Source organism: Chiloscyllium plagiosum, unplaced genomic scaffold (genome assembly GCF_037043375.1).
Source record: "Chiloscyllium plagiosum isolate Xiang-an unplaced genomic scaffold, Cpla_swu_hap1 HiC_scaffold_28, whole genome shotgun sequence".
NCBI classification, from domain to species: Eukaryota; Metazoa; Chordata; class Chondrichthyes; order Orectolobiformes; family Hemiscylliidae; genus Chiloscyllium; species Chiloscyllium plagiosum.
Window position 1 is genome coordinate 14,963,943 of NW_028270166.1, and position 72,089 is coordinate 15,036,031.

Here is a 72,089-nt window from a genome sequence, read left to right on the forward strand (position 1 = left end):
TTGGAATTTGACGAGCAGTTTTGTGGGAGGCAATGAATGGACTGTTGTTATTACCACTGGACTATTAATCCAGAAACTCAGTTAATGTTCTGAGGGCCTGGTTTCAAATCCTGCCATAGCAGGTGGTGGAATTTGAATTCATAGAGTCATAGAGATGTACAGCATGGAAACAGACCCTTTGGTCCAACCCGTCCATGCCGACCAGATATCCCAACCCAATCTAGTCCCACCTCTCAGCACCCGGCCCATATCTCTCCAAACCGTTCCTATTAATATACCCATCCAAATGCCTCTTAAATGTTGCAATTGTACCAATCTCCACCACATCCTCCGGCAGCTCATTCCATACACGTACCACCCTCTGTGTGAAAATGTTGCCCCTTAGGTCTCTTTTATATCTTTCCCCTCTCACCCTAAACCTATGCCCTCTAGTTCTGGACTCCCTGACCCAAGGGAAAAGACTTTGTCTATTTATCCTATCCATGCCCCTCACAATTTTGTAAACCTCTATAAGGTCACCCCTCAGCCTCCGATGTTCCAGGGAAAACAGCCCCAGCCTGTTAAGCCTCTCCCTGTAGCTCAGATCCTCCAACCCTGGCAACATCCTTGTAAATCTTTTCTGAACCCTTTCAAGTTTCACAACATCTTTCCAATAGGAAGGAGACCAGAATTGCACGCAATATTCCAACAGTGGCCTAACAAATGTCCTGTACAGCCGCAACATGACCTCCCAACTCCTATACTCAATACTCTGATCAATAAAGGAAAGCATACCAAACGCCTTCTTCACTATCCTATCTACCTGCGACTCCACTTTCAAGGAGCTATGAACCTGCACTCCAAGGTGTCTTTGTTCAGCAACGCTCCCTAGGACCTTACCATTAAGTGTATAAGTCCTGCTAAGATTTGCTTCCCCAAAATGCAGCACCTCACATTTATCTGAATTAAACTCCATCTGCCACTTCTCAGCCCATTGGCCCATCTGGTCCCAATCCTGTTGTAATCTGAGGTAACCCTCTTCGCTGTCCACTACACCTCCAATTCTGGTGTCATCTGCAAACTTACTAACTGTACCTCTTATGCTCGCATTCAAATCATTTATGTAAATGACAAAAAGTAGAGAACCCAGCACCGATCCTTGTGGCACTCCACTGGTCACAGGCCTCCAGTCTGAAAAATAACCCTCCACCACCACCCTCTGTCTTGTACCTTTGAGCCAGTTCTGTATCCAAATGGCTAGCTCTCCCTGTATTCCATGAGATCTAACCTTGCTAATCAGTCTCCCATGGGGAACCTTGTCAAACGCCTTACTGAAGTCCATATAGATCACATCTACTGCTCTGCCCTCATCAATCGTCTTTGTTACTTCTTCAAAAAACTCAATCAAGTTTGTGAGACATGATTTCCTATGCACAAAGCCATGTTGACTATCCCGAATCAGTCCTTGCCTTTCCAAATAAATGTACATCCTGTCCCTCAGGATTCCCTCCAACAACTTGCCCACCACCGAGGTCAGGCTCACCGGTCTATAGTTCCCTGGCTTGTCCTTACCGCCCTTCTTCAACAGTGGCATCACGTTTGCCAACCTCCAGTCTTCTGGCACCTCACCTGTGACTATCGATGATACAAATATCTCAGCAAGAGGCCCAACAATCACTTCTCTAGCTTCCCACAGAGTTCTCGGGTACACCTGATCAGGTCCTGGGGATTTATCCACTTTTAACCGTTTCAAAACATCCAGCACTTCCTCCTCTGTATTCTGGACATTTTGCAAGATGTCACCATCTATTTCCCTACAGTCTATATCTTCCATATCCTTTTCCACAGTAAATACTGAAGCAAAATACTCATTTAGTATCTCCCCCATTTTCTGTGGCTCCACACAAAGGCCGCCTTGCTGATCTTTGAGAAGCCCTATTCTCTCCCTAGTTACCCTTTTGTCCTTAATATATTTGTAAAAACCTTTTGGATTCTCCTTAATTCTATTTGCCAAAGCTAGTTAAATAAAGAATCTGGAATTAAGGGTCTTATGATGATCATGAAATCATTGCCAATTGGTGGAAAAGCCCGTCTGGATCGCTAATGTCCTTTAACGAAGGAAACTGCCATCCTTTACCTGGTCTGGCCTACATGTGACTCCAGACCCACACCAATGTGGTTGACTCTTAACTGCCCTCTGGCCAATTAAAAATGGACAATAAACGCTGGGCTAGATGGAGATGCCCACATATCCTGAGTGAATTTTTAAAAGTTTCGGCCCATATCTAAGGAAAGATGTGCTGGCGTTGGAGGAGATCCAGAGAAGGTTTATGAGAATGATCCCTGAGATGAAGGGCTTGTCATATGTGGAGTGGTTGAAGATTCTGGGTCTATATTCGATGGTGTTTAGAAAGATGAGGAGGGAATCTGATTGAAGCTTGCAGGATACTGAGAGGCCTGGATAGAGTGAATGTGGAGGAAATATTTCCACTAGTAGGACAGATTAGGAACTGGGGACACAGCCTCAGGATGAAGGACAACCCATTAGAACTGAGATGAGGAGAAATTTCTTCAGACAGATGGTGGTGACTCTGTGGAACTTGTTGGTGTAGAGGACTGTGGAGGCCAAGTGAATGAGTGTATTTAAGGCAGAATTGGATGGGTTCTTGATTAGTAAGGGAATCAAAGGCTTACAAAGAGAAGGCAGGAGAATGGGGTTGAGAAACATCAGCCATGACTGACTGGTGCAGCAGATTCTGCTTTTATCTTATGACCTTATGATCTTAAGGCCTTATCAAACTTCATGGAAGACACCATGAAGATGAGACAAGCAAAGTGTAATTTTAAAGGTACTGCTAAAGAAGGAAAGGTTTGTCCTCCTTGAAATAAATGCAAGAGATTAAGCATCATCCAGCTCAGAAGAGAATCACAAACCTCAGACCATCAGAATCATAGTCTAAGCCAAGCAAGCTAACATTTCAAGTCTGAAAGGAAAGTATTCAGGGAGAATGATAAAATCTTCAAGATTGTCTGAAATTGTAAAGTTAAATAGTTGTGGGAAATTTAGCACAAGTAAAAGTAACTACATAAACAATATATACTTATATAACAATATTATAGTTCTCAGAAGAAAGCTTGGGAGGGTAGCGCGTTACATATGGTTTTGGAATGGTCTGAAAGGGTTTATACTTGACTGCGTACAATAAGCAGGAGAAAGTGAGGACTGGAGATCAAAGTCAAAGAGTGTGGTGCTGGAAAAGCACAGCCAGTCAGGCAGCATCCGAGGAGCAGGAGAATCAATGTTTCGAGCAGAAGGCTTATACTTGAAACGTCAATTCTCCTGCTACTCAGATGCTGCCTGACCGGCTGTGCTTTTGAATACAATAAGCACCAACAATTGCAATGATGTTATGGTGACCTGGGGAGAGAGCAGACCAAATCTCGTGAGAGATCCCTGGTCCTCTCAAATGTCTTTGGAATACTGCAGAGTGTATAACCTTCTTAGAAGCTGTAAATTGTTGCAGAGATGCAAGAAACTTGATCTTATATATTCGGCAATACTCTTTCTTATTAGACCAGAAGGTACCTACAATCACACACAGTAAGTGCCTGAAAGAACCAATGCACTTTGGAGATGTGGTTGGCAGCATACATAATGGAGGTCCACCATACTAGAAACCTAGGAGACGATTTAGCACTGGAAAAGTTGTGCAATGGGCAGTGGAATTTCTAGATCAGTGTTGTAATGGACTTACCAGCATATACATGGGTTACTTTTAAAGTGGGTTTAATTTCCTGCTTTTTTTTCTAGGTTACCTTTTGGGTAAGTTCTATCCAGCATTGGGATATAATCAAAGCTTGCCCTCTTTTTTTTAACAGTAGTTGCATTAGGTCATAAATTAGACAGTACTGTTGTCTTTTATTGAAGATACCATCAGGTATCAGAGCTGTAGGTTTTATCTGAAGAGATGTTTTACACTTCAGTTTGTTTGATAGCTCTCAGCATTGCTCATAATAATCACCACTGTTAACTAAATAATGCCCAATGCATTTGTTTGCTGCCAAGGTCTGGTCTGTCACTTTGAGGCCAGAACACTGAAAAGTCATAAATAAGTCTATTCTCAGCTCGTTCAGACATTGTTTGCTGTTGCCAAAGGAGATGAGCAGATCCTTGGAATTTCACAGTTTCAGGTCAGGGGAAGAGGCTTTGGAAAGTGTTCAGAGGAAATTTACTGGGATGTTGCCTGGTGTGGACAGAAGGTGAGGAAAGGCTGAGGGACTTGAGGCTGTTTTCACTAGAGAGAAGGTTGAGAGCTGACTTCATTGAGACATATATGATAATCAGAGGGTTAGATTGGGTGGACAGTGAGGGCCTTTTTCCTCAGATAGTGATGGCTAGCACAAAGGGACATAGCTTTAAATTTAGGAGTGATAGATATAGGACAGATGTCAGAGATATTTTCTTTACTCAGAGAGTAGTAGGGGCATGGAACGCACTGCCTGCAACAGTAGCAGACTCACCAACTTTAAGGGCATTTAAATGGTCATTGGACAAGCATATGGATGAAAAAGGAATAGTGTAGGTGAGATGGGTTTCAGATTGGTTTCACAGGTTGGTGCAACATTGAAGGTGGAAGGGCCAGTACTGCGCTGGAATGTTCTAATATTCTAAAAAAAAGACAGTGTTTCTTTTTTAAGAAAATATTTTTGACATTTTCAAAGCTGGGAATTGAAATGTGACCAGTGTGCATCAGGCACAGGCCTTTAGGATAAACATTCATAGATTTTGATTGACTTACATCATATAGATTTACATTTATACAGCCTGTTTCATGACTGGCTGTCTCAAAGTACTTCACAGTCAGAGAAGTACTGTTACTGAAGTCACTGCTTTAGTATATGAAAAATGGGAGCTCGTTTGTGCTCAGCAAATTCCGGCCAAGTGTGAAAATGATTTGGGTTTTTATTGTGTTGCTAATTGAAGGATGGATATGAGACAGGACAGCTGCTGTCCTTCACAATAATGCCATGGGACCTTCTACAATCACCCCAGAGCTGGCAGCTGGCTTAATGTCTCTTCCGAAAGACAGCAGCTCCAATATTGCAGCAATCCTCAGTCGTGCACTAGAGTGTCAGCCTTGATTTCTGTGCTCGGGCCCTGGAGGGGGACTTGAACCCTGAAGTGTGTAACTCTGAGGTGATTGTGTAGCTGCAAAAACTTGGATATGTATCATCACAAGAAAGAGTAGTTCATTGTCACAGTTCACAAGGTGCTCCTCCGAAAAGCACTTTGTGTTCTAGTGGAATTGCTGTTCTCAGGGTGGTTATTCTTTCTGAACATTAATCTACAAAAAGAGCTTGCATTTATACAGTTCCTTTAATGCCTATCGTATATAGGGCCGAAGATGTAGTAGAAATCAGACCCTCAGTGTCACGCCACTGTAAATAAGGATGGTAACTCTTCTGCAAAAGAAGCAATCAATTTTAGGTCAAGTTTTTGAAGCATGGGTGTAAAGTCTGCTGTAGATTCTACACATTTACAATTGGCATCCTCCTTGTTTTCACCCCACAGAAAGCTGTCTGCACTCTATGACACACGTTCGAGTGATTGACTGACAGCTTCAAGGATAAATACAACTTCCCATTTAAAGGAACCAAGGGATCATCTTCCTTCACTCTAAAAAGAGTTGTTTTTTTTTGCAGGGAGCTGTTGAACGAAGCAACAAAGATGTTGAACCACTTTGAATGCTCAGCTGTACCTGCCCTGTGAATCTGTCTCTAATTTCCCCTCATCTGCCTCCAATTTAATATCTTTTCCCATCTTTGCCACACAGCCCGATCAGATTAATTGACCCCGAATTACTCCACAACTACTGTAAGTAATCAAGTCGTGTTTATCGTACACTTGCCAGATGCAGCATGCTAAATTAGCCAAGGTGACATCCAGTTACCTTGGACTGGTGTAGAATTGTGGTACTTGCATTTTTCTTTCCCACAGATTGAATTACGTTGACTTGGTGAAGAATTTTAAATGTACAATTTTTCTGGAGGAGGTGTTTAGTCAACCTCTGCAGGTTACAAATCCTCAATGACGTGATACACTTTGCACCAAAATACATCATTGCAGCATGTGAAAATCAAACACACACTCTCCTGCAAATAGTCTTGCCAGCCACGTATTCATATTTCAGTCCTAACTAAAAATGTACAGATTTCAGGAATTAAACCTTTCAGATTTCTACTGCTACTTGGTTGATGTCCTACACTTTTGGAATACTGCATTCAATTCTGGTCTCCCTGCTATAGGAAAGACGTTGTGAAACTTGAAAAGAGTCAGAAAAGATAGACAAGGATGTTGCCAGGATCAGAGGGTTTGAAGTATAGGGAGAGGTTGGATAGACTGGGGCTACTTTCCCTGGAGCATCGGAGGCTAAGCTTTATAGAGCTTTATAAAATCATGAGGGGTACAGATAGGATAAATAGACAAGATGTCTTTCCCAGGCTAGGGGAGTCCAAAACTAGATGGCACAGGTTTAAGGTGAGAGCACAAAGATTTAGAAGGGACCTAAGGGGCAACGTTTTCCTGCAGACGGTGGTTTGTGTGATTGGAATGAGCTGCCAGAGGAAACGGTGGAAACTGGTACAATAACAGTATTTAAAAGGCATCAGGACTCGGGAAGATGGTGCGATTCTGTAGAACTGCTGTGGATGGCTCTGCGTAACAGCCAAGGCATACTGGTGTTTTTTGCCATCCCTGGCCAACTTATGTGGAGGAATTATTAGTTTAAAACCTTACAGAGCACTTACTTGTTAATATTTGGAATTGGGAAGGATGCCAAAGAGAAAGGGAGTGAGCAAACAGCAGCAGGGAGGACACTTCCCTGCAGCACCAGGCATACCAGAGACTGAAGCAGCAGCAGCCTCTCCTGAACCCCCCGGGGACCTGACAGACTGACAGGAGTTGGATGCGACGATGGAGAGACTTACCTTGAAGGTTGGGGCTGCGATTGAGGAAATCCGTGGGAAGATTTGTGCCCAGGTCCAACCTATCGCATCAATGCTGCAGAAGCATCAGTAGGAGATCCAGGGCCTCGGGGAGAGGCTGGAGGAGGTGGAGGGTCAAACCAAAGCCTCAGAAGCTGCAATGGAGTCCTCATCCAGTCCGATCCAGGTGCTGGAGCGAGAGGCACAGGCCTCGCGAGACCATACCGATGACCTCGAAAATCAAGGTCAGAGGATAAATCTCCGAATTGTCAGGCTCCCTGAAGATGAGGAAGGTGAGCAGCCGGTCAGCTTCTTTGAAAGCTGGCTGCCAAAGATTTTGGGCCTTCAGATCGAGTCCAGCAAGCTACAGATTGAAAGGGCTTATCGGGTTACCAGCATAAGTCAGGGCTGGTGCAGCGCCCCCACCCGGTCCTAGTGCACTTACATTCATATAAGGGCAAGCAAAAAGTAATAGAAGCCTCCAGATCGCTGGGAAAAGATCACAGGCCTCGGGGAGTGGCTGGAGGAGGTGGAGGGTCAAACCAAGGCCTCAGAAGCTGCGATGGAGTCCTCATCCTGCTGCATAAGGGGGTCAAAAATCATGTTTTTCCAGAATTTCTCGGCAGCTTTAATTCGAAAGAGGAAGTCCTTCGATGGAGTTAAAAAGAGACTGAGGAACCTGGGCATCCAGTACTCCATGAGATATTCCACAGTGCTCCATTTCAGCCAGGAGGACTCAATTTATACATTTGACTCAGCGGATAAAGCAAAACATTTTGTGGACACTTTAAAATAGACGGACTGGTCTGAAGAATACAGTTAATGTTCGTCCTCTTTTCCTTCTTTCCCCATGTTTTCCCTCCCTTTTTTTACCTTTCTTTCTCCCTAATAATTTCTTTTTTGGAAAAAAAAACTTGGAATATATTGTTACTTTTTTATATAGCTGGATTTTCTAACGGGCAATTTTGTGGATGTTCTTTGTTGTCTCCCCTTTTGTTTGATTGTTGTCTTTCTCTTTTAGTCATAAGTAGGGATGATAAGAAGCCAGGGATGGGTGGAGTGTTCATCCTGACTTTGTCTTTTTTCTCTTGATTTTTTATCTGGCCTAAGGCTAGGGCACAGTTCGGGCTTGAAGGAGCTATGAAGGAGGAGATGGGTAGGGTGAGTGCCCCCTATGGGCAAGGGGAAGAGTCTTCCGTTCAAGGTTTTATAGTTGGTTTTCTTTTGTAGTTTTTTGATAGTAATAGTTGTTTGTAGTTATGATAGAGTAGTTTTTGTATACATAATTCTTCGACTCTATGAGTCTTCATTTACTTGTCCTCGGCACTTTGTAAGCAGGGTTCTCCATCCCAGGGGTTGAAGGGTCTCTAAAAGGGGATATGGTGCAACTGGAACATCAAGGGAAGTCATTCGCCTGTTAAAAGGAAAAAAGTGCTTTCTAACCTTAAGAGGGAAAGGGGTGATATCGCTTTGTTGCAGGAAACCCATCTTGATGATGAGGAACATCTGAAGCTACAACAGGGGGGTTATGACCGGGTATTCTTTTCATCCTTTACTACTAAAAGTAGGGGAGTGGCAGTACTTATCCAGAAAAATCTTCCATTCACATTATTAGAGTAGGTGAAAGATGAACAGGGACAGTTTGTGATACTTAAAGCCCTGATACATGGGAAGGAATATGGCATTTTAAATGTCAACTGTCCTCTGGCGCATCCCTTCAAATTTTTGATTAGTGCTTTAACTAAGCTGAGTGCCCTTGGAACACGGCACATTATTATAGGGGGGGATTTTAATTGCCTTTTGGATCTGAAAGTGGACAGGATGCCTATTGGTCCCCAACTATTTCTTCGCAGGCCAAGCAGCTGGCTGATTTATGCGAGAAGTTGGGGCTGGTGGACATTTGGAGATGTCATCACTCTACCGGCAGGGACTTTACCTTTTTTTCAAACCCACATAAATGTCACGCGAGGATTGATCTCTTTCTGGCTTCCTCAGCCCTTTTGCATTCAATTATGGATTGTAAAATTGGGAATATAACTATCTCTGATCACGCAGTAGTATATTTGGAGGTTAAGGCCAAGAGTGAGGGGCTAGGTTTGTGGCACTGGCGTTTGGACCCTTTTCTCCTCAAGGATTCCAAATTTGTGGAATATTTTTTGAAGGAGTTTCAGGAATTCTTGACTATCAACTCAGGCACGGCAATAATCCATCTATACTATGGGAGACCGCAAAGGCCTTTGCTCGGGGATTAGCTATTTCCTATTCAGCTGTCCCAAAATGACAGAAGGGGGAACAGCAGCGTCTACTTGAGACGCAGTTGAAAGCGGCTGAGGCAGCACATTTTGCGTGGCCTTCGGTGACTAAGCCACAGTGGATCATGGACCTCCAGGCTGCCTTGAATTCAATACTTACAGAAAACACAAAGAAAGAAATTGCTTTTGCTAGACAGAGGCTGTTTGAATATGCAGATAGGCCAGGGAAGTTTTTAGCGTACCTGACTAGGAAAAAGTGTGCTCCCCAATCCATTACTGCAAAAAAAATTTCTTGTACACACTTAACAGATTCCTGTCCATCTAAACCCTTAACACTATGGCAGTCCCAGTCTATATTTGGAAAGTTAAAATCCCCTACCATAACCACCCTATTATTCTTACAGATAGCTGAGATCCCCTTACAAGAGCTGAGATGTCCTTACAAGTTTGTTTCTCAATTTCCCTCTGACCATTAGGGAGTCTGTAATACAATCCCAAGAAGGTGATCATCCCTTTCTTATTTCTCAGTTTCACCTAAATAACGATGCTAAAAGGATTAATGAGGCTTTTCGGAGTTTTTATTCTGAATTGTATCAGTCTGAAGGTTGTGAGGACAGGAGGGCTAAAATGGAATCTTTTTTAAGAACCTGGACCTCATAGGGGTAACCTTGGAAATGCCTCTCTCCTTAATGCCCCCTTGACAGTTCAGGAAGTACAGGAGGCAGCTAGGCAACTTCAGAGTGGGAAAGTGCCTGGCCCTGATGGTCTCCTGGGGGAGTTTTATAAGGAGTTTATAGGGATCCTGTCAGGGCCGATGTTGGAGATGTACAATCACTCCTATATGCATGAATGCTTACCACCATCTTTGAGAGAAGTTGATATTTCCTTAATTCTTAAGAAGGGAGAGGTTCCTGAGGATTGTGCCTCATACAGGCCCATCCCTCTATTAAATTCAGATTTCAAGATTCTGTCTAAAATCCTGACACTGAGATTGGAAAAGGTGTTGCCCCATATTGTTAAAGAGGACCAGACAGGCTTTGTAAGGGGCCGTATGTCCTCCAATAGTATTAGAAGGTTGCTGAATATGGTCCAAGTTTGTCAGCAACCATCAGTTCAGGGGTTGGTGATTTCCTTAGATGCAGAGAAAGCATTTGACCAGGTGGAAATGCTGTATCTTTTTTATGTCTTAGAACGGTTTGGGTTGGGTGGGGCCTTTGCTAGGTGGGTGGAGGTTTTATATCCCACTCTCTGGCCGCGATCATCACCAAGGGGGGGAAGTCTGGGAATTTTAGGATGGGTAGGGGTAGTCGTCAAGGCTGTCCCCCTTTCACAGTTGTTTACCTTTGATGCCTGGGAAATCAACTCCTCCCCCACCTTGAGGCAACTGAAATTTAGTAAGTTTGATGAGGGGCCATCCACAATGCCAGACAAGGGAATCAAACCATCCCATAAGTTTCCGCAGTGTTGACTTGGCAAACATTCTCCCCGTGTCTGCATGGGTTTCCTCCGGGTGCTCTGGTTTCCTCCCACTGTCCAAAGATGTGCAGGTTAGGTGAATTGACTATGCTAAATTGCCCATAGTGTTAGGTGCAGTAGTCAGAGGGAAATGGGTCTGGGTGGGTTACTCTTCGGAGTAACCAATGTGATAGAACCATTGGCAGAGGCCATTCGTCAGAACATCCACATAACCGCTCCGGAAGTGGGATCGAGGGCACACAAGATCACACTGTGTGCGGATGATGTCCTTTTGTTTTTATCAGACCCGATGACCTCCGTACCCCATTTGATACAATGTATCAATTCATTTGGGGCTATTTCAGGATATAAGATCAACTTTGCAAAATCGGAAGGTATGCCTTTGGGGAACCTCAAGGATGTACCAGAAGTTGAAGGTGGCCCTAGGTTCCCTTTTAAGTGGTCACGGGCAGGGTTCCAATGCCTAGGCATTTTTATTACCCCCAAGTTTGATTGATTATTTCGGACTAACTTTGCTCACTTGCTCGACAATATTAGGTGGGATCTCCAGAGGTGGGAGACTCTTCCAATTTCATGGCTGGGCCAAATATCTCTCATTAAGGTGAATGTTCTTCCTAATTTGCTTTATCCTATGCATATGCTCCCTATAATTAGATTAGATTCTCTACAGTGTGGAAACAGGCCCTTCGGCCCACTAAGTCCGCACCGACCCTCCGAAGAGTAACCCACCCAGACCCATTTCCCTCTGACTACTGCACCTAACACTATGGGCAATTTAGCATAGTCAATTCACCTAACCTGCACATCTTTGGACAGTGGGAGGAAACCAGAGCACCCGGAGGAAACCCATGCAGACACGGGGAGAATGTTTGCCAAGTCAACACTGCGGAAACTTATGGGATGGTTTGATTCCCTTGTCTGGCATTGTGGATGGCCCCTCATCAAACTTACTAAATTTCAGTTGCCTCAAGGAGGGGGAGGAGTTGATTTCCCAGGCATCAAAGGTATCAATTGAGTTTCCCGTTGTCTGCAATTGGGTAGGTAACAATCCAAACTCAATATGGCTGGATATCAAGGCCTCACAGGCAAAGAGCCCTCTTATTAACCTGTTGTTCATGGATAAGATGAGGACAGTTATGGACCACAGCCGGAACCCCATTGTCATGAGTACAGTCAAGGCATGGAGGGCGATGCGTCAGAGTGAGGGTTGCTTATCCAAGACTTCACCACTCACACCTATAGATGGCATGCCAGGGTTCCGACCAGGGATGATGGACTCAGGGTTAAAACTATGGGCAGCAAGAGGAGTTTCTAGTTTGGGAGACTTGTTTGAGGGGGAGGCTATGATGTCTTTTGAGCAACTGAGCCACAAAGACAGGTTGCCCAGCAGAAATCTTTTCCATTTTTTTCAGGTTAGGGATTTCATCCAGAAGAAGACTACTCTTCTCACTAAGCCCAATAAGCCAGATACAGAGAGGTTGTTGCTACGCTCCATAAGCACCCTTTCAGTTAGTGCCCTCTATTGCCTGCTGGGTGGCAGGGCCTGGCAGGATATTAACTGGTTACGTGAGGTCTGGGAGCAAGAGCCAGGAGTGAAGATCTCTTCTGAAACATGAGAAAACATATGGGAGAATGCTCGAAAGATCTCAATCTGTAACAGGACATGCGCTACGCAGTTAAAAGTTCTGCACAGGGCTCATCTGGCACCAGACCGTCTGGCGAAGTTTAAAAAAGGGGTATCTTCAGTGTGCCCCAAATGTAAAATAAGTAGGTACTCTTACCCATTGCGTCTGTATATGCCACAGGCTCCGTGTTTATTGGAGCACCGTGACAGGAGAGATAGGGAGGGTATTGAGGACTGAAGTCAAAGTAGACCCGGTATCTCTCCTCTTAGGTCTACCAAATTTACCACCTTTAGACGGGCCTGGGAAGAAACTATTTAGTACTCTTGCATACTGTGCACGGAAGAATATTCTAATGGATTGGGTGTCTGAGAACCCACTGGGCTGGCTAGGATGGTGGAAATTAATTATGAAGCGCATTCCCTTGGATTTTGTTTTACAAACATGGTGCACCACACGACAGACCATTTTTATAAGACACAGCAGCCCTACTTGAGTTATTTGGATATCTTAACTAGGGTGTTTGTTTAACCAGGATGGTTAGGTTTGTCGAGCCCTGGGCCCTGGTTATATATACAATGCTCCTGTTCTTTTGTTTGGGAGCTTTGCGCCGAGCATAGCTGTTTTGTATTTCATGGGGTTTTTCTTGTGTTTTCTTTTGCTTTTCTTTTTTTTTTATCTATTAGTTATTTACTTATTTATTGGTGTTGCTTTGCATAGTGTCAGGGTTTGTTTTGTATTATAGAGTAGGTTAGTAGTTGGTAGATTAGATTGCTTACAGTGTGGAAACAGGCCCTTCGGCCCAACAAGTCCACACCGACCCTCCGAAGAGCAACCCACCCAGACTCATTCCCCTACATCTAACAATTTAGCATGGCCAATTCACCTAACCTGCACATCTTTGGATTGTGGGAGGAAACCGGACTACCCAAAGGAAACCCACGCAGACACAGGGAGAGAATGTGCAAACTCCACACAGACAGTTGCCTGAGGCGGGAATTGAACCCAGGTCTCTGGCGCTGTGAGGCAGCAGTGCTAACCACTGTGCCACCGTGCCACCCAGTAGTTGTATTGTAATTTGTGTTTTTTTTCTCTTTATTATACTGATATTTGTTATTGATTGTATTTTTCAATAATTTTATATGTTTGTAAAGTTAAAAAAATTTTGCTATTAAATATATTTACTTAAAAAAAGGCATCAGGATAGGTACATGGATAGGAAAGGTCAGAAGTCACACTTCGCCAGGTTATAGTCCAACAGGTTTATTTGAAATCACCAGCTTTGAGAGTGTTGCCCCTTCTTCAGGTGAAGTGACAAAGCTAGTGATTTCAAATAAACCTTTTGGACCAAAAACTGGTGTTGACAGTGTGGTGCTGGAAAAGCACAGCAGGTCAGGCAGCATTCGAGGAGCAGGAGAATCGAGGTTTTGGGCAAAAGCCCTTCATCAGGAATGAGGCTTGTGGGCCAGGGGGCTGAGAGATAAATGGGAGGGGCATGGGGCTGGGGGGAAGGGAGCTGAGAATGCAATAGGTAGATGAAGGTGGGGGAGAAAGTGATAGGTTGGAGAGTATTGTGTTTGATTCTGGCCAATATGCCCGAAGTGTCGATTCTCCTGCTCCTCAGATGCTACCTGACCTGCTGTGCTTTTCCAGCGCCACACTCTTGATCTCAACCATTCTCCGGGGCAAAGCACGCTGTACGCCAACAAAGAAATTTCACTGAATGACTTTCCTCACCTTTTTAGGGACAACACCTTTCCAACCATAAAATTCTCACTTCCCTTATTCAGCCCCTTCCAATTTAAAAAAGAAATCTTATTGAATCCCCGCATTCAGACAGAGAGTAGTTAAATAGATCTGTGCAGGCTAAAGGTGCCTTCAGACATGGAGACAGGGAGAGAAAGGATGGCTGGTAGAAGTCAGAGCATTTCGAGCAGGTTGCAACCATTTTATCTTCTTTCGTTGTTGGCTTATAACTTAACTTACATGAATCAAATTTCTCATAAATTAGTAGTTAATTTTTTACGTGGAGTGCATTGCATGAATTGTCCAGAACATAGTGCAACTCAACACAGAAATTGAGCCAACTCCAGCAATTATTTACAGAAACCCTATTATAACGTTTGGGGTATAACTGAGTCAAAGTAACTCTAACGATTGTTGTGTTTCAGAATGGCAGAAGGTTCACTGTCGTCAACACGAGGTAAAGGAAATTTCTTCTCTTAGGATCATACTGTAAGTGGAGGCATGCCATTCAGCCAATACTGACCCTCTGAAGGACATTCCAACCAAATTCACTCCCCTCCCCTATAACCATGCATTTGTCATGGCCAATCCACCTAATCTGCACATCTTTGGACAATAGCAGAGCAGGCTTGAGGGGCTGAGTGGCCTCCTCTTACTCCTTTTTCATTTCTTCTTATGTTCACACAGATAGATGGACAGTCTATCTTACTCATTTCCAACACAAACTGAACACTTAATAAAGAGCCGAATGGAAGCACCTGAACAGTCATAGGTAACAGATCCTTCGGTCCAATTCATTGAATTGAATTTATTGTCATGTGTTTCGAGGCACAGTGAAAAGTTTTATCTTGCGAGCAATACAGGCAGATCACATAGTTAAGTAGCACAGATAAGTTAATAATAGGTAAACAGCAGCAAAAATCAAAACACAGGTACAGGCGAATGTTAAGCATTTGTGAGTCCATTCAGTATTCTAACAACAGTAAGATAGAAACTGTTTTGAAACCAGCTGGTGCGTTGTTCAGGCTTCAGGCTTCTGTACTTTATCACCAATGGTAGAGGTTGTAGAAAAACATTGCCAGGGTGGGTGGATCTTTGAGAATGCTGGCAGCCTTTCCTTGACAGCGGGCCTGGTAGATGGATTCTATAGATGGGAAGTTGGCCTTTGTGATTGTCCAGGCTGAGTTCACCACTCTCTGTAACCGTCTCTGATCTTGAATGGTACAGTTGTCACACCAGGTAGTGATACACCCAGACAGAATGCTCTCGATGGTGCACCTTTAAAAGTTGGCAAGGGTATTCACCGTCATGCCAAATTTTCTCAGCTGCCTGAGGAAGAAGAGACGTTGTTGGGCCTTTGTAACCAGTGCATCCACATGAAGAGTCCAAGAAAGCTTGTTGTTGATGACCACCCCCACGAGCTTCATATTCTCCACTCTTTCCACCTCTGTGCTGTTAATGTGTAGTAACATCCCACTAAAAGTCAATAATGAGTTCCTTGATTTTGTTAGCACTGAGAGTTAGGTTGCTTCCGGTGCACCATTTTTCCAGGTCTTCCACCTCCCGTCTGTAGTCTGTTTTGTCACCATCAGAGATTTGACTGACTATGGTGGTCCATGCCAACTAGATAGCCTAAATTAGTCTAGTCCCATTCGCCAGTATTTGGCCCATATCCCACTAAACCCTTCCTATTCTTGATGTGGAGATGCCGGTGTTGGATTGGGGAGCACAAAGTCAGAAGTCACACAACACCAGGTTTTAGGAGAAAGTGGGGACTGCAGATGTTGGAGATCAGAGTTGACAGTGTGGTGCTGGAAAAGCACAGCAGGTCAGGCAGCATCCGAGGAGCAGGAGAATCGAGGTTTTGTGCATAAGCCCTTCATCGGGAATGAGGCTTGTGGGCCAGGGGGCTGAGAGATAAGTGGGAGGGGGGTGAGACTGGGGGTTAAGGTCGCTGAGAATGCAATAGATAGCTGAAGGTGAGGGAGAAGGTGATAGGTCCATGTGCTTTCTTTTTAATGGCCTTCTTAAGTATGTTCTGATGAAGTCCTTCCTGTTGAAGGGCTTATGCCCGAAACGTTGATTCTCCTCCTCCTCAGACACTGCCTGACTGTTGTGCTTTTCCAGCACCACACTCTCGACTCTGATCTCCAGCATTTGCTGTCCTCACTTTCTCCCAATGGTTGAGGTCAAGCCCATTGCTTTCATTAACAGAGAATTGAATAAGTGTTCAAACAGGGCTATTGAGAGAGAACAGATTTGTACTGGATTGTTCTAAGAGCAAGTAGGCAGATTAGCTTCATTTTTGTCCTAACCTGTTACAAGTCCATGAATCCTCCGTCTCTGAAAGAGGCCATTCAATCCATCAAGACTTTGCTACCTCTTTGTTATAGCCATCCAATTAATTCCACTTCCCTGCTTTTTCCTCACAGCCTGGGAAATGTTTTCCCTATAACTGATTCCCTTGGGAAAGGTACAATCAAGTCTGCTTCCACTACCCTTTCAGGCAGAGCATTCCAGATTACAGCATCTTACTGTGTCAAAAGAAAACATCTCCTCATCGCCCCTCTGTTTCTTTTGCCAATTACCTTATATCTGTCTTCATCGGGTTATCCGATCTACAACACTGGGAGATTTGTCCTTATTTACTCATTGTTCATAATATTGAACACCTCTATCAATCTCCTCCTTCTCTACTCTCAGAAAATCTCTCTTCTCTGTAGAATCTCAAACTGTAACTTTGTCAATGCTGGTTCTGTGCAGTAAATCCTCTCAGCACCCTCTCTAAAGCCTTAATGTGCTTCTTGAAGTGTACTGGCCAGAATCAGTCACAATACTCCAGCAGAGATCTATACATTTTTCATATAAAGGCATATCTTAACCACCTTATTTTTCCACTCAATGCCTCTGTTATTAAATCCAAGCATCCATGTGCTTTCTTTTTAATAGCCTTCTTAAGTAAGCTCTGCCACCTTCAAAGGTTGGTGTACACATGACCCCAGGTCTTTCTGTTCCTGTACAGTCAGTACAGCCAAAATGCTATTGGACAGGAGAGTTAAGATTCCTGTTTGGTCTGTGGAGCCAAGGGGTGACACTGGAATGATTTTCTTGTGCTATATCCTGAGGCGTGTTGAACTTGGCCTGTTTCGAAACAATCTTAACTGAAATGATAATCAGCATTTTCACAGACCATACACATGGGAGAGCTGGTCAAAGGGTCAAAATTACAGCTCAGCTATTGTGTGACAAAGCGCCCGTTCTTAGAAAAAATCTTTAAATAGCATCAATATCTTTGTAACGCTTTTGTAAAACGATGCACTTTCTATTTTTATCAGCAGGCTAACCACACTTCTCTGTGGAGAAAGAAAGAAAAAGGAAGATAGGAAGGGGAAGCAATGGTCTAGTGGTAATGCCACTGGACTATTTATCCAGATACCAGGGTAATGTTCTGGAGACCTGGACTGAAGTGGTTGATGGTGGAATTTCAACTCAGTTTCAATTAAAATCTGGAATTAAAATTCTAATGATAGTCATGAAGCCATTGTTGTTATGAAAAGCCCATCCAGTTCACTAATGCCCTTTCAGGAAATAAATTGTCATCCTTGCCTGCTCTAGCCTACATGTGACTCCAGAACATAGCAATGCGGTTGACTCTTAACTGCCCTCTGGGCAACTATTGTTGGCCAACAAAGGCTGGCCTATCCAGTGAATGAATAAAAAAAAAATTCCTAAATAGCTTTGAGAAGTACCATCACTTTATCCATGATGGCTGCAGGTCGGGAAAAGGGCATTCTTAGATTGAGGAGAGCAAGCCAAATGTAAAATGAACTCATAGAATCCCTACAGTGTGAAAGCAGGCCATTCAGCCCATACCAACCCTCCAAAGGCCATCGAGCCAATACCCGGCCCCAACCTGGGTCGCTGTTGCTGTGAGGCAACCATAACCACTGAGACACCATGCCACCCTAAATTTACCCACATGGATCTACCCACATGAGTCAGATCTGTATCTCATAGATGTTTATCAGAAAAAATGAGATGCAGATTAAGGCTGGGCAGCTTTTACAACTCATCATTTTCTGACTGAAAAGAAATGAAGATAATTTGATTCCAAGAAAGATTTAAGGGCTTTCAATAATGGTAATTGAGGGAGAAGCAGTGGTAACATTTGGAATGGCCATTTAAAGCCGTTATCAATCAGAAACTTCTGTGCATCAAAACATTTGATATGCGTGGAATAGCAATTTATATTCTTTATCTTTGTAGTTAACAGAGGAGTGCAATCCTTTCTCAGACAGAGCTGAGCTGACAACTGAACCAAAAATGCTTTTTGCACAATGCATGTGGGGGTGGGTCAGGACTGGGGTGGGGTGAGTGCCTGGTGACTAACTGCCCCCTTCCCCACCAGGGAGAAAGCCCCAGTGGATCAATGATTTGGAGGTGCTGATGTTGGTCTGGGGTGTACAAAGTTAAAAACCACACAACATCAGTGTCGCCTCCAAGAGTTAAAACTAGACTTGGCTACTCATCGAGATAAAAAAAATCCTCTGTCACAGGAGGGGGACCTTTGAAGATGGCCCTGGACTTTCCAACTGCTTCACGGCAGACTCCTGTTAAGTGTCTCGAGCACACAATGACAAAGGCAACATCATCATTTGGTAAGAGACAAAACAAGACCCACGCACTTTGCCGGTGATGTGGAGCTGAGGCGTTTCACCTGCTGAAATCAACCTTTGACTGACACGCCTCCTCTGCTGAGAGAAAGAACAAGTATCTCTGGAGTGCCAGGGCCTAAAAGAGAAACGCAACAAGCACAGGTGGCACAAGGCACCTGAAGGTGGGGTATCACAGACTCAGGAATGGATGCTGCGAGAGGATCACTCCGAAACCCAGACATGGGAACCCATGATGGCTTCCTCCAGCATTGCATTAACTATCAGTATATCGACATAACAAATAAAGCCCAAATTCAGAAAATTAAAAAAACACAGTCAAGAATGATTGAAGCAACTGGATCTTTAAATTCTAAGGAATATTTGAAAAGAGAATTTTTTTTTCACCTTGTAGCCGTGGAACGATGGCCAGATGGATCTTATTGACTGTGAGATCCTTGATTGGGGTTGTTAACGTGGCCCAATCAGGGAGCCTTGGCTGACTGATATAAACAGCCCCTTCCCGGGTGTCCTTGGAGAAGGAGCACGCGGTGTCAACCAACACCCTGGAGTTGTTCAGGGAGAGGTGGGCGCCGCAGGGAGTGGAGTGCATCATTTCTCCCTCCAACTCAATTTTGATTTAGTCCCTACCCTCCCCTTCACTGTTTTGATCACACAGCACTGCCCTTTGATGTAAAGGGCAGTGTTTGTCACTGGCCACCGGGGTGTTTTCCAATCTTCCTGGTGGTCGAAATTGAATAAAGATTGGTGCACTTTGTGTCTTCCACTGTGTCTCACACCTGCACACACACACCATGGGTGCTGGGGGAAAAAAAATAAGCACTACCGCACTTAGGTGGTAGTGTGGGGGTTAAAATAAAAAAAAACAGAGCATGCTTGCTGGGTCTGTATTGTCTGCACAAAAGAAAAAAAAATGAAATGTGAAGTCAAGGGCAGTGCTTGTCACTGGCCACCCGGGTGTTAAAAAAAAAAAAAAATAAAATAAACAGCCCCTTCCCGGGTGTCCTTGGAGAAGGAGCACGCGGTGTCAACCAACACCCTGGAGTTGTTCAGGGAGAGGTGGGCGCCGCAGGGAGTGGAGTGCATCATTTCTCCCTCCAACTCTATTTTGATTTAGTCCCTACCCTCCCCTTCACTGTTTTGATCACATAGCACTGTCCCTTGATGTGAAGGGCAGTGTTTGTCACTGGCCACCCGGGTGTTTTCCTATCTTCCTGGTGATGGAAATTGAATAAAGATTCGTGCACTTTGTCTTTCACTGTGTCTCACACCTGCACACACACACCATGGGTTCTGGGGATAAAATAAGCACTACCGCACTTAGGTGGTAGTGTGGGGGTTAAATTTAAAAAAAAAAAATAAAACCAGGGGATGCTGGGGGAAAAAATAAGCACTACCGCACTTAGGTGGTAGTGTGGGGGGAAAAAAAAACAGGATTGTAAAAACACGGGGTTTATCAGCACCGCCCTTGGATGTGAAGGGCAGTGTTTGTAAGAAAAAGAAAAATAAACAGCCCCTTCCCGGGTGTCCTTGGAGAAGGAGCACGCGGTGTCAACCAACACCCTGGAGTTGTTCAGGGAGAGGTGGGCGCCGCAGGGAGTGGAGTGCATCATTTCTCCCTCCAACTCTATTTTGATTTAGTCCCTACCCTCCCCTTCACTGTTTTGATCACACAGCACTGTCCCTTGATGTGAAGGGCAGTGCTTGTCACTGGCCACCCGGGTGTTTTCCTATCTTCCTGGTGGTGGAAATTGAATAAAGATTCGTGCACTTTGTCTTTCACTGTGTCTCACACCTGCACACACACACCATGGGTTCTGGGGATAAAATAAGAAAAAGAAAAAAAAGAAAAAAAGAAAAGAAAAAAAAAATAAACAGCCCCTTCCCGGGTGTCCTTGGAGAAGGAGCACACGGTGTCAACCAACACCCTGGAGTTGTTCAGGGAGAGGTGGGCGCCGCAGGGAGTGGAGTGCATCATTTCTCCCTCCAATTCTATTTTGATTTAGTCCCTACCCTCCCCTTCACTGTTTTGATCACATAGCACTGCCCTTTGATGTGAAGGGCAGTGTTTGTCACTGGCCACCCGGGTATTTTCCTATCTTCCTGGTGGTGGAATTTTAATAAAGATTGGTGCACTTAAAAAAAAAGAAAAAAAAAATAAACAGCCCCTTCACTGTTTTGATCACAAAGCACTGCCCTTTGATGTGAAGGGCAGTGTTTGTCACTGGCCACCCGGGTGTTTTCCTATCTTCCTGGTGGTGGAAATTGAATAAAGATTCGTGCACTTTGTGTCTTTCACTGTGTCTCACACCTGCACACACACACCATGGGTGCTGGGGAAAAAAAAATAAGCACTACCGCACTTAGGTGGTAATGTGGGGGTGAAAAAAAATAAATAAATAAACAGCCCCTTCACTGTTTTGATCACACAGCACTGCCCTTTGATGTGAAGGGCAGTGTTTGTCACTGGCCACCCGGGTGTTTTCCTATCTTCCTGGTGGTGGAATTTGAATAAAGATTCGTGCACTTTGTGTAAAAAAAAATTAAAAAAAATAAACAGCCCCTTCACTGTTTTGATCACAAAGCACTGCCCTTTGATGTGAAGGGCAGTGTTTGTCACTGGCCACCCGGATGTTTTCCTATCTTCCTGGTGGTGGAATTTGAATAAAGATTCGTGCACTTTGTGTAAAAAAAAATTTAAAAAAATAAACAGCCCCTTCACTGTTTTGATCACAAAGCACTGCCCTTTGATGTGAAGGGCAGTGTTTGTCACTGGCCACCCGGGTGCTTTCCTATCTTCCTGGTGGTGGAAATTGAATAAAGATTGGTGCACTTTGTGTCCTTCACTGTGTCTCACACCTGCGCGCACACACCATGGGTGCTGGGGATAAAATAAGCACTACCGCACTTAGGTGGTAGTGTGGGGGTTAATAAGAAAATAAAGAACAGGAATGTCAAATAAGCACTACCGCACTTAGGTGGAAAAAAAGAGAAAAAAAAAGAAAAAAAAAGAAATAAATAAACAGGAGATTTTTTTTGAGGGAAAGTGGCGGCGGCTCCGGAACGTGGCCGTTGGCCTCTGGCACTTCATTGCCGCTCTTTGGACTTCAAAACCCATGCGGACCAAGCATGCAGATGAGTTTGTCAACATTTATTATGACACAATGGACAAGAGGAGGAGAGTCTTAACAAAATTATACCTGGATACAGCAAACCTAGTGTGGAATGGAAATGCAATATCAGGCCATCAAGCACTTGCTGAATGTTTTGAAATGTTGCCTTCTAGTGAATTTCAAGTAAACATGCTGGATTGTCAACCTGTTCATGAACAAGCTACTCAAGGGCAGACCACTGTGCTTGTGGTCACCTGTGGAACAGTGAAATTTGAAGGAAATAAACAGCGATACTTCAATCAAAATTTCTTGCTCACAGCACAAGTAGCCCCACAAAATACCGTGTGGAAAATTGCAAGTGATTGTTTCCACTTCCAGGACTGGGCCAGTTAATTCATGGTCTTAAGTAGGTAAATGATGAATTGACACTGCTTTGGATTTAATTCTGGAAGTAAATGGTGGAAGGGTTTAAGGAATAAAACGTACAAGAACTGTGTGAAGCATTGTGACCAAAGTAACAAAAAGAGGGAAAGGGCACCTACGATCATCCTCTCGTAAAGAAGCTTATGGCCATTTCATCTGGTACTGATATTCAGTATTTTGTAGGTAGTATTTGACAACAGCACACCCTGAGGTCTAAAGTCTGTGATTTTAATATGAAATCTGACACTTATTATCACTTTTTCGCTTGCTTTGTATACCATGCTGTTTGAAACAGACTTCACTAAATTTTATTCGTTCCTGACAAAAAAAAATAAACAGGAGATTCAGAGCCTCCTCAGTTTAGGGGACTGACTCTGTGCTGGCTGGTAGTACAGTCATTGTGTTCCTGCTTCTCTTTTGGTTTGGAGGGGGAAACCTGATTCCTGAACTGGCTGAATTATTTAGCCAGTTTGTTAACTGATATTCCTTTTAGTGAGGACTGATTGTTAAACTCCTGATGCACATAATATGTTTCAGGTGTAAATCAGTTCTCATCAGGGGATTGTTGTTTCACTGGCTGGTTACAGCCTGTGTGTTACTCTTTTTCCTTTTTGAGAAAAGGACAATGTTAATTTTGTGGTAAGGCTTAGCCCTTGGACTCTAGTTTCCTTTGTTTTTTGTATGTGTCTTCACTGTTTTTGGTGTTTGGACTGAGCCCTTGTGGAAGACATACATTTTACCAGAGGAGCTGTTCCTGTGGGGAGGCCTAGCCCTGGGACTGGGCCTCTGAAGATTGAACACCTGTGTGTGCTGGGAGGTGAGCACTTGCTGTATCCTGGAGTTTGGGAAAAGACCTTTCCTTCAGGAGTGGACCAAACCCCTGTGAGTTAACTGCACCTGCACCTGTACAATGTACTGTTCCTGTAAGTGGGCCTGGTTTTCCAAGGCTGGGGTTAGGACTCCATTGAGACTGAACACCTGGTTTTCCAAGGCTGGGTCAGGACTCCATGGAGACTGAACACCTGTGTGCTGTAGGGTGTGTATTTGCTGCATTCAGGAGGGGACTCTGCAGTTTGGTGTGGACTCCATTTTGGACAATGCACCTCAAAAACTGGAGTGGACTCCATTTCTGGGATGGACTCTATATTTTGAAGACTCTATTTGGACTGTGTACCAGAAAGGATTTTTTTTTGGTAATCAACTGTATTGTTGTTTGTTGGGTCTATCACTTGCACTGTCTTGTGTGTCCCTGGGTCTGGCAGGCCTTACTGTGAGCTGGGAGGCTCATGGGTCATCCTGAAAGCTGTCACCCTGAGAGCCGGAGGGTGGGTAGGCCACCCTGATGCCAGTTCCCCCGAGAGCCAGATGGTGGGTAGGCCGTTCTGAGCGCTGTCGTCCCGAGAAGGGGTGATCAGGACGGGCTGTCCTAGAGGTGATCGGAAGGTGTGCCAGGATAGCTCACTGGCCGGACGGCGCATCGGGGTGGGTGAGAGCCCAATGGTATGTAGGGGCAGACCGAGAGCCAGAAGGTGGGTAGCTGTCCTCAGCACTGTCACCCCAGGCAGGTACCAGGGCGGGCTGCCCCAGAGGTGGTCGAAAAGTGTGTCAGGGCGGACCGAGAACTGGAAGGGGCATGGGGTGGATCGAGAGCCGGAAGGTGGGTAGGGGCAGGCTGCCTTAGAGTGGTCGGAAGGTGGGAGGGACTGGGGCTTGCTGGGTCTGTATTGTCTGCACTTTTGTATGCAAGAGTATTGTCTCATGTACAAATGTCATTGTCGCTGTCTTTTATATGTGGAACTGGGATTTAAGGTTTGTTCACCTCTCCCTGTAAACTGGTTGAATGGTAGGGTTTGAGGCCTGGCTTTGCTGCTCCTCTCCCTTGTAAAATTGCTGTTTTGTACAGCTGTAAATGTTAACTGTTTTTTGTAAACTGTGTTTTATAATTTGTTTAATAAAATATATTAAGAAAAATAAACAGAGATTCAAAGAGTCTCCTCATTCTAGGGACTGACTCTGAGCTGGCTGGTCAAAGTCCATGAACTGTGCACATGTGAATAAAGGGTGAATTGGTGATGGGACACCAGCCCCTGTGCAATTATTTCACACCTGATCTTTCATAGTAACACCACAAGTAATAATTTGCCTGCTCTCCTACCGAAGAACATTTACCCCACCGAATTATGTCGGATCTATGCAACCAAACCTAGGTTCAGAAAGCTTTGCACAGAATTAGTAGGTCTGACCACATGTAACTGCACAAAGTTGCCCTGCAAGATTGCTGTATCAGAAAATTGGAACTTGTCACTCCAATGTAATCTGTAAATTTCCTCTGTTTGATTTAAAACTGCTTGTACTCAGGTCAGTTAATCCAGCTGGAGGCCCCCTCAGGCAGTGCTTTCTCCTTGGAAATGGGGGGACCTGCAGATTTATTTACAACGGGCCAAGAAAAGTTGCTCACTGATGATTCCGCAGCATTTGGTTCCATTCGCAACTCCTCTTACAACAAAGCAGCTCTTATCCATTAAACAGCAAGTACCTGGACAGCATCCAAGCTTGGGCTGACAATTGTGCTAAGTTATATCTGAGCCTCTCAGAGGCTCAGTACTGAATACTTTCAAGTCCCTCTCCTACTTTTGATGGCTCTCGCATCTCTGAGCACTCACCATCAAATTGTACTGAATACTAACTACAAATGTTAATTGTACAGAAGTTTCCCATTGCCATATAAATAATTGAGATTGAATGTAAAAAACCTTTAAATGGTTATTATTGGGATTCTTCTTAAATATGTACATTAAAAGTGTACTTAAGTTTCTGTGAGTAAATAATACATTGTCAGCTTGTAAATAGCTTATTTTCACATAAATTGCTTGATGAGTAATACCAAGTACATAACTCCATTTCCAGTTAAACACTAATTGCAAGAGAAACATGCATTCCACCACTGGTGGGAACTTGTTTTTCTTAGATATTCTGTGAAAAATTAACTGCCAGGATTCAGAACCAGTACAGTGTGGAAACAGACCATTTGGCTCAACAAGTCCACACCGGCCCTCTGAAGACCCAGACCCATTCCCTTACCCTATTACTCTACATTTCCCCTGACTAATGCCCCTAACCTACACATCCATGAACACTATGGGCAATTTAGCATGACCAATTCACATAACCTGTACATCTTTGGACTGTGAGAGGAATCTGAGCACCCTCAGGAAACCCACACAGACACGGCAAGAATGTGCAGATTCCATGCAGACAATCGCCCAAGGCTGGAATCGAACCTGGTTCCCTGGCGCTGCGCAGCAGCAGTGCTAACCACTGAGGCACCATGCCACCTTGATACAGTGATTACTCAAATATTACTTGTTTTTTGTACCACAAGTTCAAGTAGTGACAAAATGGTCAGGTTTCACACAAAAGACTACAGGACAGACTAGAGGAAAACTTCTTGCTATCAGTTTTTTCTTAATAAATGGAATGATGTTATCATCAACATGAGCTGAAACTGAAATTACCTAAGCTGGGCAATTTTGAGTTGCATCAGTTTTTGGTCAAATCTGGCCCCATCTAGAAAAATGGTGGCAAGGATGTATCCAGTTTTTCACATGATGTAATGGAAGCATCAAAATGATGGTGTTCCTCTTTACTATTATTGAATGTGACTAGTAAGGCTGGCATATATTGTTCATTCCTTGATATAACTAAATTGCTTGATGGCTCACTTCTGACAGTAGTTAACAGTTAGCCATGTTTATTTAAGACTGGTGTCACATATAAGAATATAAGTGCATAAGAATTCAGAGCAGGATTCAACAATTCATCCCATTGAGTGAAGTGCTGGAAAAGCACAGCAGGTCAGGCAGCATCCAAAGAGCAGGAAAATCAACACTTTGGGCAAAAGCCCTTTATCAGGAATGAGGCTGGGAGCCTCGGGGCTAGAGAGATAAATGGGAGGAGGGCTGGGGCTGGGGAAAAGGTGGATGGCGGTGGGGGTGAAGGTGATAGGTCGGAGGGGAGGATGGTGCAGATAAGTGGGAAGGAAGATGAACAGATGGGACAGATCATGAGGACAGTGCTGAGCTGGAAGGTTGGAACTGGGATAAGGTGGTGGAAGGAATGAGGAAAGTGCTGAAATCCACATTGATACCATGTGGTTGGAGGGTCCCAGGGCAGAAAATGAGGCGTTTTTCCTCCAGGCGTCAGTTGGTAAGGGAGTGGTGATGGAGGAGGTCCAGGACCTGCATGTTCTTGGTGGAGTGGCAGGGGAGTTGAAGTGTTTGGCGGTGGGGTTTGTTGGTGTAGGCATCCTGGAGATGTTCTCTGAAGCGCTCTGCGAGTAGGCGTCCTGTCTCCCCAATGTAAAGGAGACAGCATCGGGAGCAACGGATACAATAAATGACATGTGTGGAAGTGCATGCGAACTTTTGATGGATGTGGAAGGCTCCTTTGGTGCCTTGGACCGAGGTGAGGGGGGAAGTGTGGGTGCAGGTTTTGCAATTCTTGCGGTGGCTGGGGAAGGTGCCAGGAGGGGAGGGTGGGTTGGTGGAGGGCATGGACCTGATGAGGAAGTCATGAAGGGAATGGTCTTTATCGAAAGCGAATGGGGTGGGGTCCGTTTGTAGATGGCGGAGAATGATGCGATGTGTACGGAAGTTGGTGGGGTGGTAGGTGAGGACCAGGGGGTTTCTGTCCTTGTTGCAGTTGGAGGGATGGAGTTCAAAGGCGGAGGAGCGGGAGTTGGATAAGATGAGCTGGAGGGCATCAACCATGTGGGAGGAGAAATTGCGGTTAAAAGAAGGAAGCCATCTAGTGTGTTCTTTGGTGCAACTGGTCTTCCTGGGAACAGATGCGGCGGAGGCGGAGGAATTGGGACTAAGGGATAGCATTTTTGCAGGAGGCAGGGTGGGAGGAGAAACCCCCTGGTCCTCACCTTCCATCCCACCAACTTCCATATACATCACATCATCCTCCGCAATTTCCGCCACCTATAAACGGGCCCTGCCACCCAGAGATATATTTCCCTCCCCACCCCTATCCACTTTCTGTAAAGACCGTTCCATCCGCAACTACCTCGTCAGGCCCACACCCCCTAACAACCCTCCCTCCCCTCCTGGAACATTCTCCTGCCACCGTAGAAATTGCAAAACCTGTGCCCACACCTCCCCCCTCACCTCTATCCAAGGCCCCGAAGGAGCGTTCCGCATCCATCAAAATTTCACCTGCACCTCCGCACATGTCATTTATTATATCCGTTGCTCCCGATGCGGTCTCCTTTACACTGGGGAGACAGGATGCCTACTCGCAGAGCGTTTCAGAGAACATCTCCAGGACACCCGTACCAATCAACCCCACCACCCCATGGCCGAACACTTCAACTCCCCCGCCCACTCCACCAAGGACATGCAGGTCCTGGGCCTTCTCCATTGCCACTACATTACCACCTGACGCCTGGAGCAAGAATGCCTCATTTTCCGCCTCAGGACCCTCCAACCCCATGGCATCAATGTGGAATTCACACTTTCCCCATTTCCCTCCCCCCATCTTACCCAGTTCCAGCTCAGCACTGCCCTCATGACCTGTCCCATCTGTCCATCTTCCTTCCCACCTATCTGCTCCACCCTCCCCCTGACCTATCACCTTTACCCCCACCTCCATCCACCTATTGCACTCTCAGCTGACTTCCCCTCAGCCCCACCCACCTCCCATTTATCTCTCCACCCCCAAGACTCCCAGCCTCATTCCTGATGAAGGGCCTTTGCCTGAAATGTCGATTTTCCTGTTCCTCGGATGCTGCCTGACCGGCTGTGCTTTTCCAGCACCACACTTTTGACTCTAATCTCCAGCATCTGCAGTCCTCACATTTGCCTAACTCATTCCATTGAGTCTGCTCTGCCATTCAATTTGATAATGGTTGATATATCCTTGGCCTCAACTCCACTTCCTATCTGCTCTCCATAACCCTTTAACCCATTACTAATTAAAAATCTGTTCACCTTCATAAATATATTCAACGTCGCAGCATCTATCCTACTGTGGGGTAATGTGTTCCACAGGTACACAACACTTTGAGAGAAGTAATTTCTTCTTACCTCTGATTTAAATCTCCCACTGTTTATCCTAAAATTATGAGCTCTTGTTCTAAATTGCCCTACAATTGGAAACATCCTTTTTATATCTACTTTGTCAATTCCCTTCAGTTTCTCATATCCCATGATTAGATCCCCACTCATTTTTCTAAATTCCAGAGAGTATAGGCCTCAACTGCTCAATCTCTCTTCATAAGGCAAACCCTTCATCTCTGGAATCCATCTACTGAATCTCCTCTGAATTGTCTCTAATATAACTACATCTTTCCTCAATACAAGGGGACCACAATTGTATGCAATACTCCAGATGCGGTCTCACTATTGGCTTGTACAGTTGCAGAAACACTTCTCTACTTTTATACTCTATTCGTTCAGCAATAAATGCCAAAATTCCATTCATCTTCCTTATTATCTGCTCTTCCTGCATGAGGATATCCAGATCCCTCTGCACTGATACACCAAAGTTTCTCTCCATTTAAATAATAAGTTGCCTTTGTTTTCCCCTGAGTAAAGTAGATAACCTCATTTTATCAAGGGCAGAATCCTATGGTATCCCACAAGTTACATCTTGCCAACCAGAAAAAGACCCATTTATCTTGACCTTATGTTTTCTGTTAGTCAATCCTCTACCCAAGTGAATAAATTATCCCTAACTCCATGCAATCTAATCTTGGGTATTAGGTCAAACCAAGTAAGGGAGACAGCTCTCCTACTCTAAAGCACATTAGTAAATCAGTTGTTTCTTTTTTAACATGAGAATCTGACAGATCCTTGGTCATATCTACCGATACTAATTGTTAATTTCCAGGTGCTTTTTAAATTAACTTTCTCTGGGCAAATCAGAAATGTTTGTGTTTGTATAGCGCATTTCAAGACCTATCCAGACCTCTGCATTACTAGCCCAGTAACATAGTACTAAGCCATCAAATCGATGTATCTGTTGCTTTGTTGATTGGTGTTGGATGTGCATGGAGTGGAAAATGCTCTTTATTTCAGTTTCTTACCAGAATGTTAGAGGTGCATAGTTCTGTAAGTGATCTGTCACAGAAATGAGCATAAATTCATTTTCTGTGTCGCGTTTGAGCACTTTTGAGGGTGTTTGACTCTAATGGGGCACTTGTAGATGAGATTGCTGACACATCTGTTGCTAATCTAGAAAGACTGCAACACTTCATTGAATTTGGAAGATTAGTTTTAGCTTTTCTAAATTCAGTGTTCCTTGTAACTAAATCCAAACAGTAAAGAACTTATAATCGCACCCCTCTTCTGTATGCATTGGTTCTATTCCATTCCAGAAAGTGTTAACTGATCTCAAACAGGAGGTTTGCATTTTAACTAAGCAATTGAACTCAAGAATTATTCAACTTTGAACGGCAAATTGTGAAAAATCAACTATGAAATTCATGCCACTTAGCCTTGAAGGGACACAGTGTTTGTATTGCAACTTTTTTTTGCTGAGTAGGTGGAATACAAAATAAATGGCTTGAAGTCGCAGTGGGTGGGATCAGTAATAAACTCATTGATGCATTCAGATGAAATTCCTCTGCTACTTTAACATAGGTGCCAACTCATTTACAGTAAACAAGCCATTAACCCAAACATGTCAGTATATTTGTTGCCAATATCGCAGCACGATTTCGTCCCGAAGAAGTGAAACAGTGTTTCAGGATTGCAGACCCTTTTTGATAGAACTTGTACATCACAGTGGTTGCTAACATGATGGTGGCTCACACCAATTGGAATTCATTCTGGCAGGTGCAAAACTAAAGGGGCACAGCACCCAAATACCCAAGCACAGGTAGCGCTGGATCTGAGCAAAAGCTCCAACCACTTTGGTTGGTACGGATCTATCTGCAGTCATTGGGTAGCTGGAATTATAGAATGAATTAAGCTGTAAATAAGATTAAACCGCATAGCAGTGTGGAGCCTGGCACTAGGAAATCCTTGAGATAATTTTTTATATAAGGAACTTTGTTGGACTGCACACATCTCTTTTCCTAAAATGATTGAGATCATTTGGGAATGGGACATCATTGTTTAGCCTGCGATGAGATGCCTTAACGAATGATGTTGGAAACCGCATTTCCCAAACGGAATGACTCTGAAAGCAGATTTGAAACCGATGGGTGTAAGGCAGCCAATGTAAACCCAAACAATTTACAAAAAGCTCCTGGAACTCTTCCCTCCACACACTCTCTTTGACAGCAATTTTGAGCAAATGTAAATGATCACCACCTTCACAAAAGCTCTCTTTCCCAGGCTCGAGACCAGGCAGCTGTACATGGTCTTTTTATTCCTCCAGACTCAGCTGATGTTTGATCTAGTGCATTACCTTTGCCAGGAAACCCGTCCTTTGTGCCTGAGACAGAGTTGCACATGCCCCATGCGGCACTGTGGACTCATGCCCAGATCACAAAATGTTCTATGCTGCACTTTAATTAGTATAGGGATGATTTGCTGCTCTCATATGAAACCCATCTGTCCACTATTTTTAATGGAGGCATTAACCCATTCGAAGTAAACAGGATCATGGTGCAATTAAGCAGAGACAAAGGAAATTCATACAAATGCATTAAACGTCTGTGCACTCACAGTGGATATTCTAATTTCAGCCACCCACTCCACAAAGCAAGTTCTAGCTTTCTACCCTTAATGGCCAGTATGACAAAAAATTTCAAAGAATACATTCTCCACCAGCATTCACTTCCTTCTTGCTGAACACATACCCTTCTCCCTGTGTCAAATGCTTTGATAATTAATTTACTTCAGAAGTACATGGGAAGCGTTATTGTTCACAAGAACGAAGGAAATCTCCTGCAGGATAGTGCTAGCTGGTGGTAGGAAGCTCGCCTCAGATTTAGCAATGAGTTAAAGACTCACTTCAGTACAAGATTTTAACTAGCATTTCCACTGAAGTACATGTGGGAAAACCAACAATGAGAGGTGCCATCTTTCAGATGAGATGCTATGCTAAAGCCTTCTGCCTCCTCAGGTGGATATAAAGGATCATGACATTAAATTTAAACAGAGCTGGAATGTTCTTCCTGGTGGCCTGACCAATTTTTAACTCTCAAATAATATCAGGCAAATAAGATGGAGCTGGATCATTAACACATGAGACATTTCTGTGCGCAATTCATCTGCCTTGGTCTCCTATCTGACAACAAACAAAGGAAATCATTGATTGCAAAACACATCTGTATGTCCTGTGGTATGTAAGATGTTGTAGAAATGCAAATCTTTCTTTCTTCCTTCCACTCTTTTTTGTTTTGAGCCTGGACAGACAAAATAAACTGAACAAAAATAGAAATTGCTGGTGAAACTCAGCAGGTCTGGTCGCATCTATGGAAAGAAAGTAAAGTTAATGTTTCAAGTTCACTGATGCTTCAACTAAACTGGATTGGAAATGCTAACTCTCCTCTCTCTCCACAGATGATGCCAAACCTGCTGAGTTTCTCCAGCTATTTCTGATTTTTTTCCTCAGATCCCTAGCATCCATAGTTATTTGTTTTAAAATAGACTGAACATCCCCTTCAGAAATGCAGGATTCTGATTCTATTTGCCTTGCATGAGTTTGAACTTTATCCAGCAAGGAAATAAGTTATGTTGCCAAAGAATTTTACACAATCTCTCATAGAACTTCATGTACAATGACTTCTTGTGAAGTCCAGTTACTGTCGCTAACATCAACGAGATGAATGATGGTGGTGGTGGAATGAATGACATTGAAATCATGCTCTACAATATCAGTAATAACATTTGAATGAGCCAATTCGAAATTCCTTTGTCTTCTGTGTAGGCAAATATGTTAATCCATTTACTATTTGCATTATTCTTGTCACCAAAAGTTGATGGTCTGTTCTCTAGTGTCACACCATAGTTTTTAGTAGGTCTTGGATTAGGTTAATTTGGATAACATTATGATCCACTGGGGCAGTGCATCTAATGCTGAGCCCTGCAAATCCCTGCAATGTTAAAGTTTATTTTTAAGGTATGCACACTACCCCAATTTACCAAACTTTCAAACTGGGGTTGATGGAAAGGACAAACAAGTATTCTGTATGAAACAAGAATTATAATTTGTTACAAGTAATTAGATTGTAGATACTCATGCACAGATATAAACCATTGACATACAATACTACAAACTAAATCTCTGATCACTTTATAAATTTCCACTTACGTGCACAGACATACAGACACACACAGAGACATAAAGACACACACACACTACAGACAAACAAATAACAAAAAACGATTATTAGCAGAGCCAGAAGAAATGGGAAAGTCAGTCCAGTGATCTTTGCTTCCCGAATCCAATGTTGAGATGATTCTTTTTTTGGCTAGTCAGATCTTTGGTGTTCAGTTGTCTTTCCTGGAAGCTTCTATTGGTTTGTAAGAAGTACAGAGCAATTTATTCACTTGGAAGATTTCTCTGATGTATCCATTGAAAAGTCATGGCACACAGCAATCGCTACAGTAAAGGTAATTTGTTTTCTTCAAGTTTAAGTTGATTTTTTTACTGCAGAAAACAGGCAGCTTCTGCGAAGGAGAACAACTGCACACACTTCTGTGCCTTTCTCTCCCTCTCTCTGTAACTTGTTTCCAGTTCCAACCTGCTCAGTTAGCTGAGAAACAATCAGCTTCACTTATAAATAACTCCTCAGCTCCTGATTGTCTACCCATTGCAGGAACCCACAGCCACAAGAAACAGCATTCATGTCAGGTAGTGAAATCCTTGCTGTGAAATTATACAGTCATCCTGGTAAATCCTGCTTTTAAAAAAGTTTTATTTTCCTTGCAGTTCACAGTGTTTAAAGACAAAAAAAGGACAACTTTAGTTGTTCATTTTCATTGATACTGTTTAAAGTTCTTGTTTTCGCTTACTGCTTAGTGGAATAAAGTCATACGAGATTTTATCAATACATTAAAAACAAAATGAAGAGCTTAATTTTAAATATGAGTTGATATGTTTGGCGCAACAGCAGTGTTACATTCCACCCAATTTTGGGGAGGTGATGGCCTAGTGTTATTATCGTTGGGCTGTTAATCCAGAGACTCAGGTAAATGTTCTGTGGTCCCAGGTTTGAATTCAGCAAAAATGTAGAATTAAGAGTCTAATGACAACCATGAATCCATTGTTGATTGTTGGAAAACCCATCTGGGCCACTAATGTCCTTTAGGGAAGGAAACTGCCATCTTTACCTGGTCTGGCCTACATGTGACTCCAGACCCACAGCAATTTGGTTGATACTTAACTGTCCCCTGGGCAATTAGGAATGGGCAATAAATAATGGCCTTGCCAACAATGTCCTCATCCCATGAATGATTTTAAAAATTTTTTTAAACATTTTACTCACCTTTGAGGTTGCACCAGATCTCACAAACAACCCTAAAATTATTCCCAAGGTCACTGCTGGGAAACAAGGATGGAACAAATACTGTAGGGACCTGCCAAACAAAGTGTTTAAAGTTGATTTATTTGAATTTATAAATTGTGCAGCTTGATGCAGAATGTCACAGTGGTGGGTATTATTTCCCGGTTAGTAGGAAAGAATGTCGAGAATAGTGTGTGTTTCTACCTGTCACTAATTATCCTGTTGGTGGGCCTGAAAAGTGAGATTTCTAGACCTAAATATTGAAACAGTTGTAACAAAACCTATCGGTCAGTTCATGCAAAAATCTGCTGCATTATTTTAACAAAGCCACCAATCCATTTTTAAAAATGAATAATATCACTTCTGTGATTTAAAATGTACTGTAGTCAGGTGATTTTCCTTCAAACTGTTGAGTGGATTGAAATCAAACTGTGATGGGAAAGGACAACTAAGATTGTCCTTTTTCATTGTTTTTCTTTAAAGTTATTCAAAATAATCTGTCAGTAAACATTTATGACCAATTGTGTTATGTAGATTTAATTCGTAATCATCATGACATGCAAATTAATCAGCCAATAAGAAAGAAATTATTTCATCTTTATGTTTTGCAGTGTTATACTCTCCAGCTGTTAGAGTCATAGAGTCATAGAGATGTACAGCATGGAAACATACCTTTTGGTCCAACTCAGCCATGTCGACCAGATATCCTAAATTAATCTAGTCCCATTTGCCAACACTTGGCCCATATCCCTCTAAACCCTTCCTATTCATATACCCATCCAGATACCTTTTAAATGTTGTAATCGTACCAGCCTTCACTACTTCCTCTGGCAGTTCATTCCATTCATGCACTATCCTTTGCATGAAAACGTTGACCTTAGGTCCCTTTTAAATCTTTCCCCCTCACCCTAAAGCTATGCCATCTTGTTCTGGACTACCAACCCAAGGAAAAGACCTTGTCCATTTACCCTATCCATGCCCTTCATAATTTTTTAAACCTCTATATGGTCACCCCTAAGCCTCTGACGCTCCAGTGAAATTAGCCTCAGCTTATTCAGCCTCTTCCTATAGCTCAAACCCTCCAAACCTGGCAACATCCTCGTTAGTCTTTTCTAAACCCTTTCAAATTTCACAACATTCTTCCAATAGGAAGGAGACCAGAATTGCACACAATATTCCAGAATTATCCTAACTGATGTCCTGTACAGCTGCAACATGACCTCCCAACTGTTATACTCAATGCTCTGACCAATAAAGGCAAGCATACTAAACACATTCTTTACTACCCTGCATATGCGAGACTCCACTTTGCTGTTCTAGATGGCTGGCTGTTGTATAGGCTGTCTTCCTGACCTTACTGGACTGGGAGGTATTAACCAGAGTTACATTAGCCTGAATTCTTCAAAATTAGTGTTCCATAATATAATATGGTTACATATTCCATGATAGCAAATTGCACAGAGGATTTTGGTCCTGACTGTTACTATACTCTGACATCTTTCCTTCTTTAGCCTTCCATTTTCATTATCTACAAAGTCTCAATACAGAGGAAACTCGATTATCTGAATAACAATCATTTGAATTTCGGATTATCCAAAGAAGATCTCAAGGTCTGGCAAAAACATTACAGCAAAAAGCTAAGTGTATTCGATTTACCTGTACTGAAGAAGGTGTGAAAACGCTGTCAAAAACAAAGATACACAAGCACTTCAAGCATCAGCGACTGCATTTTTTTTTAGGTAAGGGTTAGTTACACAGCTCTTTGCAAAAGCAAGTGTTTTACAGTATTGCCATCACTTTACTGGGCCATTCATGAGAAAAATGGCTGAGAAATTAAACGCATGCATGAGGCATTGCTTCTGTCTTTCTGTCGCGACCCTGAGTTCCCAGAAACTGACAAATGCCCTTGCGTGCATAGAAGCTGTTTGGGACCTTGTCTTCGTATACCGTATTTATGTGATGGTAAGGGTTTAGTCTTTCTCAAGTTTAACCTGTAATTTGCAGAATGCAAAGATTAGTTTGTTTAAATAGCAGCCTCATTAAAGTTATGGATTTAAACAAACTCTCCAGTAGAGCACAACATTAAATCAGTGTGGCTTCCCTTGTTTAAGGTAAAATCGATTATCGGAATAATCAATTATTTGAATGAAACAGTGCCCGCTGATCTTGTTTGGATAATCAAGGTTCCTCTGTGCACCTTTATCGTCACTTTCCCCCTCCTGGAAAAAGCTTTTGGTCTTCCCTTTGATGCCTTCAAAGGTTACCATCTCCTTATCCTCATGAAGTTCGACAACATCCTTAGCAAAGAAGATCAATTGAACAGTGTCCCATTTACCACCTTAAACTTTCACGTCTTCCAGCACCGATGCACAGCGGCAGCATTGTGTATTATCTACAAGTTGCGTTACAAGTGTCTTTCAACAAAACGTTCCAAACTTTTGACCTCTATCACTTAGAAGGTCAAGGGCAGCAGATGTACAGAAACACAACCATGTCCTGCACCATTCTTTCGCTGTCACTCAGTAAAAGTCACTGAATTCCCTTCCTAGCAGCAATGTTTTGTTTTATTCATTCGCTCATGAGACATGCACATTGCTATTTGGGCCAACATCTCTTGCTCATTCCTACTGACCCTTGAGAAAGTGGTAGTGAGCTGCTTTCCTGAATCACTGCAGTCCATTTGGTGTCGGTCTCCAAAAATGCTGTTAGGGAGGGAATTCCAGGATTTTATCCCAGTGAAACTGAAAGAACAGTGATATATTTTTAAGTCAGGATGATGAATTGCTTGGAGGAAAACTTAGAGTAAAGGTTTCTCCTTGTCCTTTCAGATGGTAGTGCTCATGGGTTTGGAAGGTGATGTCTAAGTAGCCTCAATGAATTTCTACAATGCGTCTTAGAGATTGTACACACTGCTGCTTCAGAGCATCAGTAATGAAGGGATTGAATTTTTGTGAATGTAGTGCCAATCGAGTAGGCTGCTTTGACCAGAATGGTGTCAAGCTTCTTGAGTATTGTTGTGTTGCACTTATCCAGGCAAATGGGAAGTATTGAATCACATTCCTGCCTCGTGGCCTGTATATAGTGGACAATCTTCAGGGAGACAGGAGGTAAATTACTCAAAGCAGGATTCCTATCCTCTAACCTGGTCTTGTAGCCACGCTGCTCACATGACTAATCCTGTTCATGTGGGTGAAATAGATAACTCCACAGAGGCCAGTATTACATCACCAAGTCACCCTTTATTCACACATGGAAATTCCTTGACACTAATTCAGCTTCCTCAGGACCAGCTCTCAGAGTGAACAGAACCTCTGACACTCCTGTCAGCCAGGGTTCCCTGATTGGAGCAGATTAACAGCCCCAATCAGGGAACTCATATTAGATAAGGTCCACCTGGCTGACATTGTTCCTATCACTACATTGTTTGATTCAATGATGGTAATACCATTAAATGTCATGAGGTGATGTTTCAATTCTCTTTTGTTGAAGGACATCTTTGCCCAGCACTTGTATCGAATGAATATAATTTTCCAGTTGTCAGCCCAATCGTGGATATGATCCAGATTTTGCTACATTTGGGCATGGACTCCCTCAGCATCTGAGGAGTCATGAATGGTGCTGAACATTGTGCAGTCATCAGTGAGCATCCCCACTTCTGACCTTCGTGTCCCGAGACCACATGGACTGCAGGTTCAAACAGAATGGCTCACCACAACCTGCTCAAGACCTGGGAGCAAACTAACCTCTTTTTGAGTTCCACTGTAATCAGTGAAAGCAAAAGCTCTAATCCATTCCAATAGTTTACACCAAGAAGTGAAGATGAAACTTACCTCCAATAGTTGATTCCTATTTAATGATAATAGAAAAGAGAACTTAGAATGGGCTTGGAGATTTCTGAAAGATTCAGGATTGACAGATTTTCTTTAAACTTTATTTCATGGGTACTTTCAGCAAGCCTTCGATCACCTTGTATATTGGGTGGACCTTCCTTGGGAGGTTACAAATCTCATTTGGGTTTGTCTGTTTTAATTTGGAACAAGCTGTTGACTGACAGCCTGATTGCACAGAGATGCTCAGGGAACTAGTGACTCTCCAAACGTTGCTGGACCTGTGCCTATGGGCATGCAAGAAACAATCCGGAGGAATGTATTTTAAAACATCTAAATATATTACTATAAATCCTGCTCCATACAACACAGATATTTTGTTATTGCTATTTTCCAAGAATGTGAACATATTGGAAATTCATGTCACAATGAGAATATTTATGAGACAAGAGTCATGAAAGGAGCAGTGGGATCAATTAGGGTCCTAAAAGCAGATTGACAGATGGACATAAGGGTCATGGCTGTGGTATTAAATATACTGTCTTCATCAAGGATGCAGACATTAAGCAGGTCATAATGAAAAGGAGGTAATTCAGAAACTGAAATGATGTAAAACTGATATGGAAGAGGTATTGAAGAGGCAGTCTGTATTTAAAGTGACACCATGACCAGATGAAAAGCATCCAAGGAAAATAAGAGAAATTGAAGTGGAAATTGTGGAGGCACTGGCTATAATTTTTCAGTCCTCTTTAGACTTTGGACTGAAAAATGACAAATATAAAGGTAAAGTCACCACAGGGCTGCTTTGCTTATTAGAGAAAGATGACTGTTCTATGTAACCACTACACATGTTTCCTGTTAGTCAGCCAATTCCATATATATGTTGTTCCTGTCTGTTTTACTCCATGACTTTGCTCACAAGCTTATAGAGTCATAGAGTCATAGAGATGTACAGCATGGAAACAGACCCTTTGGTCCAACCCGTCCAGATATCCCAACCCAATCTAGTCCAACCTGCCAGCACCCGGCCTATATCCCTCCAAACCCTTCCTATTCATATACCCATCCAAATACCTCTTAAATGTTGCAATTGTACCAGCCTCCACCACATCCTCTGGCAGCTCATTCCATACCTGTACCACCCTCTGCATGAAAAAGTTGCCCCTTAGGTCTCTTTTATATCTTTCCCCTCTCACCCTAAACCTATGCCCTCTAGTTCTGGACTCCATGACCCCAGCTATTGTGTAGAATTTTATCTAATGCCTTTTGGATTACATCAACTACATAGGGGGTGGTTTAACCTGAGGGTCACCATGCCTCAGATGAGGAGAGAATGTGAATCTTTCATAATAGCCTCAGCCAGTGTAGGAATTGGACCCACACTATTGGCACTACTCTACATCACATGTCCAACCAATTGAGCTACTAATATCCATATACATTACATGTTTGTCCAAAACAAAATAGTGTAAAGGTTTGTGTATAAGCTCACCAAAGACAGACCAGTCACCTTAACTTCAGATTTAAGGAAACTTCGACAAAATTAGCAGTTCTATGTACAAATGCCTAGTAATTAAAGAAAGCCAGTATAGATTTTTAAGGGCAGATCATGTTTAATTAATTTGCTGGAGTTTTTTGATAAGGTAATGTAGTTGATGTAGTCAAAAAGGCATTAGACAAAATTCTACACATAAGCTTGTGAGCAAAGTATTGGCGTAAAAGAGACAGGAACAATATAGGAATCAGCTGACTAACAGGAAACATGAGTAGTGGTTTCATAGAACAATACAGCACAGGAATAGGCCCTTTGGCCCACAATGTTATGCTGAACAACATTGGTTAATAGATGATTTTCAGACAGGAGGAAGTTTGTAGTAAAGCTCCACAGGGAACTTCATGCATTTCCTGATGTATATTACTGACATCATCATCATCGGCAGTCCCTCGCAGATGAGGATGGCTCTCTTCCACTCTCGGGGTGAGACTGTGGGTGGCTGGATAGACAGCAGGCTCTGTTACACTTGGTGCAGATGGTGATCACGAGGAGGGGAGGATAGGGCATTGGTGTAGCAGCGTGGTCTTTTTACTGGATCTTTGCTTTAAGATTTAGATCTTTATCCTACAAACAGGATGGTCTTCACCTTGGGAGGGAGATTTGCTAACGTTCTTCGGGGAGATTTAAACTAATGCAGCAGGGGGATGGGAACCAGAAATGTAGTTCCAGTGTACAGGAGGTTGAGGGTAGTGAGGTCAGGGATAGGTTTACAAGGTCGCGAGAGGGCACTGGCAATCAGGATGTTCGTTTAAAATGTGTGTACTTCAATGCCAGGAGCATCTGGAATAAGGTGGGTGAACCTGCAACATGGGTTGGTACCTGAGATTGTGGCCATTTCAGAGACATGGCTAGAGGAGGGACAGGAATGGTTGTTGCAGATTCTGGGATTTAGATGTTTCAGTAAGAACAGAGAAGATGGTAAAAGAAACAGGGGTGTGGCATTGTTAAACAAGTATAGTATTACTGCAGCTGAAATAATGTTTGAGGACTCATCCACTGAGGTAGTTTGGGCTGAGGTTAGAAACAGGTAAGGAGAGGTCACCCTGTTGGGAGTTTTCTATAGGTCTCCAAATTGTCCCAGGGATGCCAAGGAAAGGATGGCAAAAATCATTCTCATCTTTGTTATTAACGGTAGTTGTTATGGGGGACTTTAACTTCCCCAATATTGACTGGAATACTATAGTTCAAGAAGTTCAGATGGGTCAGTTTTTGTTCAATTTGTCCAGGAGGGTCTTCTGACATATTATGGAGACAGGCCAATAAGAGGAGATGCCAAATTGGATTTGATACTGGGGAATAAACCCGGCCAGGTGTTGGATTTAGAGGTAAGTGAGCATTTGGCGATAGTGACAACAATTGGTTATGTTTACGATAGCAATGGGCAGGGCTAGGTATATACCACAGGGTAAGAGGCATAACTGGGGAAAAGGCAATTGTGATGCGATTAGGCAAGATTTAGGATGCATAAAATGGGGAAGGAAACTACGGGGGATGAACACTCTTGAAATTTGGAGCTTATTCAAGAAACAGCTACTGCGGGTCCTTGATAAGTAAATGTCTATTAGGCAGGGAGGTAGTTGTTGAGAGAGGGAGCCAAGCTGTTGTCAAGAGGAAGAGGAAGGTTCACTTAGGTGGATTGAGAGTTATAAGTTAGCCAGAAAAGATGTAAAGAGAGTGCTAAGAAGAGCCAGGAGGGAACATGAGAAGTTGTCAATCGATAGGATCAAGGAAAACCCTAAGGCCTTTTATAGGTATATCAGGAATAAAAGAATGACGAAAGTAAGATTAGGGCCAATCAAAAATAGTCATGGAAAGTTGTCTGTGGAATCTGAGGACATTTGGGAAGTGCTTAATGAATACTTTTCACTAGTATTCACATTGGAAAAGGGTAATGTTAGTGACAACACGGAGATACAGGCAACAAGATTAGATGGGATTGAGGTTGACAAAGAGGAGGTTTTAGCAATTTTGGAAGATCTGAAAATAGACAAGACCCTGGGGCCAGATGGGATTTATCCTCTGATTCTCTGGGAAGCCGGGGAGGAGATTGCAGAGCCTTCAGCTTTGATCTTTATGTCATCATTGTCGACAGGAGTAGTGCCAGAAGACTGGACGATAGCAAATGTTGTTCCCTTGTTTAAGAATGGGAGTGGAGACAACCCTGGTAATTAGGCCAGTGAGCCTTACTTCGGTTGTGGGTAAGGTGTTAGAAAAAGTTATAAGAGGTAGGATTTATAATCATCTGGAAAGGAATAATTTGATTAGGGATAGTCAACACGGTTTTGTGAAGGGTAGGTCATGCCTCACTAACTTTATTGAGTTTTTCGAGAAGGTGACAAGACAGGTGAATGAAGGTAAGGCAGTTAATATGGTGTATATGAACTTCAGTAAGGTGTTTGATAAGGGTACACACAGTAGGCTATTGCAAAAATAAGGACTTTTGGGATTGAAGGTGATTTAGCGGTTTGGATCTGAAATTGGCTAGCTGAAAGAAGACAGAGGGTGATGGTTGATGGAAAATGTTCATACTGGAGCTCAGTTACCAGTGGTGTGCCATAAGGATCTGTTTTGTGGCCACTGCTGTTTGTCATTTTTATAAATGATCTGGAGGTGGGAGTAGAATGATTGGTTAGTAAATTTGCAGATGACACTAAGGTAGGCAGAGTTGTGGGTACTGCTGAAGGATGTTGTGGGTTACAGAGGGACATAGATAAGATGCAAAGCTGGGCTGAGAAGTGGCAAATGGAGTTTAATGCAGAAACATGTGAGGTAGTTCACTTCTGAAGAAGTAACAGGAATGCAGAGTACTGGGGCTAATGCTAAAGTTTTTGGCAGTGTAGCTGAACAGAGAGTTCTCGGTGTCCAGGTGCATAAATTCCTGAAAGTTGCCACCCAGGTTGATAAGGTTGTTAAGAAGGCATATGATGTGTTGGTGTTTATTGGTAGGGGGATCGAATTTTGGAGCCATGAGGTCATGCTTCAGCTGTATAAGACACTGGTAAGGCCGCACTTGGAGTATTGCATGCAGTTCTGGTCACCACATTATAGGAAGGATGTGGAAGCTTTGGTAAGGGTTCAGAAGAGATTGACTAGGATGTTGCCTGGTATGGAGGGAAGGACTTACGAGGAAAGGCTAAGGGAACTGAGGCTGTTTTCGTTGGAGAGAAGGAGGTTGAGAGGTGACTTAATTGAGACGTATAAGATAATCAGAGGGTTAGATAGGGTGGACAGTGAGAGGCTTTTCCTGGGATGGTGAAAGCTAACACATGGGGACATAGCTTTAAATTGAGGGATGATAGATATAGGACAGATATCAGGGGTAGTTTCTTTACTCAGGGAGTAGGAGGGGCGTGGAATAGCCTGCCTGCAACAGTAGTAGACTCATCGACATTAAGGGCATTTAAATGGGCATTGGACATACATATAGATAATAATGAAACGGTGTAGGTTAGTTGGGCATCGGATTAATTTCATAGGTCGGCGCAACATCAAGGGCCAACAGGCCTGTACTATGCTGTAACGTCCTATGTTCTATGTCACATGTATCAAGTACAGAAGTACAGTGAAACGTGTATAATGTCACCACACATGGCGGCATATTAGGTACCCGGGTACAAAAAGGTTTAGGTGCAAAGTAATAAGAGAAACAAGAGTTAAAAAGTTCAGCATTACTCCACGAAATAAGAAGAGAAATAAAGAAATAAGGTAATAGTTAACATTTAAGTCTTTTGGAGTTAAAACCAGGAAAGTAAAATAACGAGTTAAAAATTCAACAGTCTTTGATGAGTCCTCTGCTTATCTCACCCTCTGGGAGACCTCAGCTCTATGTTTTTGAAATGTCTACCGCTGTGTCTCCGATTTCTGCCAAAGCCTTGGGAACAGGCCCGGGCAAGATCCACTTGCACGGCGAGCAGGGAAACTGCCACAAGCCGCCAAGAGTCCTGCTGACATACTGCCAAGAGACCAGGCTGAGGGACACCGAGAGACCATGCTGGGAGCCGGAGAGAGACCATACTGGGAGCTGGAGAGAGACCAGGCTGGGAGCAGCAGAGAGAGACCAGGCTGGGAGCCGGACAGAGAGAGAGACCAGGCTGAGAGATACCGAGAGACCAGGCTGGGAGCCGGAGAGAGAGAGACCAGGCTGGGAGCCACCGAGAGACCAGGCTGAGAGATACCAAAAGACCAGGCTGGTGGCCGCCGAGAGACCAGGCTGAGGTGCCGAGAGACCATCTGGGAGCAGCAGAGAGAGACCAGCTTGGGAACTGGAGAGAGACCAGGCTGGGAGCCGGAGAGGGATCAGGCTGGGAGCTGGAGAGAGACCAAGCCGAGAGCCGGGGAGAGAGACCAGACTGGGAGCCGGAGAGAGACCAGGCTGAGAGCCGCCGAGAAACCAGGCTGGGAGCTGGAGAGAGACCAAGCAGAGAGCAGCAAAGAGAAATCAGGCTGGGAGCCACAGAGAGAGATCAGGCTGAGAGCAGCAGAGAGAGACCAGGCTGAGAGCCGGAGAGAGACCAGGCTGGGAGCCAGAGAGAGACCAGGCTGGGAGCCGGAGAGAGAGAGACCAGGCTGGGAGCCGGAGAGAGACCAGGCTGGGAGCCGGAGAGAGAGAGACCAGGCTGGGAGCCGGAGAGAGAGAGAGACCAGGCTGAGAGCCGGAGAGAGAGAGAGAGACCAGGCTGAGGGCCGCCAAGAGACCAGGCTGGAAGCCGCCAAGAGACCAGGCTGAGAGCCGGAGAGAGAGAGAGAGACCAGGCTGGAAGCCGCCGACAGACCAGACTGGGAGCCACCGAGAGACCAGGCTGAGAGCCGCTGAGAGACCAGGCTGAGAGCCGGAGAGAGGCCAGGCTGGGAGCCGCCGAGAGACTAGCCTGGGAGCCGGAGGGAGACCAGGCTGGGAGCCGGAGAGAGAGACCAGGCGGGGAGCTGCCGAGAGACCAGGCTGGGAGCCGGAGAGAGAGAGACCAGGCTGAGGGCCGCCAAGAGACCAGGCTGGAAGCCGCCAAGAGACCAGGCTGAGAGCCGCAGAGAGACCAGGCTGAGAGCCAGAGAGAGGCCAGGCTGGGAGCCGCCGAGAGACTAACCTGGGAGCCGGAGGGAGACCAGGCTGGGAGCCGGAGAGAGAGACCAGGCGGGGAGCTGCCGAGAGACCAGGCTGGGAGCCGGAGAGAGAGAGACCAGGCTGAGGGCTGGAGAGAGACCAGGCTGACAGCCGCCAAGAGACCAGGCTGAAGGCCGCCGAGAGATCAGGCTGAAGGCCGGAGAGAGACCAGGCTGAGAGCCGGAGAGAGACCAGGCTGAGAGACGGAGAGACCAGGCTAGGAGCCGCCGAGAGACCAGGATGGGAGCCGGAGAGAGACCAGGATGGGAGCCGGAGAAAGAGAGAGACCAGGCTGAGGGCTGGAGAGAGAGAGACCAGGCTGAGGGCCGCCGAGAGACCAGGCTGGGAGCCGGAGAGAGACCAGGATGGGAGCCGGAGGGAGAGAGACCAGGCTGAGGGCCGGAGAAAGAGACAGACCAGGCTGGGAGCCGGAGAAAGAAAGAGACCAGGCTGAGGGCCGGAGAGAGACCAGGCTGGGAGCCGGAGAGAGACCAGGCTGGGAGCCGCCGAGAGACCAGGTTGGGAGCCGGAGGGAGACCAGGCTGGGAGCCAGAGAGGGACAGACCAGGCTGGGAGCCAGAGAAAGAGAGAGACCAGGCTGAGGGCTGGAGAGAGGCCAGGCTGAGGGCCGGAGAGAGAGAGACCAGGCTGAGGGCCGGAGAGAGACCAGGCTGGGAGCCGGTGAAAGACCAGGCTGGGAGCCGGAGAAACTAGGCTGGGCCGGAGAGAGAGAGACCAGGCTGGGAGCCGCCGAGAGACCAGGCTAGGAGCCTCTGAGAGATCTGGCTGGGAGCCAGAGAGAGGAATCGACGTTTCGGGCATAAGTCCTTCTATGCCCGAAACGTCGATTCTCCTGTTCCCTGGATGCTGCCTGACTTGCTGCGCTTTTCCAGCAACACATTTTCAGCTCTGAACTCCAGCATCTGCAGACCTCACTTTCTCCTGGGAACCAGAGAGAGACAGCCTGAGAGCAGCAGAGAGAGACCAGGCTGAGGGCCGGAGAGAGACCAGGCTGAGGGCCGGAGAGAGACCAGGTTGAGGGCCGGAGAGAGACCAGGCTGAGGGCCGGAGAGAGACCAGGCTGAGGGCCGGAGAGAGACCAGGCTGAGGGCCAGAGAGAGACCAGGCTGAGGGCCAGAGAGAGACCAGGCTGAGGGCCGGAGAGAGACCAGGCTGAGGGCCGGAGAGAGACCAGGCTGAGGGCCGGAGAGAGACCAGGCTGAGGGCCGGAGAGAGACCAGGCTGAGGGCTGGAGAGAGACCAGGCTGGGAGCCAGAGAGAGACCACGCTGGGAACCACCGAGAGACCAGGCTGAAAGCCGGAGGGAGACCAGGCTGGGAGCCGGAGAGAGACCTGGCTGGGAGCCGAAGAGAGACCAGGCTGGGAGCCACCGACAGACCAGGCAGGAAGCCGGAGAGAGACCAGGCTGGGAGCCGGAGAGAGACCAGGCTGGGAGCCACCGACAGACCAGACAGGAAGCCGGAGAGAGACCAGACAGGAAGCCGGAGAGAGACCAGGATGGGAGCCGCCGAGAGACCAGGCAGGGAACCACCGACAGATCAGGCAGGGAACCACCGACAGACCAGGCTGGGAGCCGCCGAGAGACCAGGATGGGAGCCGGAGAGAGACCAGGATGGGAGCCGGAGAAAGAGAGAGACCAGGCTGAGGGCTGGAGAGAGAGAGACCAGGCTGAGGGCCGCCGAGAGACCAGGCTGGGAGCCGGAGAGAGACCAGGATGGGAGCCGGAGGGAGAGAGAGACCAGGCTGAGGGCCGGAGAAAGAGACAGACCAGGCTGGGAGCCGGAGAAAGAAAGAGACCAGGCTGAGGGCCGGAGAGAGACCAGGCTGGGAGCCGGAGAGAGACCAGGCTGGGAGCCGCCGAGAGACCAGGCTGGGAGCCGGAGGGAGACCAGGCTGGGAGCCAGAGAGAGACAGACCAGGCTGGGAGCCGGAGAAAGAGAGAGACCAGGCTGAGGGCTGGAGAGAGGCCAGGCTGAGGGCCGGAGAGAGAGAGACCAGGCTGAGGGCCGGAGAGAGACCAGGCTGGGAGCCGGTGAAAGACCAGGCTGGGAGCTGGAGAAACTAGGCTGGGCCGGAGAGAGAGAGACCAGGCTGGGAGCCGCCGAGAGACCAGGCTAGGAGCCTCTGAGAGATCTGGCTGGGAGCCAGAGAGAGGAATCGACGTTTCGGGCATAAGCCCTTCTATGCCCGAAACGTCGATTCTCCTGTTCCCTGGATGCTGCCTGACTTGCTGCGCTTTTCCAGCAACACATTTTCAGCTCTGATCTCCAGCATCTGCAGACCTCACTTTCTCCTGGGAGCCAGAGAGAGACAGCCTGAGAGCAGCAGAGAGAGACCAGGCTGAGGGCCGGAGAGAGACCAGGCTGAGGGCCGGAGAGAGACCAGGCTGAGGGCCGGAGAGAGACCAGGTTGAGGGCCGGAGAGAGACCAGGCTGAGGGCCGGAGAGAAACCAGGCTGAGGGCCGGAGAAAGACCAGGCTGGAAGCCGGAGAGAGACCAGGCTGGGAACTACTAAGAGACCAGGCTGGAAGACGGAGAGTGACCAGGCTGGGAGCCGAAGAGAGACCAGGCTGGGAGCCGAAGAGAGACCAGGCTGGGAGCCACCGACAGACCAGACAGGAAGCCGGAGAGAGACCAGGCTGGGAGCTGGAGAGAGACCAGGCTGGGAGCCACCGACAGACCAGGCAGGAAGCTGGAGAGAGACCAGGCTGGGAGCCGGAGAGAAACCAGGCTGGGAGCCACCGACAGACCAGACAGGAAGCCGGTGAGAGACCAGGCTGGGAGCCGCCCAGAGACCAGGATGGGAGCTGGAGAGAGACCTGGCTGGTAACCACCGACAGACCAGGCAGGGAACCACCGACAGACCAGGCTGGGAGCCGCCGAGAGACCAGGATGGGAGCCGGAGAAAGAGAGAGTCCAGGCTGAGGGCTGGAGAGAGAGAGACCAGGCTGATGGCTGCCGAGAGACCAGGCTGGGAGCCGGAGAGAGACCAGGCTGGGAACCACCGAGAGACCAGGCTGGGAGCCGGAGGGAGACAGAGACCAGGCTGAGGGCCGGAGAAAGAGGCAGACCAGGCTGGGAGCCGGAGAAAGAGAGAGACCAGGCTGAGGGCCGGAGAGAGACCAGGCTGAGGGCCGGAGAGAGACCAGGCTGGGAGCCGCCGAGAGACCAGGCTGGAAGCCGGAGGGAGACCAGGCTGGGAGCCAGAGAGAGACAGACCAGGCTGGGAGCCGGAGAAAGAGAGAGACCAGGCTGAGGGCTGGAGAGAGGCCAGGCTGAGGGCCGGAGAGAGAGAGACCAGGCTGAGGGCCGGAGAGAGACCAGGCTGGAAGCCGGTGAAAGAACAGGCTGGGAGCCGGAGAAACTAGGCTGGGCTGGAGAGAGAGAGACCAGGCTGGGAGCCGCCGAGAGACCAGGCTAGGAGCCGCTGAGAGATCTGACTGGGAGCCAGAGAGAGACAGCCTGAGAGCAGCAGAGAGAGATCAGGCTGTGAGCTGCCGAGAGACCACGCTGGGAGCCGGTGGGAGACCAGGCTGGGAGCCAGAGAGAGACAGACCAGGCTGGGAGCCGGAGAAAGAGAGAGACCAAGCTGAGGGCCGGAGAGAGACCAGGCTAAGGGCTGGAGAGAGAGAGACCAGGCTGGGAGCCGGTGAGAGATCAGGCTGGGAGCCGGAGAGAGACCAGGTTGGGAACCGGAGAGAGAGAGAGACCAGGCTGGGAGCCAGAGAGAGACCAGGCTGAGAGCCGGAGAGAGACCAGGCTGGGAGCCGGAGAGAGACCAGGCTGGGAGCCGGAGAGAGACCAGGTTGAGGGCCGGAGAGAAACCAGGCTGGGAGCCAGTGAGAGACCAGGCTGGGAGCCAGTGAGAGACCAGGCTGGGAGCCAGTGAGAGATCAGGCTGGGAGCTGGAGAGAGACCAGGCTGGGAGCCGGTGAGAGACCAGGCTGGGAGCCGGAGAGAGACCAGGCTGGGAGCCGGTGAGAGACCAGGCTGGGAGCCGGAGAGACCAGGCTGGGAACCGGAGAAACCAGGCTGGGAGCCAGTGAGAGACCAGGCTGGGAGCCGCTGATAGCCCAGGCTGGGAGCCAGAGAGAGACCAGCCTGAGAGCAGCAGAGAGAGACCAGGCTGGGAGCCGCTGAGAGACCAGCCTGGGAGCCGGAGGGAGACCAGGCTGGGAGCTGCCGGGAGACCAGGCTGGGAGCCGCTGAGAGACCAGCCTGGGAGCCGGAGGGAGAGAGAGACCAGTCTGTGGGCCGCCGAGAGACAAGGCTGAGGTCCGGAGAGAGACCAGGCTGGGAGCCGCCAGGAGAGAAGGCTGGGAGCCACCGAGAGACACCAGCCTGAGGGCTGCCGAGAGACCAGGCTGGGAACCGCCGAGAAACCAGGCTGGGAGCTGCCGAGAGACCAGGCTGGGAGCCGGAGAGAGAGAGACCAGGCTGGGTGCCAGAGAGAGAGACCAGGCTGAGGGCCGAAGGGAGACACAACTGAGGGCTGGAGAGAGACCAGGCTGAGGGCCGGAGGGAGAGAGACCAGGCTGAGGGCCGGAGAGAGACCAGGCTGGGAGCCAGAGAGAGATCAGGCTGAGAGCTGGAGAGAGACCAGACTGGGAGCCGGAGAGAGACCAGGCTGGGAGGCGGAGAGAGACCAGGCTGGGAGGCGGAGAGAGACCAGGCTGGGAGCCGGAGAGAGACCAGGCTGGGAGCCGGAGAGAGACCAAGCTGAGAGCCGGGGAGGGAGACCAGGCTGAGAGTAGCAGAGAGAGATGAGGCTGAGAGCTGGAGAGAGACCAGGCAGAGAGCCGGAGAGAAACCAGACTGGTTGCTGGAGAGAGGCCAGGCTGGGAGCCACCACAAGCCCCTGAGAGACCAAATGGGGACCTGCCACAAGCTGCTGCTGCTTTTGTTTGGTTTCCATATTTTCCTGATGGCACGTTTCAAAGTGCTTGATGCCTTCCCGATACTCCTCTTCCATTTTGGATGGTTTTGAGTCAGTGATTCTCAGGTGTCAGTGGGAATGCTGCTCTTTGTCAGTGAGGCCTTGAGGTATCCCTGAAGCACTTCCTCTGTCTACCTGGGGCCTGCCTGCCATTTCAAAGCTGGGAGTAGAGCTGACATAGCCCTGGGTGCACAGGGTGCAGTTTTCAGGTTTGTTGATAACATTATATTTGAAGGCTTTGCGAACTGTGAGAAGGATAGTGTAGAACTTCAGCAGGCCAACTGGTGGAATTTACAGAGAGCTGACAGATCAAGTTCCATGCAGGGGACTGTGAAGCTATTTTACTTTGGTAGAAAGAACATGGAGAGACAATTTAAAACAAAAAAAACTTCTAATAATTCTAAAGGGACTGCAGAATCAGGTGGCAGGACAGGTTGAGAAAATGCTTAATAAAGCATACAATGTCCTAATAACAGTATGAATAATAATGATACTCATGAGGTCATTACCAGATCTGAATTTATTTTCCTGATTGTCGGGTCATGTAGTCCTTTGTGGTCTGTAGGGAATTTATTATAGTGCTATCTACATTCTTGTGTTTTCCACAAGATGTCTGAGCCCCTATCACCCACGGATAACAAGGATCTGGGTATAGTTTGCTCGCTGAGTTGCAAGGTTTGTTTTCAGACATTTCGTTGCCATACTAGGTAACATCATCAGTGAGCCTCCGGATGAAGCACTGGTGGCATGACCCACTTTCTATTTATGTGCTTAGGGTTCCTCGGGTTGGCTATGTCATTTCCTGTGGTGACATAATTTCCTGTAGTGACATCACTTCTGGTTCCTTTTCTCAGGGGGCGGTAAATGGGATCCAAGTCAATGTACTTGTTGATAGGGTTCCAGTTGGAATGCTATGCTTCTAGGAATTATCCAGAGGCTCACTGATGATGTTATCTAGTATGGTGATGAAACGTCAGAAAATGAACCTTCCAGCTCAGTGAGCAAACCTACATCCAGAACCTCAATCTGAGCTATAAATCTTCTCAAACCTCACTAATAACAAGGATCTGACGTATCTTTGATATTCTGCCCTGAGTTTAGTCCCTTATTTTCCCATACTGCCTCAGCAGGACCTTTTTCCTAGATCTACCCATATCATTGGTGATGATGTGCATTATGATCACTGGATCTTCCCTTTCCCATGGCAAGTTCTGACCACTCCCAACCTGACCACTAACAAAATCAGAAAACACTGCCCTAAAGTGTGTGACTGCCTCCTGGATTAAAGTAGCCAAGTAATGTCCTCTCCCTGGTGTGCCATAATGTCTGCCGCTCAGTCTTGAGCTCAGTAGCTCTGAGCCAAAGTTTGTATAGCTCTCAGCATTTACTGTCGATATGTTTGTACAGAATCACACTGGTATGCAGAAGATCCCACATTCAGCAATCAGAGCCCCCAGCGCCTGTCCTTCTGCCTCAAACATGTCTTAATTAATTACTAATTGCTAATTAACTAACTGATAATTAATACAGCCTACACCTCCTAGACTGTTTCAACACTGCTCCAAAAATTGACATTTTCCTGCATCCCCATTATATAGAACCTGATCTGCTTTAGTTCCATCACATGCTATTCTTTCTTGACATCTCTATTAGTGCAATACAGTGGTACCACAGGGGAAAAGCTAAGCATGCTCCTGAATGACCTGACTGAGGGGGAGAAGTCAGAAAATGTTCCAGTGGGGTCTGACACTTTTGAGAACCAACAGAAGCAAGTGCAGGTCCTTGTGAAGATAAATCAAAGCAATTGGGGGCAAAAAGTGCTTCTCGTTTGCATAAATCAGCATTTAAACTTTCCAGGCTGCAAGCTCAGAAACTCCTTACTTCCAGTATTTGATCCTGGCAGTGGCTAACCTCCAGTCTAACTTACCCCGAATGTGTTAATAACACATGGGACTGAGGCCCTGGGAGATTCACAGGGCAGAGAATCACAAAAATGTGAAGGAACTCAATGGAAGCTGTTATATTGTTATATACCTTATTATTTGTTAAGAGTTAGGAACTAATTATTATGTGTATGTTTGTCCAAGGTGCCATTCTCACTGCTGCACAACAGTCATGTTCGAGCAGCAATGTATCAGTCTGCGAAATAGTTGCAAAGTAAGTTTTGACATTTTGTGTTTAAGATTGAGTGATTATTTTGAACTTATGGGAATCTCAGATAAAGCAGGAAGCTTTTTTATGATGCACAATGGTTAGAAGTAGCAACCACCAATATTTTTAGCTTAGAGAATTTCCATTTTCACTTATATTCTAATGTGCTGAGCACAGTGAGGGGGAAAAAGACTTCTTACTTAAGATGAGTAAAGATCATTCATCATCTTTTAACCTAATTGTGCTACACTTCACATTTCGATAGGGCAGCAAGAACATCAAATGGAACATGCCAAGGTGAAGGTGAGACATTGAGGGAGTGCACACACCTCCAAACAGGCCATATCACCCACCTTCCTCCCCATAGGCACACAGATTGATGCACTGGGCTGATCAGTCTGTTGTTTGTAGCATAGATTCCAGCCCACACATGTATGTACCGTTAAGACAATTACATGACATCACAATATATATAGGATTTGGGATGTTGTGGCCGTACAGGACACTGGTGAGGCCACTTTTGCCATCAATTCTAGTCCCACAGCTCTAGGAAATATGTCGTTAAACTTGAAAGGATTCAGAAAAGATTTACAAGGATATTGCCAGAGTTGGAGGATTTGAGCTGTAGGAGAGGCTGAGTAGGCTGGGACTATTTTCTCTGGAGCATCGGAGGCTGAGGGATGACCTTACAGAGGTTTATAAAAACATGAGAGACGTGGATAGGGTAGGTAGACAAGGTCTTTTCCCCAGGGTAGGGAAGTCCAAAACTAGAGGGCATAGATTAGAAGTGAGATGGGAAAGATATAAAAGGGACATGAAGGGCAACTTTTTCACACAGAGGGTAGTGTATGTATGGAAAGAGCTGCTAGAGGTAGTGGTGGAGGCTGGTACAATTACAATATTTAAAAGGCATCTGGATGAATACATTAATATGAAGGGTTTACAACGATATGGGCCAAATGCTGGCAAATTGGACTTGATTAATTTAAAATATCTGGTCAGCATGGTCAAGTTGGAGAAAAAGGTCTGTTTCCATGCTGTAGAACCCAGGTTGATAGGGTTGTTAAGAAGGCATATGCTGTATTGGCTTTCATAAGCAGGGGGATTGAGTTTAAAAGCCGCGAGGTTTTGCTGCAGCTCTATAAAGCCCTGGTTAGACCATATTGTGTTCAATTCTGGTCATGTCATCATAGGAAGAATGTGGAAGCTTTAGAGAGGGTGCAGAGGAGATTTACCAGAATGTTGGACTGGAGGGCATGTCTTATGAAGAAAGGTTGAGGGGCTAGGGCTTTTCTCATTGGAGCGAAGAAGGACGCAAGTTGACTTGATAGAGGTGTACAAGCTGATGAGAGTGTAGACAGAGACCTTTTCCCAGGGTGGTAATGGCTATCACGAGGGAATATAATTTTAAGGTGATTGGAGGAAGGTTTAGGGGCGATGTCAGAGGTAGAGTGGTGGGTGCGTGGAATGCACTGCCAGCAGTGGTAGTAGAGTCAGGTACATTAGGGACATTTAAGCGACTCTTGGATAGGCACATGGATGATAGTAAAATTAAGGGTATGTAGGTTAGTTTGATCTTAGAGTAGGATAAAAGGTTGGCACAACATTGAGGGCCAAAGGGCCTCTACTGTGCTGTACTGTTCTGTGTTCTATGACACTATGACTCTATGTGATGTCCCAGTATAAAAATACCTGCCTCACTTTCAGTCACTTGCTCTGTGTAATGGAGTCAGCATAGTGAGTCAACTATGTGTAAGTAATATACAACAATATCAGAAAGCACAGAACCCAGGCTACATAGAAGGCTGTGATAAACTGGCCTTGTAAATAGTGTTGTAAATAATCTTGTGGTTTTTTACACATCAATCCATACAAAATTTATTATATTTAATCCAGTTCTTATTGAGCCAGGTATTTTGAAGTTTATTTACAAAACTATTTGCAAGACTAGTTTATCACAGCCTTACACACATAGCCTGGGTTCTGTGCTTTCAAATATTGCTGGATATTACAGACACATAACTGACTCACTGTGTTGACTCCATTACACAAAATGAGTGATTGAAAGTGAAACAGGTATCTTTATACTGGAACATCATGTACAATCATTCTGAACTCATCAAACCAGAGTGGAAGAAAATTCTCCTCATTTCCAAAGGACTGCCTCAGAAGAAGAAGAAAAGAAATGGGAAACTGTTTTTTTTCAGCGAATCATAGGTCAGCTCCATACCAATGCACAGATTAACAATGTCGAAATGAAATTGTCCATTGTATATTGAAAGACCTTTCCAGTCAATAAAACTTAGACATATTTTTTAAGCATGCGTTTATAAAAGTTGTTATGCAAAAAAATGATAAGTAAAACTATGAAGAATTATAGACTAACAAATGACAACTGAAAGAATTGCAGATGCCGTAAATCAGTAAAAAAGAAATTGCTGGAAAAGCTCAACAGATCTGGTAGCAGCTGTGGAGAGAAATCAGAGTTAATGTTTCACGTTGAGTGACCCTTCCTCAGAACTGAGGAAGAATTATAGACTGTTCCTTAAACATTCCTAATTTTAGTTGCTTCACAATTGTCATAATGTCTTCAGTTACTTAGACCATAAAATGTTGGAATTTCCTTCCTAAATCTCTATCTCCCTTTCTCTTTCTATCTTTCCACTTCCTCCTCCATTTAGACATTCCTTAAAACCAACCTCTTTAACCACACCTTTAGTCATCTGTCCTAATATCTCATGTTCTTTGGCATCAACGTTTGTTTGATTTTCCTTCTGTGAAGATCTTAGGGACATTTTACCTCAATGAAGTTGGTAAATAGTCCAAGTTAATATTATGTTGTTGTAAAAAATTAGTTTACATGACCTTAGTCCAGAACTTTGTAGAAAGGAAATGTTCAGAACAGATAGTAGATCTGCTAAGTTAAGAAAACTAAATTGGCATCACTTAACCAGCATTGTAAATGAATATGTTACTTGAATTCATGTGGGGATACTTCTTGAGGAGTAGAGTTGAAATGTAAAGTCAGGACAGTGTCAAGGGATTGCGCCTGCAGAGTGTCAAATCTAAATTGTGAATACATTGAGGCTAATTACAAGCCATGTCTAAACATTGATTTGAGCTCTGATAGATTTTTTTATTCCAGAGTTCCCTTCATCTTTTTCTACAGTGTATACGTGTGAAAAATTTTGTTATTAATTAGGATGGGAAATAGCATGTCATTTTTCTCTGTGCGTTGCACAGGCTACCCAATCAGTCAAAGCTCACACATATTTACAGCTCGCTTATAAAGTTAACTGCACAGCAAATTGAGCTTTCACATTTTCTACACTTTACTTTGTCCTATCTGCTGATCCCATTGCCATCAAAAGGAGGAAGCTCTTGACAATCACTGAATGTCTCCACTAATGTAATAATTGGATTGATAACACTTGGTCAGAGGTAATGCACTGAAACTGCAAATCGCAAGGCTTAAGAATTTTAAGAGTAGATTTACTTTGGCTGCACACCTGGAGAAAGGGAGGATAGAAACAATGGGCAGCATAGTGGATCTGTCATTAGCCATGGGAATGCAGGGTTATAGGGATGGGGTTGGGGGGATGGGTCTGGGTTGAATGGTCTTCAGAGCTTTGGTGGGCCAAATAGCCTGATTCCACAATGTAGGGATTCTATCCTACCAGAAGACCGTTCAGCCTTACAACACATTTCTGCCCATTGTTCAGAGCCAGAATTACAGTGTGGTGGACACAGTGCTCCACAGCTGTCCTGGAAGGGTGCAAACCCACACTGTGTGGGACTCCTCCCCCTCCCCACAGGGAAACCAACACCATGTGGGACCCCTTCTCCTCCCTCAGGGAACATCACACTGTCAAGCCACCCCTAACCCCATGGAAACCCACACTGTGGAGTCCCCCCTCCCCCTGGGAAGGATCACACCATGTGACTGATGTTTTCTTGTAGCTCTCCAGCCTTATCATCTGTCCTGAAAAGAAGGTTATGCCCCATCCTAGCTTCTGGTTCCTCCAAGGTGCTGATGCTTCCAGACAAAACACAGACTCATGGGCACTCATCCCGAACTACTCCATCCTTGGGATGCTGTGCGATTCTCCATCCTGCACTCTCTTCCAAGGTAGCTTTTTGCTGTTAAGATGTGATGAGTGACTTAGAGTCATAGAGATGTACAGCACGGAAACAGACCCTCCGTCCAAGTTGTCAATGCTGACCAGATATCCCAACCCAATCTAGTCCCACATGCCAGCACCTGGCCCATATCTCTCCAAACCCTTCCTATTCATATATCTATCCAAATGCCTTTTAAATATTGCAATTGTACCAGCCTCCACCACATCCTCTGGCAGCTCATTCCATACACATACCACCCTCTGTGTGAAAACGCTGCCCCTTAGGTCTCTTTTGTATCTTTCCCCTCTCACCCTAAACCTATGCCCTCTAGTTCTGGACTCCCCCACCTTTAGTATCTTTTAAAAATAAATATGATCCAATAATGAGACTACATGGCACCAAATCATTGCTTGTGTGCCATTCAACGGACCTTTTTTTATTGTTAGTATAGTTAGAATCTTCACTTCTTATGCTTGAGCTTACAGCCTTCAAAGTTAACTGACAAGGCATTTGGAAGATTTATGTCACCGTACATACAGCACATCAACAGAAGTCTCCTCCTGCCTGATGTAACTCAACCTCATAGGTGAGAACAAAATTAATTCAGTGTGTTTTATTTGTATTCTACTTGGTCTCATTCCTGTAATCAGAACAATGTACTTTTACATAGTTCCTTTAATGCAGTGAGAATGGCGTGGTGGCTCAGTGGTTAGCACTGCTACCTTACACTGCCACGGACCTTGGTTTGAGGGCCCAGCTTTAGGCACCCATCTGTGTGGAGTTTGTACATTCTCCCTGTGTCTGTGTGGGTTTCTTCTGGTTGCTCTGGTTTCCTCCCACAGCCCAAAGGTGTGCAGGTGATGTGGATTGGCCACACTAAATAGTGTCCAGGGATATGTAGGTTAGGTGCATCAGCCATGGGAAATGCAGGGTTACAGGGATAGGGTAGGAAGATGAGTCTGACTGGGATGGTCTTCATAAAGTAGGTGTGGACTCGCTGGGACTATTGTCACCATAGGGATTCAATGAGAAGTACCAGGGCACTTGTCATATTATAAGTGTAAGCTAAATTGCAAGGATAATTTAATTTTTCACTTAGGCCTGGGGCTACACAGTGGAGCATCCATGGTAGTAGGGAGGGGAAACTTTGTGAAATTTGGCTGATGGATTCTTGTTGTAGTTCTCAAGTGCATTTTGGCTCACAGTTCCTGATAAAACCTGCTGTGCTGGCCCCTGGTACATGAAAGCAGCAAACAATCACTGCACTTCAGTCCTCAGAGCGGCTTCATATTTTACATGATAGAATCCCTACAGTGTGGAAATAGACCATTCAGCCCAACAAGTCTGACTGTCCAAAGAACATCCCAGTCAGACTCATCGCCTCTACCCTTTCCCTGTAACCCTGCATTTCCCAGGGCTAATTCACCTAGCCCACTGACATCAGCAAATTTTCTGAGGGAGAAAATGTGTAGGTGTGTGTTTATCTCTTGACACTGACCCACTGTCATATTTTGTGAAATAATCAGGACAGAAATATAGGTTCAAGAAAACCAAAATTGCCCAAAAAGCAGACAATTCTCTTGCTGTGGGCACCACTCAACAATTGACAAAATTGATATAATTTACTCAGTCCATTTATGTGGTTTCACATCAAATAACATGTAGCTCAAGTACTGACATTTAGCAACTGTCCTGCATGTGGAAATTGATGCTTTGGCCACCCATTACAGTTACATCATTTGGATCTCTTTCATCCTTGTGTCTATTCTCCATTTTTACATTTAAAAGTCTGTTGTCAAATTGGCATCAAGACTAAGATGAAAGATGGGCGTACTTGCTTGTGGTTGGGTGTCGGGGCTAGTCTTTAAAAGGTTTCGAGATCAACTGATTAAAATGGTTTTGTCCAAAATCTCTCCGACATCAGAAACTTTTGTTTTTTATGAGAGCTCAACTGTGATGAAAATGCCTGACTTAAACACAGATCTCCACACCATTCTTCAATTCATTGGGTAACAGGTGATCCAATTCCAGCAAAATCCAAAATCCAGTCTCAAGTCCTTAAAACAGCTGGATTTCGGACGTCAGTCCTGTAAAACACATGATATTGTTTCATCAATCAAAGTTTGAAAAGCTGTTTTATCCCAATATGCAAACATTATACCTGTATATGACAGTCAGCTACATTATAAATTTTTGCCACTCTCATGTCCTATTTTTTGCCTTATTTGGGAAGAACCTACCAACAATTGAGCTCCATTTCTCTGCAAACTGTCAAAAATGTGTTTCTATTGAATTAAACCACCAAGATGATGAATTTGCTTAATGCACTATTATTCAGAATTTAAAAAATCACCAAGTTTTGCCATTAACAGGAAAATGATTATTGTTGTAAACAAACTTACTCTTTAATAAACGGCAAACAAAAATGGGTTACTCATTATCACTGTGCAATTAAACTATATCCCTTTAAAAATACCCAAACACACACGTGCGTTCATGAATAAAACAGACAAAAACATTTTGAAACAAATTTTATGCTGTTCCTTAGCTTGTATTTTCCAGTTTATAGTCCAAAAAAGACACAGTTCTTTATATCTCACTATTTTAACAATAATTCACAATGTTTCATAATTGTCCCAATTGTAAGCGAAAGGAAGGGGGTACACTTACATAACACCATTCATGACCTCAGGATGTCTCAAAGCACTTTACAGTCAATGAAGTACATTTCACCTGCTTTCACTGGCAAAAGCAGCAGGCAACTTGCAAACAGCAACATGATAAATAATCAGATAACTGGCATTTTTCTATTGATGAGCAGGGAGTACAAGATATTGTGGAGAACTCTCCTGTTCTTCAACTACTGCCGCCATTTATTTCATATCCATTTACAGGAAGGATGAATGTGTCAGACTCAAAACAGCTGACAGTGCAACTCCCCCTCAGTGTGACACTGCTGTATTGGGTAGATTTTGTGCTCAACTCTCCAGAGTGGGCCTCAAACCATAGACATGAAGACAAAGTGCAACCAACTGAGCCCAGGCTCAACCTTCTCATGCCTTTCTTCAATGGAAATCCTAAACTGATCTTATTGTAGACCTAAAGTTGATGGCAGAGATGCCTGTATTACAATTTTGTTTCTGGATTTCCAACAGATCTGATGAAGTAATTTGAAAATCCAAACATATTAAATTGCTGCTATAATTCAATCATTCACTTGTGCCAATATCTATTCGGAGTTTAGTGGCAATAGTTATGACATTTACTGTGAGCTCACTATCACTAGGGCACCACAGCCAAGCAAATACCAACCAGAGTCATATCATCACATATATTGAGGTTGGGCAAGGATTCAGCTGCATTGAATAAGCTCAGAGTGAAAAAAAGATGCAAAATGTTAAAATAGGCATACACCATGTTGAAACAAAAATAACATATACTGCCAGCTCTGTCTAGCATTCAGTGAAATAGCATATTGGCATACCAACTGGCAGGTATTAACATACTTTCATCTGCAATCCTCAGGGAATATCTCAATGTCCCGAACGTTTCCCAAATCATATTTGACTGGATCATCCTGTTTGTTGCATTGCTATTCCACATGTAGTATTGAATGTCGTGCATAATGCTGGTTGTAATGCAACATGAAGATAATTGCAGCTACTTCACATAACTCACATAGCACTAATCAAGTTTAATAGAATAAGTCAAGTTGACTAACACACCAATTAAGGCGATTATTAGAGGCTGCATCTGACTTGAAATAAGGGAGACCATTATCATCCCAGCTTTTCAGAGTATGACCGTGAGGTGCAGATTAATACACCCCAGTACATAAACTAATGCCTGTTCACAGATATATATTTTTGCCCAAATGTGAGGCATTCAAATTCAGGGCCTGATTATCTCTCACCGCAGTACAGTAAGTGGTGTACAATGGCTAATTCAATTAACGGTTATCTTTTTTAAAATTACAGTTTGGATTTCATCATATGATACACTTGATTCAAAGAGCAATTACAACATTAACATGATTTGGTATTTCACACCATGAAAGATTTTTAATGAATTAACTGGTAGTAGGCAAGCTGCCTTTCCACATGTGGATATTAAACATCATCGACCAGAGATTACTTAACCTCAGTCTCTTGTGTTCCCTTCATTACTACAGAACCTACACTTCAAAATCTTTCCAATGACAGAAAAGCGAGTTGGGATGTCTGGATGCAAATTCTTTTTTTAAATGTTAATCAATAATTAGTTACCTATTGTGAGTGAAGAAAAAGCAGATGATATAAAAGATATTTGATTTTGTAGCACATCAAGGAAACAGACTGAATTAATTCTGTGGCATCTCCACATGGCTCTCTACATCAAAAGTAGCTAGAAATTGAATCTATTTTGAGAAATGCCTTTTCCAGTTTTCTGTAAAGAAATTTCAATTTATTTACCAGGAACCAAGTTTGAAGAAAATCTCTTGTATGACTATGAATACCTCTACATTCCATAACAAATTCTTTCCTTTTCCCTCAGTGTGAGGTGTGGTATAAGATGGCTAGTATCTGAAAGGGTTAACTGACATCACAAGATCAGTTCTGCCCATCAGAATTCGAAGGCAGTTATTGCTCTAAGTTGCGAACGCAATTCTGATTCTAAGATCAATGTCGCAAACAGTAATATATTTACTTGCTCTTAAGTCCAACCTGGTAGACCCTCATAAGATTATTAAGCATCTCAGATGTAATGCAACTAGCAATTATGTACTACGTAATTAATCTTTACCATTTATCAAGACTGAGCCTATCTTCTGCTAAAGTCTTTCTGCGTTCTTCCCCACATGGTATCCATAGGATCATAGAATCCCTACAGTGCAGAAAGAGGCCATTTGGCCCTTAGAGTCTACACTGACCTCCAAAGAGCATCCCGTCCAAACCCAGTCCAGACCGTTTCGCCATAACCTCATATTTATTATGGCTAATCCACCTAACCTGCACACTACAACATAATTTAGGATGGCTTGCACAACTTTGGATTGTGGGACAAAACCAGAGCACCCAGCAGAAACCTACACAGATATGGGGAGAATATGCAAGCTCCACAAAGACAGTCACCCAAGGGTGGAATCAAACCCAGGTCCCTGGTGCTGTGAGGCAGCAGTACTAACTACTGAGTCACTGTGCTGAGGTTGATACCAAGGAGAAGGATTGGTCATAGTGAATCTACCCAGATGCCTCAAATGGTTCTAGTGAACATAACCACAGCAGAAACGATGCTGACCAATGGATGGTTTCACAATGTACACTAAGATGAACACTAGAGATGAATTTTGTCTGATTTTGTTTCAGAATTGGGACTGCATAGGCAGATCCTGTCCCATCAGGGAGTCCCATGGTCAGCCTCATATTGGTCTTTGGGCCCCATTTTAGCAATTCAGATAAGATTGCCAATAGCCCTTTACAACAATCTCATCTTTCTCTGTAAACGGGCAGAAGAGCTGTTTTCCAATTTTCTGTGTGCTACAGGGGAGATGTTTTCCGATTCTCTGTGTTCTACACGGGAGATGTTTTCCAATTCTCTGTGTACTACAGGGGAGATGTTTTCCAACTCTCTGTGTCTTTTACAGCCGCAACACGACCTCATAATTCCTATACTCAATATTCTGACCAATAAAGGAAAGCATACCAAACGCCTTCTTCAGTATTCTATCTACCTGCGACTCTACATTCAAGGAGCTATGAACCTGCACTCCAAGGTCTCTGTTCAGCAACAGTCCCTCGGACCTGGCCATTAAGTGTATAAGTCCTGCTCTAATTTGCTTTTCCAAAATGCAATACCTCACGTTTATCTAAATTAAAATCCATCTGCCACTCCTCAGCCCATTGGCCCATCTGATCAAGATCCCGTTGTAATCTGAGGTAACCTTCTTCGCTGTCCACTAAACCTCCAATTTTGGTGTCATCTGCAAATTTACTAACTATACCTCCTATATTCACATCCAGATCATTTATATAAATGACAAAAAGCAGTAGACCAAGCACCGATCCTTATGCCACATAACTGGTCACAGGCCTCCAGTCTGAAAAGCAACCCTCCACCACCACGCTCTATCTTCTACCTTTGAGCCAGTTCTGTATCCAAATGGCCAGTCCTCCCTATATTCCACAAGATCTAACCTTGCTAACCAGTCTCCCATGGGGAACCTTGTCAAACGCCTTACTGAGGTCCATATAAACCACGTCCACCACTCTGCCCTCATCAATCCTCTTTGTTACTTCTTCAAAAAACTCAATCACGCACAAAGCCATGTTGACTATTCCTAATCAGTCCTTGCCTTTCCAAATACATGTAAATCCTATCCCTCAGGATTCCCTTCAACAACTTGCCCACCATCGACGTCAGGCTCACTGGTCTATAATTCCCTGGCTTGTCCTTACCACCTTTCTTAAATCGTGGTACCATGTTAGCCACCTTCCAAGTCTTCCGCACCTCACTTGTGACTATTGATGATACAAATATCTAAGCAAGGGGCCAGCAATCACCTCTCTAGCTTCCCACAGAGTTCTCAGGTACACCTGAACAGGTCCTGGCGATTTGTCCACCTTTATGCATTTCAGGACATTCAGCACTTCCTCCTCTGTAATATGAATATTTTTCAAGATGTCACCATCTATTTCCCTACATTCTATATCTTCCATGTCATTTTCCACAGTAAATACTGATGCAAAATACTCGTTTAGTATTTCTCCCATCTCCTGTGGCTCCACACAAAGGCCGCCTTGCTGATCTTTGGGTGGCCCTATTCTCTTCCTAGTTACCCTTTTGTCCTTAATGTATTTGTAAAAGCCCTTTGGTTTCTCCTTAACCCTATTTGCCGAAGTTATCTCGAGTCCCCTTTAGCCCTCCTGATTCCCCTCTTAAGTGTACTCCTACTTCCTTTATACTCTTCTAAGGATTCACTCGATCTATCCTGTCTATACCTGACACATGCTTCCTTCTTTTTCTTAACCAAACCCTCAATTTCTTTAGTCATCCAGCATTCCCTATACCTACCAGCCTTTCCTTTCACCCTAACAGGAATATACTATTTCTTGACTCTCGTTATCTCATTCCTGAAGGCTTCCCATTTTCTAGTCGTCCCTTTACCTGTGAACATCTGCCCCCAATCAGCTTTTGAAAGTTCTTGCCTAATACCATCAAAATTAGCCTTCCTCCAATTTAGAACTTCAACTTTTAGATTCAGTCTGTCCTTTTCCATCACTATTTTAAAACTAATAGAATTATGGTCACTGGCCCCAAAGTGCTCCCCCCACTGACACCTCAGTCACCTGCCCTGCCTTATGTTCCAAGAGTAGGTCAAGTTTTGCACCTTCTCGAGTAAGTACATCCACATATTGAATCAGAAAATTTTCTTGCACACACTTAACAAATTCCTCTCCATCTAAACCGTTAACACTATGGCAGTTCCAGTCTATCTTTGGAAAGTTAAAATCCCCTGGCAAAACCATCCTATAATTCTTACAGATAACTGAAATCTTCTTCCAAATTTGTTGCTCAATTTCCTGCTGACGATTGGGGGGTCTATAATACAATCCCAACAAGGTGATCATCCCTTTCTTATTTCTGAGTTCCACCCAAATAACTTCCCTGGATGTATTTCCAGGAATATCCTCCCTGAGTACAGCTGTAACGCTATCCCCTCCACTCTTGCCTCCCTTTCTATCCTTCTTGTAACATTTGTATCCTGTAACTTTAAGCTTCCAGCCTGAGCCACATTTCTGTAATTACTATGAAATCCCAGTCCCATGTTCCTAACCATGCCCTGAGTTCCTCTGCCTTCCCTGTTATGCTTCTTGCATTGAAATAAATGCAGTTTAATTTATCAGTCCTACCTTGTTCTCTGCTTTATCCCTGCCTACCCTGATTGTTTGACTCACTTCTTTTCTCAACCATACCAGTCTCAGATTGACCTCCTTCCTCACTGCCTCCCTGGGTCCTAGCTCCCCCACCTTACTAGTTTAAATCCTCCCGAGCAGCTCTAGCAAATCTCCCTGCCAGTATGTTCATCCCCTTCCAATTCAGGTGCAAACCATCCTTCTTTTACTGGTCACTTATATCCTACAAGAGATTCCAATTATCTAAAAATGTGAACCCTTCTCCCATACACCATCTCCTCAGCCACACATTCATCCTCTCTATCCTCCTTCCTACCCTCTGGTATAGGACTCTGGTGCGGCCACATCTGGAGTATTGTGTGCAGTTTTGGTCGCAATACTATAGGAAGGATGTGGAGGCACTGGAACGAGTGCAGAGGAGGTTTACCAGGATGTTGCCTGGTATGGTAGAAAGATCGTATGAGGAAAGGCTGAGGCACTTGGGGTTGTTTTCATTGGAGAAAAGAAGGTTTAGGGGTGACTTGATAGAGGTGTATAAGATGATTAGGGGTTTAGATAGGGTCGACAGTGAGAATCTTTTTCCTCGTATGGAGTCAGCTATTACAAGGGGGCATAGCTTTAAATTAAGGGGGGGTATGTATAGGACAGATGTTAGGGGTAGGTTCTTTACTCAGCGAGTCGTGAGTTCATGGAATGCCCTGCCAGTAGCAGTGGTGGACTCTCCCTCATTATGGGCATTTAAGCGGTCATTGGATAGGCATATGGAGGATAGTGGGCTGGTGTAGGTTGGGTGGGCTTGGATCGGCGCAACATCGAGGGCCGAAGGGCCTGTACTGCGCTGTATTCTTCTATGTTCTATGTTCTATAAAGACAGTAACTGCGTAGATTCACTGCTGTATCAGTTTATTTTTCTCTCTCTCTCTCCTTCACCGACCATGTGCTGCTTTTGTCTGTGTTGCTCCCTTTTAAAAGTGCTGTTGTTTTAACTTTTTTTCTCCAAAGTTCCAAACAATGCAGAAGAATATAAAACAATAATTACTACTCCTAGAATTTGAGAAAATCACCACCAACACCTAAAATACCTCAAAAACGGAGCAGCTCTTACAGCCACAAATTTTTCCTGTCCTCCATCTTGGATTACCCAGAATCCTCCCTCAAACTCCAAACCAGAAATTGTCTGGAGTTTTCTGGGTGGTACGTGAGCCTTTATTGAGACCAAAGCCTAGCCTATAAATGGGGCTAGGCTTCTGGTGTCAGACCAAAGGGATATTGATGCCTCATTCAGTTTACTCTCCCTTCAGCAGCAGTGATTGCTACAGGGCCATTACTGTAACCACAGGCTATCCTTAGGAGGAGCTCACCCTTGTAATGTTGATCTGGCTAGCTGTAGCCTCGTTTTATTCTTAAGGCTGAAAGTTCTTCAGAAGACGCCTTCATCCTAAGGCAGCCTCCCCACCTCAGCCTCAGACAGTGGAACTGCTGATATTTCAGTGTGAGTCAGCTTCTGACTGACTCATCAGCATATGGAGCCACACCGCTATTCATAATCGGAAGGGGATCCCAAAGGCAACCTATTAATTGGCTGCCTTCCTTCAGATCTTGCCACCAGTCTTTGTGCAATCCTGACCTACATTTCATGCTTTACTAAGAGTCCTTACACAGCATCTTCCAAAGCCTCTACCACCACCATCTAGAAGGGCAAAGCCAACAGATATATAGGAGCACCATCACCTGCTGGTTCCCCTCCAAGCCACTGACTTGGAAAGATATCACCATCCTTTCAGTGTTGTTGGGTCACAATCCTGGAACTGCCTCTCTCATGGCATTGTGAGCCTATCTCAACCAAATGGAAGGCAATGGTTCAAGAAGGCAGCTCACCACCAAATCCTCAAGGGTGTCTGGGGAGGGCAATAAATGCCGATCCAACCAGCATCAACTACGTCCCATGAATGAATGAATGAATAAAAACATGCAATTGCAACCTGGGAGTAAAACATTTGCCCAGCAAGGCTGGTTTTCCCAGCAGAATGATTCATTGTGGGAATCATACAGTGATGCTTTTCTTGTATCACCTTGCATTAACATCATTTCTTCCAGTTGATTGTGTGATTTGTTGGTGTTACCAGATGGAGAAAATCAGCATTCATGTGTTTTGTATTTATTCTGCTGTTTGCACCAGAACAATAGGTTTACTTTGGGGTTAGTCTCAGATTGGATGCTTGAATCAGAATATTGTGAGCTTACATTCTACTGTCTGAGGTTTAAGGACAGAAATGAGGCCAATATTTCTGAGAGAGAGCCTTGCTGAGAGAGGTGCCATTTTCTTTGATAGGAAGTTGACCCAGTGTGCTGTCTACTCTCTCAGCTGGATGTAAGTTGTAATTCTCAATGTCACACAGAGCTCTGGCTGACAGCAACCTGTCTAATATTTATCACTTAACCCACGTCATCCAAAGTAGCTTATCTCATTGCTCCTTGTGGCAGTTTGCTATCAACAAGTTGGAAGCCATGTTTCCGACATTACAACGCAGACCACACTTCAAAATGAAAGCTTTTCACTGTGCCTCAGTACACGTGACAATAAATTCGATTCAGTTCAATCAGCTGTAAAGTGCTTTGGGATGTCCTAGTTGGTCAAAGACAGTATTTTTATCCAAGTTTTCCCTTTCTTGTTTTAATGCCTTCCTATTACAACGAGGTGCAGCATGCCATCACCTCCTTGTGAGGTAATACTTGCATTTGTCTTTAACTTGCTTCTGAAGGTCTTGACCCCAGGTCCCCATGTACCCTTGCCATGGCTTAAACAAAACTTTTTTTTTTGGATTACTGTTCCTTTTCACATATGTCCATAAACTCATGGGTTTCTTTACAAAGATGAAGAGTTATACACAGTGACCTTTCCTCTGTTACCTTTGTTTTGTTGTAAGGACTGAGTAGCCCATTTATGTTGCAGTAACTAAAGCAGTCTATTGTGTTTCAGGTAGCACCCGTAACCGGGGCTCAAAGGGTCTTGCAGCACTCCTGTTGGGATAGGGGCTGCCGTGTTTGGGGTTGGGCACAGGATTACTAAGCCAGAGGCAGCACCAAGGACCATGATTGCTGTCCCTGGCATTGCTCCAGACATTGCCAATTGGCTTTTGTCCCAATTGGCATTCCTGAAGAAGGGCTTATGCCCGAAACGTCGATTCTCCTGTTCCCTGGATGCTTCCTGACCTGCTGCGCTTTTCCAGCAACACATTTTCAGCTCTGATCTCCAGCATCTGCAGACCTCACTTTCTCCTCATTGCTCCAGACATACCCTAGCTTGGCCACATATGATATTAACAATTACAATTTCCCTTCAGATGGTATCTTAGAAATAATATAATGCAAAAAGGAGTTTCAACAGATCATAAAACCATGGGGGAAGGGGTATGGCTTTGGTCAGCTTAGTTGGCGGGACTATCATTCAGAGTGATATTCCTACACCAATTGAAATGACCATGAAGGATCCTTCTTCTCAACCTCTCCCCTTGCCTGAGGCATGGTGACCCTCAGGTTAAACCACCACCAGTCATCTCTCTGTAAAGAAAAAATGGTCCTATGGGGGTCTACAGTTAGAGAGTCACACAGCGTGGATACAAACCCTTTGGCCCAACTAGCGATGCAGACCATAATTCCGATCTAAACTAGCCCCACCTTCCTGCACTTGGCCTATCTCCGTCCAAACCTTTTTTTATTCAACTACTTATTCAAATGTCTTTTAAACATTGTAACTGTAATTGCATCCACCATTTCATCTCGACATTCATTCCACATATGAGCCACTTCCTATATAAACAAATTGCCCAATATTCCCCCTAATCTTGAAATCCCCCACCCTAGGGTAAAGGCACCTACCATTCACCTTGTCTATACCTCTCATGATTTTATAAACGTCTATAAGGTCACCCCTCAACCTCCTATGCTCCAGTGAAAAATGTCCCAGGCTATCCAGCCTTTCCTTATAACACAAACACTCCATTCCTAGAAGAGATGGATGTGAAATCTCTTCTGAACCCTCTCCAACTTAATAATATCCTTCCTATAATAGGGCACCCAGAAGAGTCCCCACCAACATCCTGTAGAATCTCAATGTGGAGGTGCCGATGTTGGACTGGGGTGGACAAAGTCAGAAGTCACACGACACTGGGCTTTAGTCCAACAGATTTATTTGAAATCACAAACTTTCAGAGATGAAGCCTGCTGAAGAAGCAGTGCTCTGAAAGCTTGTGATTTCAGATAAACCTGTTGGACTATAACCTGGTGTTGTGTGACTTCTGACTGTACAACCTCAACATGACATTCGAACTCTTGTACTCAAAGATCTCCTCAAATGTAATTCCTCTCTTCAAGAAAGGAAATAGGGAAATCCCCAGCAATTACAGACCAGTAAGTCTCATGTCTGTCATCTGCAAGGTGTTAGAAAGGATTCTGAGGGATAGGATTTATGACCATCTGAAAGAGCATGGCTTGATTAAGTGCAGTCAACACGGCTTTGTGAGGGGCAGGTCATGCCTCACAAACCTTATCGAGTTCTTTGAGGATGTGACTAGAAACATTGATGAGGGTCGAGCTGTGGATGTGGTGTATATGGACTTCAGCAAGGCATTTGATAAGGTTCCCCATGGTAGGCTCATTCAGAAGGTCAGGAGGAATGGGATACAGGGGAACTTAGCTGTCTGGATACAGAATTGGCTGGCCAACAGAAGACAGCAAGTGATAGTAGAAGGAAAATATTCTGCCTGGAAGTCAGTGGTGAGTGGTGTTCCACAGGGCTCTGTCCTTGGGCCTCTACTGTTTGTAATTTTTATTAATGACTTGGAAGAGGAGATTGAAGGATGGGTCAGCAAGTTTGCAGACGACACAAAGGTTGGAGGTGTCGTTGACAGTATAGAGGGCTGTTGTAGGCTGCAGCGGTACATTGACAGGATGCAGAGATGGGCTGAGAGGTGGCAGATGGAGTTCAACCTGGATAAATGCGAGGTGGTGCATTTTGGAAGGCCGAATTTGAAAGCTGAATACAGGATTAAGGATAGGATTCTTGGCAGTGTGGAGGAACAGAGGGATCTTGGTGTGCAGGTACATAGATCCCTTAAAATGGCCACCCAAGTGGACAGGGTTGTTAAGAAAGCATATGATGTTTTGGCTTTCATTAACAGGGGGATTGAGTTTAAGAGTCGTGAGATCTTGTTGCAGTTCTATAAAACTTTGGTTAGACCGCACTTGGAATACTGCGTCCAGTTCTGGTTGCCTTGTTATAGAAAAGATGTGGATGCTTTGGAGAGGGTTTAGAGGAGGTTTACCAGGATGCTGCCTGAACTGGAGGGCTTATCTTATGAAGAGAGGTTGACTGAGCTCGGACTTTTTTCATTGGCGAAAAGGAGGAGAAGAGGGGACCTGATTGAGGTATACAAGATAATGAGAGGCATAGATAGAGTCGATAGCCAGAGACTATTTCCCAGGGCAGAAATGACTAACACGAGGGGTCATAGTTTTAAGCTGGTTGGAGGAAAGTATAGAGGGGATGTCAGAGGCGGGTTCTTTACACAGAGAGTTGTGAGAGCATAGAATGCGTTGGCAGCAGCAGTTGTGGAAGCAAGGTCATTGGGGACATTTAAGAGACTACTGGACATGCATATGGTCACAGAAATTTGAGGGTGCATACATGAGGATCAGTGGTCGGCACAACATCATGGGCTGAAGGGCCTGTTCTGTGCTATACTGTTCTATGTTCCATGTTCTATGTTCTATCTGAGCAATGAGCATGCTAAACACCTTCTTAACCACTCTGTCCGGTATGACTATGGTGATTTTACCTTTAATAGACAACTATGATTACCATATTACGTAAAGACACATCAAGATGGGAAATTGATGTTGCACAGGATTGGTACTAACTGGTCAGTAAAAACACTCAGCAGGATTCTATCCAACCCGCACAGACACTTGCTATCTATAAATACAGCTGTTAACACAGCAAAAGAAAAAGTATACTAGCAGTCAGCTGATGTTGACTTTAAGCGTGTGATTTTGTTTTGGATGCTCAGATTCCACACAGCAGCTTGAGCACTGACATTTTGTAATATCACTGTAAACACTCAATCAATATACAGTTTTATGACCGCCAGCTATCTATTATCATATATGCGATACAATCCCGTAGCCTACTAACAATTCACCTTTGACGCCAACTGGCTTTGTTAAGATTTTAAATGAATTGATGAGTTTAACAGTCTGCCTGAGCTGTATCAGCTCGCTGCACCATCATTTGGTGCTGTGCAGTTTCCACCCGCCAGCATTTTCCAGCTCTTTTCGTTGCAGTTCTCTTTTCATCATCCAAGGTTACAACAGAGGAATCAACTTGGGTTTTTGAGGTTACTCTGCCCATTGTCCGTTGTCAGAGCCTCCATTGTACTGTCTGGTCTGATAGAGCAGTGGATGTGTGAAGTGAAGTGGAAGAACACATCCTCACAATACTCACACGCAGAATACTTAAATCAATTAGCAGCCTTGAACTGGTCAACCAAGTAACTAGACAAGCATTGAAACATGTTGAACTGAGATAGCCATCACATGACAGGGCTCTGTTGCACAGCTACTCAGTTTGATTTCTTAATGTATTATTGAAGAATTTTTTTTTTTGCTAAGCTGTAGAAGTAGGTAATTTTTGAAATCGTTTCCATTGCCAAGGGGTCAGGATATCTGAAAGCTGTCGTCAGCCGCTATTTCAATTCCTTGGCTGGCCTTTGGAATAATGTAAGAAACATTGAGGAGATTAGAGAGGCCTGGCGTGCCTACTGACTGGGTTTCTGCCTGAGTAAATTGCTGCCACCTTCAATCTCATGTCAAAGACTCTCAGAGGCTTTTTTTTTCGCAATGACATGGCAACAGTCAGCTTAATCGAATGTAATCAGCCCTTGGCAAAAGCTGTCAGGTACCAAACACGATTGTGCCTCTGAAGCCGTCACACAGCCAGGGGTGGATTAATTTGATCTTTATCATGGTAGTGGATGGGGAGATTTTAGTCATGAAGGTGCTGAATTGGCAAATGTGACTTCCTGATTCAATTTCTTCCTCCTTTATAGAAAGGTCCATTTTTAAAATACTGGAGAGGGAATTAACCTGTGAACCCTCACCCACCCTGATGCGGTTGATATCCTTGCTAAGAGACGACCTCAAAATATGAATAATTATTTTCAGCAAGGCATTTGACTCTTCCCCCTCACATATTTCTGAGAAAATGTGCAAAGGATTTAGCAATGAAAATCATTATGTAAAATAGACATTGATTTTATTAAAGCATTTATTGTAGCACTTCCAATATTATATCCGTAAATACACAGACCCTTGAAATTAGACAAGTAAATACCAGATGAACACACATCTGGCTCTGAATTCCTTTCATTTTACAAAATACAAAACATTAAAGTTTTTTTAAATAAATGAAAACAAGCACAACAACACAGGACAGCAAAAATATTGGATGCATATTTGGTTTCATAATCCTTTTTGAAAATGATTGAATTTTCAGCTGCAGCTTTTTATTTATGGAAAAAAATACCACATATTTACTGCATGGGTGAACCAATTGAATAAAGTTTAAGTGATGGAGTCACAAGTACATTTGATGTAGGTCAAATATCACATTGAATAAAAGTCATATTCAGTACAACGCTAAAATGACTTTCTGTTTATAAAATACCTGCTTTCTCTTATAAAAAAGACATGATACATTTTGAACTGCTGCCAGTTAAATTTGTGACATTGAGGACCTACCAGAGCAAAAGATCAACTGTGACATTCTGGTGAATTGGCTACCCAGCATTTTGTGTGCGTGGGAGCACTGTTGTCCTGGCAACATAATGATGAAGTGCTGTGCATGTTGCATTGAGAAGGAACAGCTCTTAGGGACCCTTACAGCACCTGTCAAGTCATTCAACTTAGGCGTCTGGTTGCATTACTTACTCCGCATAGAATTAAAGAGCAGCCCAAAAATACCATATCCCGTCCAAGTCAAAAAACCAAAAGCATCTACATTGATTCCAGTATAGCCCTGGGTTTGAGGCTAGTGGGGACTGACAAGGAAGAATTCAGCACTTAAAGTTAACACTTGCAATTTGTGAAAGCTTTAAGGAGGATGTCCTCACCTTCTCCATCCATTACTAATCATCCGATCCCTCAGAGAGAAAAAACAAGATTCTTTTTATGAACCTTTTGAGTCTCAAATCTTGCAAATGACTCCAATTAATTTTGCTTTTTTGTTTATATAATTTATAAAATTGACAACATCACAGGACAGTTCTCCAGGCAGAATCGTTTCCAAATGTAGAAAAACAACAGTTAGAGGCAAAAAAAATGGTGGTAAGGCAAAATTAATGCCTCTTGAATTCATATAGAATTTGAAACAAAATAAATGAATTCATGGTAGGGAGGTTAATGGATATGTCCTTGGTTGCAAGGAGATTAAAGCTGGGCACTAAATATTCAGGTGAATGTGACCTTTCAAATGTGAGACCAGAAGGAAAGTGTCTGGGTAGCTTTGTTAGTATATGATGAAATAAATGCGATAGAAAGAAATATTGGTCAGATTATTGAGTACAAGAGTTGGGAGGTCATGTTGCAGCTGTACAGGACATTGGTTAGGCCACTGTTGGAATATTGGGTGCAATTCTGGTCTCCTTCCTATCGGAAAGATCTTGTGAAACTTGAAAGGGTTCAGAAAAGATTTACAAGG

The 72,089-nt window shown here is 44.5% G+C and overlaps 1 protein-coding gene and 1 pseudogene across 1 annotated transcript; both read left to right on the top strand.

Moving 5' to 3' along the window:
- Positions 1 to 18,692: 18,692 nt before the first annotated feature.
- Positions 18,693 to 19,012, top strand: LOC148142497 (large ribosomal subunit protein eL37-like; annotated as a pseudogene).
- Positions 19,013 to 21,848: 2,836 nt separating this feature from the next.
- On the top strand, positions 21,849 to 22,339 carry LOC122565103 (NTF2-related export protein 2-like). Its single transcript, XM_043720740.2, has one exon. The coding sequence runs from the start codon at positions 21,849 to 21,851 to the stop codon at positions 22,236 to 22,238; it is 390 nt and encodes a 129-aa protein (XP_043576675.2). The 3' UTR covers positions 22,239 to 22,339.
- Positions 22,340 to 72,089: the final 49,750 nt, after the last annotated feature.

Excerpts from the sequence above, each read along its gene's own strand:
- LOC122565103 (XM_043720740.2), top strand. The coding sequence starts at position 21,849 with ATGCGGACCAAGCATGCAGATGAGTTTGTCAACATTTATTATGACACA.